This window comes from Nycticebus coucang, chromosome 23, assembly GCF_027406575.1.
Source record: "Nycticebus coucang isolate mNycCou1 chromosome 23, mNycCou1.pri, whole genome shotgun sequence".
In the NCBI taxonomy this organism is placed as follows: Eukaryota; Metazoa; Chordata; class Mammalia; order Primates; family Lorisidae; genus Nycticebus; species Nycticebus coucang.
The window spans coordinates 35536256-35608344 of NC_069802.1; the positions used below are offsets into that span (position 1 = coordinate 35536256).

Here is a 72089-nt window from a genome sequence, read left to right on the forward strand (position 1 = left end):
TCCCCTCTTACCAGTTAAATTGTCTTTTACTTTGTAAACTGTTTCTATTTTTCAACAATTACATTGCAATGTGTTCCATTCCAACCACCCTGCTGCTCAATTCTTTATAAACCCAAATAAAGAAATAGTTATATAACCAAGAAACATCAAAAAGTGAATAAAAACCTGATACTGCTTCAGATGACACTCCATTTGCTGAGGACAAAAAAGCAACTTCACATTTTTATTTTTTGTATTTATTATTGCGTTATTCTTTTGTTTACCTTGTAACAAGTTGAAGCCTGGCAGCAGCTGCCACCCTCCTGCAATTTAATTACATATTCCATATCTTTACTCTCACTTGGCAATGCCTTGGCTTGCCTACAGCTACCCTACCCTCCACTTCCAAGTTCATCTGGCATGATTTTTGTAATTAAGCGAGTGGCAAGTTAGCTACCTCCATCCCTAAATGGAACATTTCATAGTTTTAAAGCACTTTTAATAAACTTCCTTGAGTCTGAATTTTCATTAGTTCCCCATCTATCCCTGATGACTCAATTATCTCCTCAGGGGAGAATCTGTTCAATACCGAGAATTACCTTTCCTCCACAGAGGGAGACTAGAAACAATGACTCTGAAATTCTCTTTCTTTCACTCTATGTCTTCAATGAATAATTTATATTTGTGACAATCTGTTTTCTTTCCTAGCTCTTACCACTGAAAACCATATAAAGAATATATTCACTCCATCTCATTGCTTCCCACACAGAATACTGAGAGCCCTCTCTGCCCTGTGGATTCACCTTCATTCATGGGAAAATAAAATAAGATAAAATAAAAATAACTTTCTTCCTCTCTTGTTGGGGCTTGTCTCTTTCTAGTCAAAGATTTGTTATTCATTCAAATCCCCAGGAGCTTTCAAGACAATCCAGAGAGTTTTTTCTTCTGTATCACTCACTTTTCTGAATAGGACTATACTGTTTGCCCAACTGGAGAAAAAAACATTAGAAAACACAAGCACAAAAAATAACGCAATCTAAACTAAACTCCACTGTCCGGCCATGAGTTGTGGAGTACAAAGTCACAAACGCACACTGCACACACACAGTGTGATTCTGTCTGGATTCTGCACACAAATGGTATATTACAGTTGTGGAGTACAAAGTCACAAACGCACACTGCACACACAGTGTGATTCTGTCTGGATTCTGCACACAAATGGTATATTACCAATTCACCCCTTTCATCATACTCTTTTAAATCTGATAGGTGGCATGTTTTGCAGTGTCCTTTTCCTTAATTTAAACCTAAGTGAGTTGCTCAGAGAGATCTCTGATTTGGTTGGGAGGGAGAGCCAAAGCAGCTTTGGGGGGCAGAGTGGTGGTATAGCTGCCCAGGACGTGGTGAGCTCATGCCCTGCACAGGGCCGTTGCTGGGGCTACAACATCTGATGTTTCTGCTCTAAAGTAGCTCATGATCTAACTAAGGAATGGCAGTGAGACAATATATAAGGTGCAAAGAAATGGGTCCTACCATATTACACCAACACACCATGTTTTGAATTAAAAAGGCAGAGCTTCTATTTAAAGTTCCTTTTCTCTAGAGAGCAGAACATCACCTTATCCCTTATATAAATAGAAGTGTTTATTAGAATCAACCTATTGGGTCCCTAGAAGGAACCCTGAATTTGGAGTCCCCTTCATGCAATGCACATTCTTTATTTGACAATAAACACTTCTGAAAATAGAATATTTAACTTTGGGTCATTGACAATTACTGCAGTTTCCTGCTCACAAACCTCCCCCAGCTCTCTGTGGCTGATAAATGGCCATATCTTAAGCAGGCGTCCAGTTTCCTTCAGAATTCAGGTAGTTCCAACCTTCTCAGACATACTTTCTGCTGCTGCCGCCCCTGAACCCTGGTGGTCCAGTTCAGCAGGGTTTTCCGTATTCTGTTTATGCTCCATTCTTTCCAGCGTATCTTTTCCCAGACTGCTTCCTCTGTCTAGAGCACGATTAACACGTCCATGTGGCCGCCCCCTTCACTGACCGGCCCCAGTGCCCAGTGCCCAGCCGGTGCCATGGAAACACCATGGCCCTTCCATGGTTGAGCTGTAGCTGCACCACAGCTCTTCATGAATGTGAACCAATCCCATGCTGGCCAACAACGGGACTCTTCAGAGGACAGACGGAGTTTCCGCCACCTCCCCCTCACTGCCACAAGTACAATTAGGACTCAGCTGTGTTGGATGGGTGAACGAATTAATTTCTTTTTCTTATAGCATATCTTTGGAAACATTGGCCTACCAGACTGATTTTAATGTGCTTTGAAGTATAAAATCACATTGGGCTTTGCAACAGAGTGAAATATAAATTGAAACTGAGAACAAAGAGAAAGAAAAGTGTGGCATAAACCTAGAAGATAACAAGATGGGACTTTATAAATAAATGTGTGTGAATGTGTGAGTATGTGTGTAGGAAGCACAGAAATAAGATGATACGCCACAAGAGGGCACAGGTTCAATGCTCCAGTCTGCAGGAGAGAAAAGAAGCACCCAACTCCTCATGGTCATTTCTCTGTCCTGGGGAATTATCTCTTAATGGAAAGGCAAAAACTGTGTTTCAAGTGTTTTTAGAACTAAGATATTGAGGCAGTTTAATCGAGTAAGAAAAACATTAGAGTTCAAAGGAGGGACAAACATTCAGCATCAGAGTTCAATAGAGGGATGAACATTCACCACTGGAGTTCAACAGAGAGATGAACAGTCAAGTGCAACAGCCTAATACACTGTCAGGAGATTTTGGACAGTTCACCTGCCTGCCTACATCAAGTACCTCACCTGTCTTATTCCTCAAGCATTGATGGAGAGGCTTAATAAAATATCAGTAATGTCCGAAGTTGTGTGATAGAACCCCAATACAAACATGAAGTGTTATTGCATTAATGAAGCAAGAGCCATTTTCAAATAATTTATGGGTTAAAAATTATTTTCAACACAATTCAAAATAAAGAATGTGGGAAACAAAAACTTATGTATTTTTTAAAAAGTTAGAATGGAATATTGTGGGACTCACCCATAAATCAAACTCTTTGCCCCAGCTGCAGCCTCTGTGTGGCAGGTGGGCAAACTGCTCCCGGTCTTAACTCATGCATCAGCTTGTGTTTGCGATGATTCTGTGTGTTGCATTTGATTATTGTTATTTCCACTGAGTAACTCTGACATCACAGCGACGGCTGTTCCTCAGCTGAAGGTCACGGCTGTCCATGGGACTGTCCACGATGCATTTCTCCACCCATCTCTGCAATAACTGTCGATTATCCTGTCTTTCTCTCGTCCAAATCCTCATACCAACACTACAGCCTCTAACCTTTTAAAAAAGATAAGAATAGTCCTTCAATCATTGAACAACTGGGTAGTAAACTGTAGCCCTCTGTGTTTAGCAGAACGACAGGGCATGTAGTGGAAATTACCCAGAACAAAGGCTTTGAGGCATAAAGACACAACTTGGAGTCTTAGTGTCACCTCACTGACCTTGAGAAAGGCTCCCCCATAGCGTTCAATTTCAATTTCTTCATCTGTGATATAGGAATAAATGAGAGCAGGTTGCTCTGAGAACCAAATGAAGTGACACGTGAAAACTGTTTACAAACTATAAAATGGCACACAAATATTGTTGACTATGTTATAAACATGCTTTGAGTTCTCTTGTTTTAGTACAGCTAATTTTGGAGGCAACGTCTTTTGAATTGTTATATGGAAAATACTTTGAAATTCCTGCAGGTGCTAGCAACAAACAGAAATAACTTGCTGACATGGACTGGGGAGAAGGGAAAAGTGGCATCAGGGCCATAAAGGATGCGGGTGACAGATGATTAACAGCACCCTGTCTTCCAGGAGGATCTAGCATGCCTCCACCCACCTGGCTTCTCAGCAACATGGCTGAATGTTCAGTCCCGATTGCTTTGCAAAGTTATCCCCACTTTCTTTTAATCTTCAGCATGTGTGTGATATCCTAATACCTGACACCTCGCAGACTGTTTCTCATCTGGGAAATGACTCCCATGGCACACTCCAGGCAGCTGTGCTAAAGACAGTGTACCTGCACATGGGCCCAGAAGTCTTGGGTTTGAGCTCTAGCTGCAACATTGGCTTGAAGGTGAATTTGGCCAAGGAACTCCATCTTCCACATTTGTAGTCTCCTTGTCTTCAAAAACAGGAATAAAATAACAGAAAAGATTGAAATGATGGTCAAATGTGGTAACCCAAGTGAAGGTGCAAAATAGTTAACCTGATAACACATTCAAACAAAAGCAAGTGTCTTTAAAAGGTGCTGCCACCTCTCAAAACTTAGTGGGACTCCTTATTGATGGTGCCTTCTGAGGACAAAAGAAAAAAAGAAAGAAAGAAAGGAGGATAAAAGAAAATGAAAAGAAATGACAACTGAATTCATAGTGCTGTGTGGAGACCTGGAATAGTCGCTTCAGAATTATTCAGATAATCCCAGGACTGGGTCACTGGTGAGTAACATCCTCATTCTAATTCTTCCTGAGGTTAAGAACAAACACTAGGATGCAAACAGGTGACAAGTCCTGATATGTCATTTCAGATTTGAGGCAGGTTAATTGCTAAACTTTTGGAAGTAGAATCAAAGCAAAACCTATTTCTGCTCAGAGGACCTGATCCCAAACTGGAAGGCTCTGTTTCAGAGACCTTGCACGGGGCTGGTGACTCTGCAGATTAGCAAGCATCTGGAATGAGACTGATGCTGGTGGTCTGGGGTCCCGGAACCACAGTCTAAGAATAGGCACTTTATGACCTTTGTTCCCAGGCATGATGCTGCAGGCCCCTGACCTCAAAACTGGTAAGCAAAGTCTGCTCCAGCCACATTAACGTTGTCTACACTGGAGAGAGGGATAGGAAACGTTTTTTTTTTTGTTTTTTTTTTATTGTTGGGGATTCATTGAGGGTACAATAAGCCAGATTACACTGATTGCAATTGTTAGGTAAAGTCCCTCTTGCAATCATGTCTTGCCCCCATAAAGTGTGAAAATGGTGTACTCTGCTGAGGTATCTGGGATTGCTCATTTCATCATCTTGTGCCATTTTCAAGTGCTGAAAGAGTAGAAACAAAGTTTGATGAGAAAAAGCACAACCAAAGCCTGGGCTGCTGAAATAAGCCTACAAGCATTTCAAGCATTTCAAAATTTTTAGACATTATTATTGTGCTATCAAAATACAAAAAATAAATTTAAATTGGAGTAATTAGCTAATGTAAAAAGCAAAAGTAAAAACAAAAGCATTTCCACACTTAAAGGAATATGTATTATAGATATTATACATTACAGATGTTTAGATACAATGTATATAATGTTATATAATTATATATGTTTTATATAAATTACATATGTATTTTTATATAAATTATGCTAAATCCATCCCAATCCATCCCAATCCATCCTGGAGTGTGGAGTAGTGTCCATAGCTAGAACTGTGGAGAGAGAGGCTGTCTGGCCAAACATGGCCTTAGTAGGTGGGAGTGGGACTCGCATGTCATTCCATAAGTCACATGTCATCCTTTAAGAGTAAAACAAAAAAAAAAAATTACATGAATAATCTCATCTCTTCCATTTACCACAAATTACAGATACATATGGTGGAGAAAAATATCCATAGAATTTACTACATTAAATTTTCCATACAATAAAAATACCCTACCTACAAGTTAAATGATAAAGTATAATATAGCAAAATACTTGCAAACATTCAAAAAACTAGTTACAAATACCTTTCAGAGGTGTTCAAGCCGTGGCCCTCGGGTAGCCCATGTGCATTATGTGAGGACTTTTTGCTTATCTGGGTGACGGATATCATGAAAATTACGTGCTGACCTCTTTTTGTTGTTGTAGTCGCTGCTCATCAAGTTTCATTAGAGTTTGTGTATTTCATGTGTGACTCAACGCAACTCCTCGTCTTCCAGTTCGTCAGAAAGAAACGGAACAGTTGGACACCCCGGGATGGAAAGTACTGCAAAAAAAGAAATAATGAGGTGAAAGACAAGGATTGGAATATTGAGGGGAAATGCAAATGTTCATAAAGGTAAGGAAAAGGTTCAAGATCATTACCAGTATTTGATTTGAGATGTGCTGCAGAATAAATTAAATCCACACGGCAGGCCTCCCCCTGCTTTCTGGGGAGATGTCCCCTGAGGCTGGGCAGAGGGCAGGAGGTGAAGGCGAACTTCCCAGCCCACCCTGCAGGCGCAGCGGGTGACGACAGCGACAACAGCCAACCAGAGCAGCGCGCACTGACTGAGCATGCGCGTCAGGCTACGGGAGGCGCATGCGCCAGGAGGACGCGTGAGCTTGAGGTGGAGCCGCGAGCCAGGCTGTCGGGGTGGGAATGGCGTGTCAGGGTTTGGACCTACAGCGTAGGCCCGGAGGAAAGGCAAGAGCAAGCACCTGCCACGAGCAAGTCGTTTCTGAGTATTTCCTGCGTTATTTCTTTTTTCTGCGTCTGTTTTTGCGATAGTTTGTTCAGCGGTAACAGCCACTGCTTTTTCAGAGTCTGTCATTCCCGGGTCAGGGCTCGCTGGCATTTTGCTTCGTTTCCCTACTGCCCTCAGTGAAGAGCCCCAGGCCGACTCGAACTCCAGGAAAGGGAATCCGATCCAGTTGAATCAGGGGTAAACGGAAGAGATGAGGTTATTCGTGTAACTTTTGTTTTGTTTCACTCTTGGAATAGGAATCAACTCTGTGGAATGACACGTGTCTACTCAGCCCACGTCGCTCCAGCCAGCTTCTCCCAGTCGCAGGTGGAGCAGTGGTATTACCTCCAGATGGCTCATTTAGTAGACTCAGGATGTATCCTTAGAGTTTAAGGACTCTGAAGACTCCCCACGTTCCATGGAGGGTTCTGTGACGAACCTTCCACCTTCAGGATCAAGAGCGGGTGCTTGCCTCCCCAGTGCACTCTGTGACTGGGATGGATGTGCCAGTGAAGCTGAACCTGACTGGCACCAGGAAACAGGGCGCTCCTGCCGAGGCAGAGAACCTAAGCGTGGAGCCCACGAGAATTCAGTGTGGACTTTCTGCAACCCGGCCATAAAACGGGGCGTGATCTGACCGGACACCGCATGTAGGTGTCGCCTAGAACTGCTGTAACTCACACATTTCCGGTCTGGAGGCCTGAGTGGGGCAGTCAGGGCCGAGCTCTCTCTCAACTCTCCAGAGGAAAGTCTGCCACTGTTCCTCTCTCAGCTCCTGCCGGGTCCTCACTGCAATTTCTCAGTCTTTGAGTGTCACTCCAGCCTCCGCTTCTATGGACACAGGCATTCCCTCCGAGTGTCTCTGTGCGTCTCTTCTCTACTACAAGGCAACCGGTCATATAGGATTCAGGGCCTCCCCTACGGCACCCTGGCACTCTGACCCATCTTAACTTAATTGCATCCTTACAAACCCTTCTGTAAAAAATAAGCTGGTACTTACAGATGGCCGGGCTACTTCAGAATCTTGTAGGAGGGTATAATTCAGCATACAACGTCAGAAATCATTCATTTTGGGGAAAGTCAACACAATCTTCTTTTGACTTCTGTGTATACCCTTTATGGGGTTCACGGCTTAATCCCTAGTATGGTGAGTTCCTGAGGGAGGGAGACTTGTACACACAGCCTATAAGGCAGACAGAATTCAGGGCCAGATTTAATGCGGTTGAAAGTAAAAAAAGGGATTGCATTTTTACATTGTGCTTTATGAAGAAGGCAGAGCAATTACATTGAGAAAGTGATGGGATCCTTCTCCACCACTATAAATGGAAGTGAGGGAATCCCTGTCCACCACTATAAATGACAGTCTGCGTGCGCCCAATTAATGTGTGGTGGTGACTTCTGCAAAGTAATGTAATAGCTTGGCCATCAACACCCATCCAAGTTGGAGCTGATTCTCAGAAGTAGACAAGGACCAGGGTGTCACTCCTGTTCTCACTTACTGGCTGTGCTATCTCAGAGCAGTCACTTACTTTCTCTCTCAATTTCCTCAGCTAAAATCCATGTCTAAAAATGCCTGTCTTCCTAAGGCAACATAGTGAGAATCTGTCTCAAAAGAAAATGCCTATCCTGCCTATCAAATTGAGTCCCTGTGGTGCTCAGCAGAGATGACCCATGTTAGAGTTCAGTATAAAGCAAAGTACAATGAGAATGCTTGGAATGCTCCCTGTTTCAGTCTGTCTTTTACTTCTCAAACCTTTCCTTATTCCAAACATGGCTTGAGACTACCATAAGTAGTTTTGTTCCTAGAAGTACAACTTTGAAGCTTGTTCTGAAATGTTATCCCCATTTTGTTTAAAACATCAAGTCAATAAACTCAAATGCTGTTCCTTAGTTCTTAACCAGAATAATTTTCAGAAAATGTGTAGAACAACAATAATAATAACAATAATAACAAATTCACATGAAGCTCAAACCTATGCCTTGAGTTCCTTGATATAATACTATAAAGCTTACATGCTTCAATACCCAAACATCTAGTTGCTTATACACAGCCAAGATTAGCACATCTCACAATAATGCTGGGAAAAGAGATAAGGCTGACATAGGTCACCCAGAGAGTTAGTAGAAGCCCAGAGACATCCAAGTGGTAAGTGCCAGAGGCAGATTTTATGTAAGTATCTGTGATTTCAAATCCCAGGCATTTAAATTTAAGCTGTAAAGTTCTAAATTCATGGAATTATTTTTCTTCCCTTTGCATTACACATAGAAATCTTGCTTCTATCACATTTCTTAGTGACTCACTAATCATTTTTTATTGTGGATTGCTATGGATCATTATTATAAATTATAGGATGGATGGCAATATTACAAGAACCATTTCAAAAACTTTCTAAATGAATATTATCTGATTTTTTTCTAATTCAACCCATGATAGGATTTATTAAGTTAATGAATCCCTAATGTTAATTATGACTTTATTCCTGTATGTCCTACTAAGCTAGGGCATAGGAGGTTATTTTTATAATATACTACCCTTTGTATTTTGCTAGTATTTATCTAAGTTTCTCCATTTAAAGTTGTAGATAACAGTAGACCCTTTTTTTTTTTTTTAGGTTTTTGGCCAGGGCTGAGTTTGAACCTGCCACCTCCAGCATATGGGGCTGGTGCTGTACTCCCTTGAGCCACAGGCGCTGCCTAACAGTAGAGCTTTTTAAAAATGTTGTCTTATCAGGTAAGCTACAGTAATTGAACTAGATTCAAAAATGTACTTGCAAGCCCCTCCCCCTTTTTAGTATGATCAGAAACAGTTTGTGTCACATGTAAATAAGTTTGAATTTTGAAAGTTTTAAAGCACTTCCCTGTAAAATACTAGCTACTGCACACACATTTTAAGGTGGCAATTGTCTCTTTTTCATTGATCTATTCAAATTGTCTACTTTCTTGGGTTAATTTGCGTAATTAATATCTTGATGAAAATTATTCATTTTCTTGACATTTTTTAAATTTATTAGCATAGATTTGAATTCACTTATAATTAAATGCCTTCCCTGTCTATTGTTACCATCATTTATTTCTTCTAATGTTTGAGTACTCTTTCATGATTGTTGATTTAACTTTCTATAACTTATATTCAGATTCATGTTTTTATCTTTCATTAATTTTTATTTTTCTAATTCATTCTTATAATTCTGAGATAATTTCTCATCTTTTCTCTTACTACTTCTGGGTTCTTAACTATTCAGTTACCACTCAATTCTTTCACTACCCACTGAAACACTTAATGTTTCATGAGTTTAAAATCATTTTGACCAAAAATGTTTTTTTCCATGCAGTGTTTCCTAATTTTATACTATTCTTTCTTTATAATAATTTCTTTTAATTTCATAAATGAGTAAAAAAGACATAGGCTGTTGCACATTATAATACAGACGAGCACAGAAAACATAGCTTCTTCATATTCTGCAAAGGATCTGAATATCTTCATAAGCCTTCAACTGCTGGTAACCAAGAAGCAAAAATAATTGAATCTTCTGGGCGGCACCTGTGACTCAAAGGAGTAGGGCTCTGGCCCCATATGCTGGAGGTGGCGGGTTCAAAGCTGGCCCCGGCTAAAAACTGCAAAAAAAAAAAATTGAATCTTCTTTCCAGCTAATAAATATAGTGTGATATATAATTACTGAGTCTTTAGGTAAAGTCACAAATCATTCAAGTCTCTAACCATCTGTTCTTCTCCAAGATGGCATTTGAATTATGAGAATGTTTATATATTTTGGCAAAGTTGAGCATTCTAACCCATAGAATCTTCCACAGTTTCCTCTAGTCCCTTCAGGGAAGAGCTGAATCTGAGACCTTTTCAGGTGACCACTGAAGTACAACCTTCCCAGTCCCCGAGTTCTGCTCCAGAGATGGTGACTACATTCTACTTGTTATGTAGAATTTAACAATGGCAGGTGTAGGTGCAGGATTATAATAACAATCTAAATTTGAAGTTACTTCCAAAAATAATATGCTATTTACATCTTGCTGAATTATAAACTGTTATAGTTTTTTCTGTTTATTTTGTTTTTCAGAACATCTCTCTTGTAAGAGCATTATTGTTCTTGTATCTTAAATGTATTTGTGCATTTTTCTCCATTATGTTGTAAATGCACAGTTACATTTATGCTTTCTTTTGCAAATAATTGGGTTATGTCAAAAATGATACCATTGAGTTGTGTCAAAAATTATAAGGATGTCTATTTTCTCTCCACATACTGACCTGTCTTCTTCCTACTAATAGCACAACTTACCCTTCCTGGGAGAGGCTTCGCTGTGTTTTGCTGAGGGAAGCTTTAATTCATCCCTCTTCTCTCAGCTCTGTGGTGAGGCCAGGAACTTGACTGAAACTAATGATAAGAGCATTCCGTCCATTCCACACATTCCAGACTAATGTGTGCAGGATGGATCTTTAACCCACTGTCATAGATGCCATGGACAATTATACCATTTAAGAAGATCATAACCTTACCTGGGATTTCTTGCAGTCACTTTCCCTAGTGGGATGGAGAAATCTGTCCACAGAAGGGAGAAGACAGAAGACGTAATACACAGGGATGAAGAATAAATGGGGAGCCTTGGCACTGTTAATTTCACCCACCATTCTCTTCCCACTTCCCCCCAGCTTTGCTCCTAACACCAAACCTGACCGTGATCTTTTCAGTTACATCCCAAATACATGATTCATTTTTGCATTAAGATAACTTTCACTGGGTTTCCATGACTGAAAGAGTTCTCATAATAAGGTTCTTGTATCTAAAGATTATAGAATAATATAGGGAGAAGGGTTATGATTAATTGACTGATCTATGGCTGGGTGCAACTGCTCACACCTGTAACCCAGCACTTGGGGAGACTGAGGCAAGAGGATCACATGAAGCTGGGAGTTTGAAACCAGCTTGGGCAACATGGGCAGATACCATCTCCACAAAAAAAAACATTTTTTCTAAAAAAAATTAGGTGGACAAGGTGGCATGCACCTATAGGTGCAGCTACTCATGAGGCTGAGGAAGGAGGATCCCTTGATCCTAGGAGTTCAAGTGTGCAGAGAGCTATGATTGTGCCAGTGCACTCCAGCCTGGGTGACAGAGTGAGATCCTATCTCTGAAAAAAGAAAGAAAGGAGGGGAAGGGGTTAAGGAAGGGAAAGGAGGGAAAGGGAACAGGAAAGAAGAAGGAAAAATGAAAAAAAAATATCCTTTTCAAATATTTCATGTAACTGGTTGTGAAGTCTGGAAGTAAAGTTGAATTTGGATGGGAAAGGAAGAGGTGGAGGCAAGTTGGTACACAGACCTCGGGCTCTTCATTCAAATATTTCCTTTCTTTGCTCAGGGGAGCTGCCAGGAATTGGTATAACTTTACCATTTGCCGGGTGTGACTAGTGTTATCAGCAGCCAGCCAAGACTGCTGGGACCAAGTAAAGGTTCCCCACTCCAAACAGAACTGGTGGGGATGCTCCTAAGAAAATCTGTTATCAAAGTGGCCTCAGCACTATGGCCCCAGTAGTCCTTCTCAGTACAGGTGATGGTATCAGAATATCTACCCCACTCTTCGTCTTGCCCTCAGCCTTACCCTGTGTTATTTCTGGGAAACAATAAGGGTCTTCCAGTATCTATTCTAATGGTCACCACACTGTCCTTTCCAGTTGGAGGTTTTTTGCCAGGGCCTTTATTCTCTCATATTTCCTCTTCATTATGCTTTTAAAAATCTGTTTTAATAATTTGAAGAGAATTATTTACTAAGCTACAGTATTGGTTCAGGTTTCTGACTGTTTTTATATTCCATTATTCATTTCAATGAGCAATTGGGAAATCTGACAAAGAATAAATTGATGGTATCCAGTTCTTTGCTTTGCCTGGGAGTCCCACAGAGCATTTTTAAGAAGAAAATCTTTGAAAACGTTTACACCTTTTTTTCATAATTATTTGTCTATTCATCTTTCCTGCTTGGTATTGAGATATTTTGGGCAATTTATATCTTCTGACAGGAAAAGGAAAAGATCATTTTCAATGGGATTTTCAAACTTAGCAGCACAGAGTTGTACATTTTATTTGCTTGTGATATTCAAATCTCCACACTAGCTACTTTATACCCCTCTTACTTCTTTTCTGACAGTCTCTTCTTTCAATTTTGTGGATTCAAGTAGTCAACACTGCATCTAATTCATTAAAATTTCCTAAAATTCAGGTCATGAATATATTTCTCATTTACATAATATCAGCTTGCAAATTTCACTTTTCATACTTATTTACCTATATTAACTTTGTTTACTTTCAATTTTCTAAATTTGAAATTAAGTCCTGATTCCCTCTATTTTTACTTTGTATAATTACATCTTTCGAAGTTGGCATTTTTTGGCTTGTGCCTCGGAGCACCTAATTTATTCAACTGATTGGCAAATGCTTGATCACTTACATCATGCCAAACACCGTGCTGCGCATTGGACTTAAAAAGAGGGAGAAGGGATAAGAGGACGTCCTTTTATAATAATATTTCAGTTGATGTGAAAGACAGGAATAGTAAAAATGATGAATGAGTGAATGGTTGCCAATGCTTAAAATATGAAATAAAGAGGGACTCCACGATGAAGAGAAGATGTTGAAGAGCAGAAGACTGGATCTGCTTACCTGGGGTGGGCTGTCAGAGTTCACCAGGAGAAAGGAAGGAGATTAAAGGCAGGAAGTGGAAAGAGGCGTGGCATAGTAGAGACTTAAGGTCAAAGTATCTCACAATGAAGGAACAAGTGAGGGCTTCTGGGGGATGGAATTGATAATATGTGCTCATTCTTCCAGACCTTCAGAGCCCCAGTGCGCCTTATCACTGATTTACTCTCATGGAGAGTTTTGGTTTACAAATCTTCCCCTCATCCCATCATTTTCAACTCCAATGTACCTGTCAATATTCTCAAAAGAAAGACATTACCTCTTCTATTTACAGAGAAAAATAGAAATATCAGAAAGGAAGTCTCTCAGTTTTCAGCTGGCACACCTGTGGATTCCCTGTTTCTCTCCCACAGGAGGAAAGAGTGAATTTTGTGCAGTGCTCATGGCTGGTCTGCATGGCCCACCTTCCTAGGAATTCATTTTGTTACTTTTAGGATCCTTCTTCTCTATCTTTCAGTAGCCCTCTTCATTCGCTCTTTCCTTTTTTAGTTAAATATACTAAATTCTGTCTCGTAGGAATAGGATTTCTGTTCAGCTTTTCATTTCTCTTCCCAACCACCTTACCTCTTCTCTCCCTCTCAGAGCTAAGCTTTATTTACATAAACTCTGTTAATACTCTCTCTTTTTCATGTTGCTATTGGAAATTTTTCAGACTAACATAAGTTAAATACTCACAGTATTTAATCAAATCTCTTCAAACATGTTCTGCTCAGCATCTAGAGTGCTGAGGATTATTCTCTGTCATCTGAATCTTTTTAATTTTTAAGTAATGGGGTTTTGGTCTATCACCCAGGATAGAATGCCGATAGTTCACTGCAACTTTGAACCGTCCTGAGACACAGTAAAACACCCAACTAATATTCTTTTATCTTTGTAGAGACTGGGTCTTGCTACGTTAGCCAGGCTGGCCTTGAACTTGGGCCTCAAGAGTGATCTTCTCACCTCAGCCTCCCAGAGGGCTGGGATTACAGGTGTGAGACACCGTGCGCAGCCTATCCCTCAATTTCTCTTCACAGTTACCTCTTCTTCCCCTGTCTTGCCCCTTAAATGTGTTAGTCTTGATTCTGTTCTGGACTTGCTTGTCTTCATTCTTCTAGCAATTTTTAATCAAGCACCTATTACCCACTGTCTAATCTTTTTTAAATATTTTTTGTTATTCTTTTAAATTCAGATGAATATGAAGGTACAAATGATTAGGTTACATTGTTTGTGTTTCTGAGGTAAAATTTGGGCTGTAGTTGGGACAGTTGAGCCCTTTATTGTGGAGGTGTGCTGTACACCCTCACAACGTGTCCCTCAGGTGAGAGCTGGCCACTGCCCCTCCCTCCTCCCCCCAACCACTTAGATCTACTTATGTTTTTCTCTCCTCTCCTATGGGCATGTAGTTGTTTCTCTATTAGATTCATATTAGTACTGAGTATGTTGGATACTTACATTTCCATTCTTATGATACTTTACAGAGAAAAATGTATTTCAGCTCCATCCAGGTAAATATGAAAAATGTAAAGTCTCCATTTATAGCTGGATAGCATTCTATATACCACAGTTTACTAATCCATTCTTGGGTTATTGGGCAGTTGGGTTGCTTCCATGTCTTAGCAATTGTGAATTGAGCTGCAATAAACATTCTAATGCAAATATCTTTGTGATAAAATGATTTATTTTCTTCTGGGTAGATTCCTAGTAATGGAATTGCAGGATCAAATGGAACATCTACATTTAGTTTTCTGAGCATTCTCCATACTTCTTTCCATAAAGGCTGTATTAGATTGCAATCCCACCAATGGTGTAAAAGTTTCCCCCTTTCTCTACATCCATGCCAGCATTTGCAGCTTTGATATTTCATGATATGGTCTTCTTTGGGCTCAGTTTCCTTATGTCTGTTAGTAAATCTCACTATCTGCTCTCTGGTCACTGTTTCTCTATCTGTCTCAGCATTACTCTGCTGTCCATTCTCTCTACTGCATCTGTCTCCTAGGCACGTCTGTCTGAGCTTTCCTTGTATGCCTGCAATCATCTTTCCACTCTTATCTGCGTGTGCTCTGACATCCCTTCTCTCAACAAATGCCATCTTTATTTGAGCCACCTTTTGACTTGGAAGGGATGAGGATTAAAAGGAGATGAAGTATAAGGAGATGAAAATCATAAGAATGTTGAATTTTATACTGTGAACTATGAATCCATTGCAGAATTTGAGCAGAAGAGTGACATGATTATGTTCTGTTTTAAAATCATCTCATGGAAGCATTGGCAAGATGTAAATGGAAACACCCGTACTCTTGTACACGGTTGGTAGGAACGTAAATTGGGTCAGCCTTTTTAGAGGGCTATAATAGGGCTTGTAGCATGAAGGTTCCCTCAAAAAATTAAAAGTAGAATTAGGATGTTATCTAGAAGACTCATTTCTGGGTATATACCCAAAGGAAATGAAATAGGTACTTCAAAACACCATTTGTATTCCCCTGTTTATTAAAGTATGAATTGCAAAAGTCAAGATAGGAAACAAGCTAAGTGGCTAAGAAGAGATGCTTCACATGCTCAGATGGCTTATCAACCATAAAGAAGAAGGCAGACTCCTGCCATTCCCAGCCATGTGCATGGACCCGGAGGGCGTTATGCTAAGTAAGGTAAGCCATTCACAGAAAGAAAAAAATTGCATGACCCCACTTGTATGTGAAATCTAAAAATAGTCAAACGCACAGAAGAAAAGTAGAACAGTGATTGCCAGAGGAGGTGGCGAAAATGGGAGCTGCTGGTCAAAGGGCACAGGCTGCAGTTAGGTAGAACGAAGGTGGATGCATGAAGGGCGGAGGTGACAACCCTGAACTGTCCTGAACACTCGCTGAGAGAACAGATTTCAGGTGACCCCACCACTCCCTCCAACAAGTAACGGGGAGGCGATGGACCGTGTTAATTGGCTTTGGTATAATTATCATTCTACCATGTATGTTTTTAGCAAAACAGGCAAGTTTTAAACCATAAATATATGCAATTTTTATTAAACTAATAAGTGAAAACATGATTATCACCGACAAAAAAAGAAACACTACTTAGTAATGAAAAGAAATAAACTGCTGAGACATGCAACAACATAGGTAAATCTCAAATGCACAGTGCTAAGTAGTCAGAAGGAAACCAGAAAAACAGGAAGGAACATTAATGAGCATAAGGAAAGCTTGACATACCTAGGCAGCAGCTCAAAGTCCAGGAGTAATGGTGGGAGGTGATGGCACAGGAACAGGGTGAGGTGACCCAGGCACATGAGGCCATTGAATGTCTTCAAGCATAGGACAGGTAGGGATCTTGTAAGTTTTTTTTTTTTTTTTAATTACTGTTTTCTGTGTTGATAGCACTTAGTAGCAGGGCAAGAACAAGGTCAGTTACTTGGTTACAATGGTAGACCGTGCAAGATAGGGTGGTGATTGAAAGTTTGATGTGGACAGTGTATCTGTCCAGTACTCCCATTTTTGAAAGTTCAACAACTGAGTCTGCATCTCCCAGGACTGCGCAGGCACAGACGACGCTTGCTGTTTTGCAGTTTGGCACATCCAGAGAACACAGCCTAAAAATACGAGGTAGAAGCACAGCCAACTGGAAAATGCCTCAAAACTTGCCTTGCTCTAATTTAATTTAATATATCCAGGTACAGCATCAACTGGAGTGCGATATAAATTTAGACCATGGCTATCACATCCAGACACGGTGTGCAGGCCCAGCTTGCTCTGTGCGTGGTTTCTGCACCTCACCTCTGCACATCGTCATATCTGCGTATATTAGGATTCAAAACATAAAAAGGGTGAAGGTGAAGAGGAGGACTAGTGTTGTTCTCATTGGTAAATTTAGTGCTAATTTGTCAATGCCTCGATATGAGGAAACTTTGGAAACTCTCTCAACAGTTACAACCTCTGTCACAGAGCTGGTAAGAGAGACGTGGGGCTGAGAAAAAAACAGATCTGCAGGGGTCACATTTGATTTCAGGTTTTACTCGACATTAATAGAACAAAATTACTGCACTGTGTTTCTATTTTAAGTCACTACACAGATTTTTTAAAAGCTAACATTTAAATACAGATGGGCCTAGTTTCAAAGTATGATTCAGAATACACAGCGTTGCGACCTTCTCGAGAGATACAGCCTATACACTTTCGTTTTCCACTTCACACATTTTTGTAATAAGAAGTAGAAGACGATTTTTGTAAAGGCCCTGGAAACTTTACTATTATGAGGCAAATGACAGTTCCATTTTTTCCCCTTCTGTGTATCCATATATGTTCCCAGCACTTTGTCCCTATTTTATAAAGCAAAGTAGAATGCAAATGTAACAAAAGGGAAAAAATGCAGCAAAGGACTGAAGCTTAAACTGGGTGAAGCCAATTCCCTCTGCACGTGTTTCTCCATCTGCAAAATGATCACGATAGACTAGGCTGTCCCTTCAATCACTAACAACTTTCATATTTACATACTTCTACAAGTTTGCATATTTAAAGACAAAAAACAGGGTACACATTTAATGAGTCTTAGGGTAGCGTTACCTGTTCACCTCCATGGAGCAGATTATAATATTTGTGCAATGAATTAGACCCTAAAGTTTTTACCATATTATTCAAGAAAGATGATAAGTTGTTTGAATTTGCTGAAAAGAGAAAACAGTTCTGTTTTTCTTCAAGTACAATTCTTTTATTTTCTGGAACTGAACCCAGTGGTAAAGTATTCTGTAAGTTCTTGACAAAAGGTTCTGAATAACAGAGTGGAACACATCTTTTAAAGGAATTTTACAAAACATGAGAACGCAACTCAAGTGATTGAATCTTAGAGAAAACATCTCGAGGTGTGGAGGGAATTACTAGGAAATCATTATAGAATAAAAGTAGTTGTGTTTTGGCCTGAAATAATGTGACCCAGCTACTTTTGTGATATAACAATCAATACCTGGAAATCCTAGCTTAATGCAGAGGTAGAATAATAAATGAAGTTTCTTATCAAAGAGGGAAATAGCACTTTTGCCAAATTCGCCAAATTATCCCTGAAGCATAGGAAAGTTTAGGTAATTGGATGATCTCTTTATAAAGTCTTTCTCTTATTCAGGGATATGGTATAAGGCTACTGAAAACTCTTTTGGAGCTTATCTACCATCTGCAATATTTATTCATCCTATAAGAGAATGCTCTGAACAATGTATGTCAACAAATTAGATAATCTCAATCTAATGAACCACTTTCTAAAAACACACAGACACCAATACTGACTTAATAAGAAATAAAAATCCAAACAGACTTTATTGCATCTAAAGAGACTGAATCAGTAATAAAACCCCTCAACAAAGAAAATCTAGAACCAAATGGTTTCTCTGGTGAATTTTTTAGCAAGGATTTTTAAAACAGTATTAGTAATTCTTTCCAAACTCTTCCACGAAGTAAGATAGAATACTTCCTAACTTATTCTATCATGCAATTATTACTTTAATAACAAATCCAGATAAAATATTGCAAGACAAGAAAACTATAAACCAATATGACATATGAAAACAAAGGAAAAATATTGGGAAACACAAACAAATGACATACCCTTGCCGCGCAGGTTTATCCCAGGTATGCGAGGGTGGTTCAACACTAAGCAAACGTAAAACCAATCAGTGCTGTACACTGCGTTAATAGGATGTCAGGGCATAGTAATCCCAACTGACATAGATAGGAGATTTGCCAAAACCCAACAGTATATATAAAAGGAAAATTAGAAAGCTACTTATAAATGGAACTAGCTCAAAATAGTAAAGGGCATTTATAAAAAAATCCACAGCTAACAAAATACATAATGACACATCATGGTGGCAGACGGAAAGCTTTTCTCTTCTATGTTGATGATATTACAAGGCTGTTTGCTTGCACCACTATTCAACATTATACTAAGTTCTAACCAAAGTAATTGAAAGATAGACAGAAAGGAGGCTGGGAGGGAGGGAGGAAAAACAAGAGAAGGATGGAAAGAAGGCAGAAAGGGCGTCCAAATTAGAAAGGAAGAAGTAAAGTTATCTTATTCATCATGGCGTGACTCTACATATGAAAAATAACAAAAATACCAAAGAATCTATCAAAAACATCTACTAGAATTAATCAGCATATTCAGCAACAAACAAAGTACATTTTAAAAATTCACTTGCCTTAGTAATAGTGTATAAAAAAAATAAAATACTTAGGAACAAATTTGCCAGTGAGGTAAAAGGCTAGAAACTGAAAACTACTAACCATTATTGAAATAAATTGAAGATGGCCTAAATATTATAAAAGGAAAGACATCCCATGTTTATGGGATGGAGGTCTTAACATTGCTAAGATGTCAGTGTACATTAGAGCTTTCTGCAGATTCCCCAAAATCTCTATCAACAGCCCTTTGTTGCGAACACGGAAAGTTGACCCTCACATGCATAAGGAATTATGAAATAATAGCCAACACAACACTGAGATAAAAGAACAAAGTGGGGGAAATACACACAGACTGATTTCAAAACTTACTACAAAACCACATTAACCAAAACAGTTTGATACTGACGCAAGGTAAACGAGCAGACAAATGTAATATAAAGCAGAGTTCAGAACTAAACCGTATCTGTGCTCATTTGCTTTGTCAAGAATGACAACATCATGCATCTTGAGGAGTAAAAGTGGTGTCTCCCACACATGGTACTGGGAAAATTAGACATCTCTATGCCAAAAACAAACAGAACAAAACAAAAAAGAACTTGGGGGTGGCGCCTGTGGCTCAAAGGAGTAGGGTGCCGGTCCCATATACCGGAGGTGGGTTCAAACCCAATCCTGGCCAAAAACTGCAAAAAAAAAAAAAAGAACTTGGCCAGCTTTCTCATACCACATACAAAATGGGAGGGGGGGACTTAAAATGAACCAAAAACCTAAATAAAGGAATTAAAACTGTAATACTTTTAGAAGAACGCATACAGGCAAATTTTCATCATCTTGAATTTGGTGCCATATTCTTATGACACCAACAGCATCAGCAACAAAATTTAAGAAACAGATTACTTGTACTTTGTCAAAATTGGAAACTTTTGTACATCAAAGAACATTATCAAGAAATTGAAAACATAACCTGGCGGACTGGTGAAAATTTTTGCAAATTATATTTCTGATAAAAATCTAATATCCAGAATTACATATTGTAAAGAACATTTACAATTAAAAAACAAGAAACAATCACAAATGGGCAAAGAATTTGACTAGAAATTTCTCCAAAGATGTAAATTGGTTAACAAACATATGAAAAACTATTCAACATCACCGAGCATTAAGAAAATGCAAATCAAAACTGCAGTGGAATATGACTTCACACCCACTTGGACGGCTGTTAAAAAGCAGAAATAGTCAAGTGTTGGCTTGGATGTGGAAAAATTAGGACCCACCTACATACATCACGTGAATGACACTGGGAGAGACATCTTGCCTCCTTCAAAGGCCCACAGGGTTCCTATACACCTGCATCTTTTTCCCTTCTCATCCTTTCCCAGAGTTGGGATTGTTGGGTTTCTGACAGTTCCTGTCTCTGGCCTCTGGCTCAACTTTGCTCCAATTCGTTACCTCGGTCATTCACGGTACTCAGTAATAAGTCTCAGATTATAAAACAAAACACAGCAGTAGGGAAGTCAGAGGAAACTGTAGTTGTTTGGATGTTGTCCCTTTCAAATCTTGGTTCCCAGCATGAGAGGTAGGGCCTGATGGGAGATTTTTTGGTCATGGGGACAGATGTCCCATGAACAGCTTCATGCTCTCCCCTCAACAGCGAATTAGTTTTCATCTACGAGTTCATAAGGGAGCTGGTTATTTAGAAACTGCTGGGACACCGCCTCCCTGCCCGCCCCTCACCACGTGACACGGCTGCTCCCCAATCGCTTTCTGCCACAATGGAGCATCTTCTAATATGCCCTGAAAAACCATGGCCCAAACAAGCTTCTTTTCTTATAAATTGCGCAGCCTTCGGTATCCCTTTGTAGCAACACAAAACAAAGTAAGACAGTGTTTAAATCTCAGCTCAAACACTTAAGAGCTGGGCGAGCTCAGTAAAAGCGTTTAAACTTCTCTGATACTCAGCAGAAATGCCTCTCATAGACTTGAGGTCCCTACCAGAGTTTTCATGTCTGTTTTTACCTATAGCTGAGTTCAGTGTAACATACTCAGATCAGTTATGTGTTCAAATCCATAGGCCTGCCCTGATCCTAATTCTCGTCTGCTTTTCCATGGATGTAAGGAAACAGAGGACTGACTGCAGCCCTCTAACTGTCAAATAAAGCCTTCCCATTCATCCCGAGGGCATCTGAGGGTAATGCATCTTACAGAGAGAGGGAGGCTGCTGAGTCATCCAGACAGTTGTGCAAAATCAGTTAATTATCAAACCTGCAGGGACTGGGGAGAGAATGAGATCAATTTAGCCTTGAAAGTGCTGCCAGAGTCAAGGTAGAAAGCTAAAATGAGTTGATGCTTTAATCTGATAAAAGATTTCCATCAGATTAAATTTTCATCTTCCAAATTTAGAGCAAAGAACAGCATGCCGTGTCTCTGAGTGGGCCTTGAAACAGCATGAGTAAAACAAAATTTGCTCCACATCCTTGCCAGCCTTCTCATAGGTGTGAAATAGTATCCCATTTGGGTTTAAATTTGCATTTTCCTGTTGACTATGTTGGGGACATTCGTGTGCTTATTGGACCTTTCTGTCCCTTTTATAATGAAGTGCATTTTGAAGATCGGCCATTTCTATTGGGTTGTCTTTTTATTTTTTTATTCATATCAATTTCCTAGATAATCCAGTGGTAGTCAGTAGAAGTCCTTTGTCAGAATTATACCATTAATATCTTCTCATAGTATGTGGTTTTATTTTTTCCTCATTTTGCTTTTTTTTTTATGTTGTGGTAAAATACACATAAGATAAACTGTATCATCTTAACCACTAAGTGAAGTGCATAGTTTGGTATCGCTAACTATATTTATGCAGTTGTACAACCAATCTTCAGAATTTTTCCTTCTTGCAAATCTGAAATCCCAGGCTCTGGGAACAATTCCCTACTTCTCATTGCACTTGGCCACTGGCAACCACCATTCCACAGTCCTTTCTTTATACATTTGACTAGATGCCTCATATAAGTGGAATCGCACAGGATTTGTCTTCTTGCGACTGGCTCGTTTCACTCAGCATAAGGCCCTCAAGGTGCGTCTGCATCCTGGCGTGCATCAGGATTTCCTTCCCTTGAACACGTGTGCAAGGTTTTGTTTATCCATCCTTCCACAGATGAACACTTGCTCTGCTCCCGCCTCTTGGATATTGTAAATAATGTTATTTGTAAACATATAAATATATGTGTACAGATCTAAGACCCAGTTTTCAATTATTTTGGGTATATGCACAGAAGTGGGATTGCTGGAACGTATGGCAACTTTACTTGATTTTTTTTTCCTTGAGGCAGAATTTCCACTCTGCTGCCCAGGCTAGAATGCCATGACATCATAGCTCATAGCAATCTCAGACTCCTGAGCTCAAGCGATCCTCCTGCCTTAGTCCCCAGTAGCTGGGACAACAGGTGCCCACCAAAACAACGGGGTAGTTTTTCTATGTTTAGTAGAGCTAGGGTCTCATTCTTGCTCGGGCTGGTCTTGAACTCCTTAAATGATTTGGCATTTTCCATCTCATTGCTTTCTGTAATTCAAGCTAAAGAATATTTTTGAGATTGGTAATCATTTTTTAAAGTAATATTTCTCCTTAGGGTTCAGTTTCAGCTTGCTCAGATGCCCGGCTGTCTGTTTTTCTCAGCCTTTATTTTGCCCTCCTCCCCACCTTCACAGATTTAGTGTAAACAGCAATTTCAGCAGATTTGGGGATAGCCAACTTCCACTAACAAAAGAATCACTAAAAATAATAAAGAAAATAATAATAGCAGCTGACAGTTACAGATCTGATTGTGCTGGGCCTTCTCGGAATGTTATTTTGGCAAATAGCATAAGAATGTTATGCGGTAGGTAATATTAATATGGATTTGTAAAACTTGCCTAAGGTCAAGCTGCTAGTTCTTAAAGAATTTAGGAACACAAATCCAGGACTTTCTGACCCTGAAGTTGCATTTAGCATATATGACCATTACTATATAGCCTTAAAACAGAACTTCCAAAGATTTAAAATTCACCAAAGTGTTGTCATGGAACAGATGTACAGCTTTGCCGTATGGTGACTGAGGACCCATGAACTCTTGGACGGTAGAACTTAGTCTCCCCGGATGTCTCTTTTCTGAGGAGCTAGATGCCCTCAGCGGTGAACCTCCTGACAGACTCTCAAATCAATATTCCTTATTGAGAACTTTATTTCATTATTAGTGTAGCCTTGAGATTGTATATTTTAATTGCCATGCGTTGGATACAAAGAACAACTACATTTTTTAATTTAATATTTGCAAGTGAATTGACTCAGACACATTACCTAAAATTAAATTCATGGTGGTCAGTAGAAGTGTCAAGAAATGTGGGGGTTTGTTCACATATCTCCTATATAATCTACAAAAGCAGTACACATACATGTAGATTTGATCAAATTATCCTATTAGGTTCCAGCCACCTGCCTGTTCGGAAATTTGTCACTATTCCTGTTCCTCTCTCAGTTACCCAGCTGACCCTGACAGGTGGTGTTTCACAGGCTCCTGGACATCAGAGATCCTTACAGTTCACCCACTGGAAGAGCAGCCGATGGCCAACAGCAGGGCACAGGGATGGAGAAGACGGAGTTCACGCCCCTTTCTTTTTCCCCAGGTGTCATCTCCCGCAGGACCTCTGTCCTCTGTAATTTTAGAGCCACTCAGCAGCCTCATCTTGATCCCAGTCTCCTGTGGCAAAGCTGTCTGGGAAAGTGGCAGCAGCTCACCCAATTTCCAGATTGCCGTGCCACCTTCGGTGCCCCTTGGGAGTTTTGTCCCCCAGATATTTGATTCCTGGTATTTAATGCTCTCTGTTAGGAATTAGTGTAGATTCTGCTTTTCTAACTATGACTTGCTGGGTGCATTTTGTATTTGGCTGGACATTCTTAGGTGTGGAGAAGCCTCACCCACTGTTCAGCTGCCTAGAAGATGAAGGATGGGGCATCCAGCTGGTCAGAGTGGAGAACAGGAGCTTAGAGGTGGCTGATCTGTAAAGTTGTGCAAGCACAAGCAGACTTGGCTTCACTCGGACAGGCTAGTCTTATACACCATCACAACATAGGTATTATGTATTTATCTTAAAGGTGACCCAGCTTAGACAACAGATGGTACGGTCACTGTGTCGATGCTGAGCGCAGTCTAGAGTGGCTATCATGAGACGCAGGTCCAGCCTGGTGGAGAACACTGGATGGACGACTCTGCGAGAGAAGGAGCTCTCCCACATGGGGTGCTGGTGGTGGTGATCCCTGGTGAGGCTTGGCCAGTGCCTGAATGGAGAAAGATGACAGAAGGAAGGACAAGGATAAAGCAGACAGGCCAAATGGTAAAAAGGAAGAAACTACTGGGCCAAGCAAGAGAGATCGCACACCGACTGCTTCTGTGAGCCAGACACAGCCTCCCTCATGAGCAGAGGCACCAAAACAACTTTGTGCTCACACTCAGGGAAGAGGACGCTAACCAGAGACACCACAGGCCCCTCCAAAGGGAACTGACCTGGTGCCAATATTTTGAGTAATCCGTGCTTGTCAGTGCTCGGCAAGCCCCCGAGGGTGGCTCACCGTGGAAGGGCTGTTGAGATGGGGCCTAGGGAGGAAATTCAAACAGAAGACATGTTGCATTTTAAAGACCAGGTCTCCCCTCCTGGACTTTTTTCCTGCAGCGTTCTGTACTGAATGAGAATGGCTCTCCCATCTCAGCTGCCAATCAGTTGAATATTTATTCCATCTTCCCCACCAAATATAATTTTTTAAAGCACTGAACTATGGCAGGAGAAGAGAGCTTTTAAAATAAATGATTAAGCCCTAGAATTTCAGGAAGGTTGGGAAGTCATTTAAAAGTTTTTTCAGAATTATTCATCTCTCTCTTTAAAATATTGATCAGATCTAGAGTTTCCTTTGCCAACTGTTCTGTCTCAACAGAGGCAAGATTTTCATGAGCAGTTACATTAATAATCAGCACTCTCCATCTTCCCAAGATGACACCACCTTCCTTCCTTTCCTCAATCCTTCCTTCTTCCCTCCACACGCCCTGTGGTGTGTGCAACGTGCCTTCCTGGGTGAAGTGGGAATTATCGGAAGAATAAGCCCAATGGCAGTCTATCGCTTCACAACATCCACCATCTGAGGACATGTGAAAAACTGTATTAATACAGAACTATAGCATTCAAAAAGCTGTTTGCTAAAGTAGGCTATGGGAAAATGATATGAATATACAGAAATAAAAAAGAGAAGAGAGCTAAGAACTCACCTTTATGAACTCTAGTTTATGCAAAGGACACGTCTTTTTGTTGTCATCGTCATTTTGAACATAATCTTTTTACTCCATAGCCTTGTAAGACAGACAGTATTTTTCCTAATTTTTAGATAGAAAATTGAGGACTAGAGAGATTTTCTCAAGATCAAATGGAAATAAATGTCCGTGCTGGGGCATAATCCCAGACTGTCATCTCTACAGGAAATTGTATAGACAACCGAAAAGAGATTCAGAGGGAAGTTGCGGCAGGACCAGACATGAGTTAGTATTTGTAAGGTGGCCAAAAAGAGGATAGCATTCTGGGTAGATGAAACAACAGCAGCAAAAAAAGATGATTTAAAAGAAAAGGGCATGATTAGGTTAAAAGAATGGGGTGGGGGGGAACGCAGCTGACAAGCAAACATTAATTCTTACTAAATCATGAATGGGATGGTGTGTGTTTTATTGAGCTGTTGATTTAACAAGGAATATGGTAGCAGAATAAGCCGTTGCCATAAAAAGACAAATGACTTCTGCATTTTTATAGTTTCCAGTCACTATATTGCCATGAAACTATGCCAGAAGAGTACAGGGAAGATTCTAGTCTCCAGGAGCATTTGATAAACTCTCCTCTGAATGAGTCTTGTCCAGTAGGGCCCAGAGCAAAATTGAGAGGAAGCGATTTATTTGCCAAAGCTCTATTGCTATTTAGAGGGAGCCTGATGCAAAGCTGCAAAATGAATCTGCCAAGTGCTCTCCCCTTGGGTTCGTCTGTTGCTGCAAAGTTAAAAGTTCCCTTCAGAATTACAACATGAAGCACAGCACCATGGGAATTCCTGGAAACGTCCTTCTTGTGAAGTGATTGCATAATTCTTGGTGCCAATGGCAGTGACTGTAACTTACATTTAGCAAAGCTTTAAGATTACAGATATAAAGATGTAATGACATTAAAAAACAATAGTGCTGTGCATGCTTCGGCTGCACATATACTAAAATTGGAACGACACAGAGAAGATTAGCATGGCCCCTGCGTATGACATGGGGCAAATTCGTGAAGCATTCCATATTAAAAAAAAAACAATAGTGCTCATGAATTGAAAAACAAGGAGTTACGGTGCTTGCAGGAAAGGGAGGTCGAAGAGTATTTTAATAACAGAGTAGTTTAATAGCAGAAATGAGTTGGTCAAGCATGAAAAGCTGGTGTAGAACTCTGTGATGGTGGGAGGGAAGGCCTCTGACTCCTGGGTGCACCTGCTTCCTCTGTAAAGGGCCAGATGATCAATCCCTTAGTCACTGCCGTACAAATGGCCTCTCTTGCAATTGCTCAGTTCTGCAGTTGTGTTGCAAAAACCTCCCTAGAAAATACTTAAACAAATGGGCATGAGTACGGTGCAATAAAACTTTTTTTTTTTTTAAATAAACAGGCGTCATGGTTTGCTGAGCTTTGTCTTTTTTTTTTTTTTTAAGAAAGTTTATTTCAGTCTAGAATGTGGGTACATACATTTTGGTTACATAATTTGCTTTTGTAAACATTTAGTCTAAGTTATATGTGTACCCTTTGCCCAGAAGGTATGCAATGACCTTTGTCCTAAGCTATTTATTTAAAATGCATCTGTTGCCTGTGCCCTGTACATAGACCTGTGGGGGGTGGTACCCTAACAGCTTCTGAGGAAGCGTGCCTTTCCCATCCACTATCTACTGTAATTACCTCTCTGTTGATTCTGGGTTTGACTGTCTGATTTAGTCTGGGCAACGGCAATTCAGCAAATGTGACACTGGCAGAGGCTGTGAGTACTTGTGTATCAGGACTTGCCTTCCTGGAACTTACCCGTGACATATTAAGGAGCTGAGGTTAGACCCCTCAGTAGTGAGAGACCACATCCTCAGAGACGTCCAGCAGAAATGCACACGGAGATGAGGCATGTGTGTAAGCTCATCTTAGACCCTCACACTACGTGGAGCCTCCAGATGCTACAGCTACAGGAGTGAACCCACCAATCCAACTGTGAGAAAAAAAAAACACTAGGTTTGGGGTGGCTTGCTGTGTGATAGTAGGTAACCGATGCAGTTACTTTGACTAGGTATTGCCAGGACATGCCCTGATAATCTTGAAATCAAGTGCACAGTATGACATGGAAACCAGTAGACCTGGCTTGAGTGGAAGCGCCAATGTCACCCGAGGGATCCAACCCGTGTGCCTCTCACTCCCTCATCCGCAGTTTGGAGCATTAACAGTACACAGCCTTGCCACCTGCCTGACATGGACGTAAAATGCTGGATGCTCTATGCTCCATATCACTGATTTTCAAAATTAGCATTAAACATGACCATTCTACAGTAAGATAATTTCATAACATTGAAATTATTGGATCAAAATATAGGTATATATTTTAATGTATATTTTCAATATTACCTAATCTTGCCATAGTCCCTTTCAAAGTGCTTCTACCAATTTATATTATGGCCAGTAATACAAGATTCTCTAAACACTCACCTTCCCTGCATATCATAAAAGTTTTAGAAACGGACCATGGTGATATTCAAAAAACGGTGCATTAGAACTTGTATTTGTATTTTTTAAATTAATTAACATCCTTCAACCTATTTTTATGTCATTTTTGTTTATTTTTCGACAAATTCACTTTTGAGGTCCTCTATTCATCTTTCTCCACATGTCCTGAAACTTTTTTAATGGATTTTAATATAAATTAGCCTTTTGCCATGGTGGTAATTGTGGCAGGTAATTACCACCATTTGATGTTCGTGTGGGATGTGGTATTTTGTTTTGGAGGGGCATGCAGAATATATTGTTGTATAGTCCAAGTCGGTAATACCCCCCATTGCTCAGAGAAACCTTTCCCAACAATATTTTCATTAATTGGTGTATTTTTTTAAGTCTTCTACGGCTGCGTTCTTTAATATTTAAGCATTTTATTTATATGAGTATTTTTCAGTATCAAAAAAAAGGTAATATAAGAGCTACTAGGATTCTGGTGTTTAATGTATTTAGTTTGGAGATTGTTTAGCCCGCCTCCCCTGCTCCCCACGAAGGGAGCGTCTCATTATTTCTCCGATGTCCATTCCTTCCTCGTGGCTCATACTTACTTGGGAATGTTTTAGAATTGGATATTCTTTCCCAGGGGTCTATCTCTCTGGCCTAAAATGTAAACTTCTTCTAATTGCTGGCATTCTATCACACGTTTTGATAAGTAATGTGCTTGTGTCTCTTATCATTTTTCCCTGCAAACTTTAAGATACTAATGTCACATGTAGTTTTTCCACATAAAACTTTAAAAGCAAATTACCTACTTTCAGAAAAGAAAAAAAAATATTTTTTTATCCCATTATGCTCACTGATTAGTGCAGAGAGAAACATCATTGTGTCAATCCTGACTCCTCCCGCCCCGTAACGAAGGCACCCTGCCATTCATTCCTGTCTTCTTTTGTGTTTCTCCAAAGAGTCCTACGTGGTGTTCACGTGTTTTTGGAATCCCTGAAGTTCCAAAGGTGTTTAATTGTTGGCCCTCCTTGTTGTCGCCATCTCCGTGTTGAAACGCACCCTTTTCATTACATCTCCTAGCTGGCCAGTTTGTGTAGAGCGACACCGTTGAGTTTCTATATTCATTCTCTGACAGCCCCATTACTCAGTATTGTTGCTATTATTATATAATTACTAACATTTTTCCTAGTTTTGAAACAGGTTATTTACAAATAATTAAAACTTACTATCCCTGGTGGCGCTTGTGGCTCAAAGCCAGAGGGGGCGGGTTCAAACCTGGCCCTGGCCAAAAAAAACTGCAAAAAAACTTACTGTTCCTCCTTTTTTTCAACATTGAAATGTAATCCTGAGGCCTCCTGGTTCAGAGCTAGGCTCTTGGCCTCTGGATCCAGGCTGCTGTGCTTATTATCCAGCTTCAAAACTGAATTTCTGAACCTCTCTGTGGTCCTGTTTTCTCATCTGTACAATGGAGACAATGACCTGCTTCCCAGGGCTGCTGAGGGCCAGAGTAAGTTAATGCATGCAAAGTGTTTAGACCAGTGCTTCACATTTGGCAAGGACTCAGTTATGTTATCACTCTTTGTTTCCTCATCCACTCAATTTACAAATATCACAGAAACCTATTGTTCATTCTGGCTGGTCATGGAGGACAATCTAAAGGCTTTGTGATGTGGGTTAAATCCAAGTGCTTCACAAAGTTACAGTATTATTCAAATGCAAGAGAATTATGAGCTGCTGGGACACAATCCCATGTTTTATTCAACTAGCCTTTCCTAGGTGCTGGTAGAATTAGAGGAGGACTAGAGCCCAGATTTAGAGTTTATCTCATTTTTTAAGAAAGCGTTTTTCATTTTGTCTTCTATAGCATTAAATTCAGGTGAGGGATCCAGATTGCTGATTGGGTGTTCTTTCTCTAGGGGGCAACAGAGAAAAGCACGGAAGGTTCTCTTTGTGAACACACCCCATGGCCTTTTAATGTGTTTTGGTTTCGTACATAGAGCTGGATGGAAACCCACGTTGCGAGTAACAGCGAAGAGTGACTCAGTACATATCACACGCCAGGTACGCGGCTAACTATTCTATATTCACTGCATTATCTATTTCACTCAAAATTTAGTATGTAAGAAATAGTATCATCTTTACTTTACACAAATGGCCAGAAAGCATATGAAAAAAAAAAAATGTTCAACAACACTGCAATCAGAGAAATGCAAATTAAAATCACAGTGAGATATTTTATACCAATCAGAATGGCTTATTATTAAAAAGAAAAAAATGTTGATGAGGATGTACAGAAAAGGGAAAATATATATATATATATATTTGTATGTAAGTTTGAACAGGTACATTTACCTGTATATATATATACTGTTGATAGGAATGCAAACTAGTACAACCTCTATGGAAAACAGTGTGAATAGAGATTTCTCAAAGAACTAAAAACAGAGCTACTATCCCACCCAGCAATCCTACCGTGGGCATATTCCCAAAGGAGAAGAGATCATTATATCAGAGAGATGCTCGCACTCGGGTGTTTACCACTATGTTGTTCACAATAGCAAAGATGTGGAATCACCCAAGGTGAGCACCGGTGGATAACTGGATAAGGGAAATGTGGTGTATGCAGGAGATGGAATCCCATCCGGCCATAAGAGGAAGGGAATTGGATTTCTGCAGCAACACATTTGGAACTGAGAGCCATCACCTTAAGTGAAGCAGATCAAAAACAGAAACTCAAAAGCTTCATGCTCTCACCTATAAGTAGAAGCTGGAGGGTGTGTAGACATGGGCACAGGTGTGGAGTGACAGTCACGGTGGGGCGAGAGTGTGAGAAACCACTTAGTGGGAACAATGCATGCAATGCAGGTGACCGTCACACTGAAAGCCCAGACAGGCTTCACCACCGTGCACATATGCACGTAAGAGAGCTGCACTTACACCTCTTACGTTTATATACACAAAGATGCATCTTTTTTTATGTGTGTGTGTATACTATTTTTTATTCAAATTAATATGAGGGCACAATTTTGGGGTTACATTGTTCTCACTTCAGGGTAAAGTTCCATACAAAAATATATCTTATAGAAAAGGAAAGTGTATCAGAAAGTTTAAAGAAATGATGTAGACACCTGCATCTGGAAGTCGGGACCTGGGACCCCACACTCTGAACCCAGGGTCTACGTGCTCTCTTACACGTGTCTGGGCCAGGGTGGGCCTGAGGGCGGCTTTCCCACCCCACTTTCCTAAGCTTTTCTCTGCCTCCCTTTAGAACCTATCCCTCCTATTCTGAATGTATTTGATCTTCATAAACAATCTGGCGTCCATCATTTATACCTGCACATCAACTGCAATCTTGTCATTTCTTCTGCGATGACGACAAGGAAAAAGAGTCTGCGTTTAAAGAATCCAGAGCGTTCGTTTCATTACTACTTAGAAGTTTTTCGAGTATGTGTCATCTTTATACATGAAGACCCTGGGACTCACAGATAATAAGCCGTTTGTTCAATGTCACGCAGCTAGGCTCTGTGACGATGACTTAGATTTAGGTCACTAAGACTTAATTTTCTCTGAAAAACTGAAAGTGGTATGTCCTGTTACAGAAACTTTAGACGCAGAAAGTTTCCATCGGCCTCGTGGGGCTCAGTAGAGTAAGCCAGGGGCCCCTTCTACTCTGCTCCCAGACAGCGCTTCAGGCTGCTTTTCCTGCCTCCTTTAATATATGCAATCCCCAGGTTACAAACGAGATAGGTTCTGTGGGTTCTTAAGTTAACTTTGTATGTAAGTTTGAACAGGTACATTTACCTATTACCTGTAAGAGCCTCTGTTCGTAAGTGCGAGTTGTATGTCAGTTAGATGTTTGTAACTTGGGGGCTTGTAGTCGCTTCCATTCGTAAATGCAAATTGTACATAAGTCAGATGTCCGTGACTTGTGGACTGCCTGTAACCTGCACCCTAACTCTTAGCTGTCAAGACACGTTGATCTTTTACTTGTGCTACTAAAGCACGGGAAATGCTGAGCTGCTGGCTGACAATGCATTCAAGTTAGACGCGGCCCACTTACCCTGGAATCCGGGGGAACTGCAGCTGACTGGGAAGGTGTGAGAAGTGAAGGACGCAGGAAAAACAATGAAAATTCAACGCATTACTCTTACAAATATTGGTGGCATCTTCTTGTTAGGTGTTGTGACTAAAACTGTATCAACTGTCCTCACAGACAGGTGTCCTGCAGCAATAATGACGCGATATTCAGAGGGCTCGGCCACACTGAGCGCAAGTCCACGCTTTATCTTCATCAGATCGCCCATCGGGTGAGGCCGACGTGATCATTAATACCATCCCCTCATTTACAGATAACCACACTAAAGCCTGGAGAAATCACACAACTGGCCCGATGTCTCATGGTGCACAGCTGCAATTTCTGCTCAGTCTGGTTTCAGAGAACACCGCTACATCTATCGTCCTATCTTCTTGTTGATGGCAATGATGATATAGTTGTAATTTTTAGCACTTTTTTTCATCCTCAAAGCTCATAGCACCCTCAAACTTCCAGGCTCAAATGATCCGCTTGCCTCAGCCTCCCGAGTAGCTGGGATTACAGGCACCTGCCACAACCCCCAGCTATTTTTTGAGATGAGGTCTTTCTCTGGCTCAGGCTGGTCTCAAACCCGTGAGCTCAGGCAACCCGCCCACCTCGGTCTCCCAGAGTGCTGGGATTATAGGCGAGAGCCGCCGCACCCCACCCTGCACATGGGTCTTAAGGGGACACACTGATGCTTTGTCATATGCACACCGTGTGTAACCAAAATTTTTACCCATGTTTGCAACATTTCCATCCACCCAAAAAGGGCATCTGTGCCTTGTCCCTGCCGGTCATAAATCCTTAAGGGAACCGCCATCTTGATGTTGATCCTCACATTAACATCCCAGTTTGTGTCTGGGTTCTTTTTACTCACCAAAATGTTTCCTAAGTTCATCCATATAGCTGTGAACACCAATAATTCATAATTTTAAGTTTTTAAAGTTTTTTTTGTTGTTGTTGTTCTTTACTTTTCCTGAAGAGAGCTTCAACATGTGACTATAACACCATTTTTAGGTCTGTTAATTTGTTGGCAAGTGTATGGACGATCTTTAGCCTTTGGCTATTACAATTACTAACAGATTCTGTACTGTGAAAATTCTTATGTAAGTATTTTTGCTATAATATGCTTTTATTTTTATTGAGAACTTGAATCACGATAGACTTCTTGGGACTAGGTGCAGTCGTTGGTCTGTGGACTGGGGGTCAGTCCCAGATCCCCACTTCTACGGAAACCCACCTCTTCTCGGCCTCACAGTTGGCCGTGCAGAACTCATGGAGAGGAAGAGCTGGCCCTCAGATACATGGGATTTACATCCTGCGAACGCTGTGTTTAGTTCAGGATTGGTTGAAAAACTCTATAGATAAGTAGAGCCGTGCTGTTCAGACCTGTGTCGTTCAAAAGTTAACTGTAAGTGCACGGTTAACTAAAAATTGCTGAACAATTTTAAGCTGGTTATTTTTATTATTTTTTTTTTTGCCTCCCACCATGACCATATGCAAGTCAACTTGTTCCGTATCTTCCCTAACATCTGGCATTGTCAGATTTTTTTGTTGTTACTTTTTGCCACTCTACGTAGGAGATTATTCTTTGCCATGTTTTTCATTTGCATTTTTCTGATGACTAACCACGCTGAGCCTTTTTTTCATAGACTGTTAGACAGCATTATATCTTCTTACTGAGGACCTATTCAAGTATTTGGCCCCTTTTCCCCTATGTTGTATGTTGCAGTGGACATGGACAGTTGTCTGTAAAAATGTTTCTTTTTTCTTCCTTCTGTCCATAGGAAGTCAATCCCTAATATATCCTTGTGTGCTGAAATCTCTACCTCAGCATCTGTGTCTAAAAATACACCACCCACAGTTATTTTTACCAATTAAGTGTGATGCCAGGGTTTGGAGAAGAATTATTTGTCACCTGTCTGGTTGTACAGGCTCATCACTGGTGATCAGAGTAGTGCAGGCAGGTCTTGGTACTAGATTGTGTCAAACTAAGACCAGGCAGCCAAGATTTAACAGTCAGTGACTGAACTCTGGAGAAAGTTAAGCATTAACTCAATGCAAGTTTGGTGAACAAGGTAAAGAATTTGGATGGAAAATAACAGGATCCTGACACAGGATCCCCCCAAATTTTACAAGGTCAAAATTGAGGCTGCATAAGTGGCCCACATTTTCCTGCTGAGATCTAGCACATCTTCAGGACAAGAAGACCAGGAAGAGGCTTCCCCCTCTAACACACCTGCCCCCTCTTTTCAGGATCTACCTCACCATTCCCTCCTGGCCACCAGATTGAGCCACACCTGATGGTAGCAACAGGCATTGCAAAACTTGGTTCACCGATCACAGTGGAGTTATTAGGACCCCGAAATAATAGCGGCCACATGGCCAACCTTGTTCACCAGACTCCCATTGACTTGATGTTTAATTTTCTCCAGAGCTCAGTCACTCTGACTGTTAAATTTTGGCTGCCTGGTCCCAGTTTGACACTATCTAGTGCCAAATACACATAGTGGTATTTATTATTGAGTAGTTATTATTACAATGAGTGGCAGACAAGAGGCCTGACCCGTGCAGATTTACAGGGCTGTTTAACCAAGCACAGACATAACAGATGAGCAGACAATGAAAATAATATTCATCTTGTACCTATAGAAAAAACAAGAAAAGGGTCCCCATGAAGCTGAGGGCAGCTGTTCCAATGACAACAACAACAAAAATCATGATTCTTTGCCAATTTTCTGTGCCTGAGCAGTTTAAAGATCTGTGGCATATTGAGTAGAGAGAAGTTGGGGTCCCATGAAGGAATGATCCCACCACACCTGGACAAATAGATATACCCAAGATTCTCCCAGATTTTTCCCAAAGTCAATGTGGCCATTTGTTCAGGTAACTTCACACTGAGGAAAGGGGAGTAGCAACATTTCAGACACTGTTAGACACAGTGTAAACTTATGATCTGAGCTGGCATTGAAAAGATGAATCCTATGTACTCAATTTTGATATGAGGACAATTAATGACAATTATGGTTATGGGGGGGAACAGAAAGAGGGAAGGAGGGAGGTGGGCGGGGCCTTGGTGTGTGTCACACTTTATGGGGGCAAGACATGATTGCAAGAGGGACTTTACCTAACAATTGCAATCAGTGTAACCTGGCTTATTGTACCCTCAATGAATCCCCAACAATAAAAAAAAAAAAAAAAGAAAAGAAAAGAGGAGGCCTGAGGCATCATCAAGGCCCTTCTGTTAGAGGGACACGCGGTGGCCAGCCAATCACCAGGCCCTCGCCCCGTCAGCATTAACCAGTGGGTTGATACCATGTCTGTGAGCATCTTGGTGTGACTTCCCTAGTCCCTCAGGGCAGTCTCTGTGTTGGTCTCTTGGCAGCTAGGGTCACAGCCAGCATGGAGAAGGCTGAGTGAAACTTTCTGACAGCAGACCTTCCTGTCTGCCATGGTCTCAATGTTTATCTTCTTAAGCTAAAATTCTAAAGTTAAAATCCTAATCCCACAAGGTAATAGTATTAGACCCTCTGGGAGGTGATGAGGTCATGAGGGTGGAGCCTTATGAATGAAATTAGTGCCCTTATAAGAAGCTCGAGGGATTTCCTTTGCTGCTCGTATCATGTGCAGGAAGTGGCTGGAAGTCCCTGTCAGAGAGGGACAGGCCATCTCTGGTCACTGAGCCTCCCGGCTCCTTGATCATGGACTTTTCATCCTCCAGACCTGTGAGAAATAATTTCCTGTTGTTATCAGCAGCTCAGCCTGTGGCAATTTGTTATAGCAGCCAGGAGGGTGAACCAAAAACACATCCCATCTCAGATGAGGAGGCTGAAATGAACACCACCCTTAAAGAGCTCAAAGATGCAGAAATCACGCCCCCAGGCACATGCCCATGCCATTTGAAAGGAGACCCCTGCACAGTAGAGATGGATTTTGGAGAGTGTAGGAACCTGGGAATGTTACCGTAGGTAGGTAGCACAGGAGACCATGCGTCCATGGTTAAGTTAATTATTATCCTGAATTATATCAGTGGGACCAATGTAATTGCGACAATCCTTACAAGAGGGACAAAGGAAGAATTAGATGAAGGAAAAGGAGGACATGGCGAGGGACACAGAGATGGAGGCGGGGACTACAAGCCAAGAAGTACAGGTGGAAACTAAAAAAGAAGCCTCCGCCAGGAGCCAGCCTGCCAACACTTTGACGTTAGCCCGGAGAAATCAGCTTCAGGCTTCTGACATTTAAATGTGAGAGAACAAGTGTGTGCTCTTTTGAGCCATTAAGTATGCATTAATTTGTTGCAGTAGCCCCCGGAAACTCCCAGAACAGGATTTGGGGGTGAACTTTATCCCTCTAAAGATGGTGTTCCATTGTTGTCTAGACTCCCTGTGGGGAAGTCAGTCACCACTCCTATCCTTGTTCACTGTATAAAATAAAATCTCTTTCTCTAAGTGCTTTTGCAATTCTTTCTTTATCTTGGTTTTCAGCAGTTTGACTATGAAATGCCTAGTTATAAGAAGATAGTTTCCTTCGTCTTTGTAATTCATCAAGTTCTGTTCATTTTTGCAATCATTTTCTTTCAGTTTGATTCATTTTAATTACTTTGACTTCTTGTCACCTAATCCTTTCCACTGTTGTGCCCAAGTCACGGGACCCCCACATAAATCACCTTGAGACCAAGTCCCATGCAAAAGCAAGAGGTTGTTTATTTACAAACTCGAGCCTGGACTTCCTGCTCCTGATGCAGCAGGAGAGCAGAGAAGCCCCAATCTCCAAAAGGAGGAAGGTTTTAAGGGTACAGAAAAGAAAAAAGGGAGGGGGTGTGAGGCTGAGGCTAGCTAGGGGGGAGCCAGGGGACCCAGCAGTTGTCCTTGACTGTCTGGAAAGTGCTGTTATCGTGCTCAGAGGCCACGTAAGAGCATGGATCATGGGGCAAGGGCGGGGTTCCGGGAAGGGAGCAGGTTGCCTAACGCCTTTGGTATGCAGCTGCAAAATGAAGACTGAGGGACAAGGTGAAGTTAATTTTAACAAAATGGAGTTAACTTGGTCCTTACACCATTCCTTGCATAATTTTCTATTGCTAACGCCATCTTTTCTGTTTGAGCTATTGCATGTTTAATTCCAGGAATTTCATTCTGTGACTATTTTTCATCACTCTGAAATCCACCCCCAACTTTTTTTTTTTTTTCGCCAGTTCTTGACCAAGATTTCCTGCAAATTCATTAACAGATTTATTTTCTTCTAATTATAACATCTGGGATTCATGCACGTCTGTTTATACTCATCAATTTGTTTCTTGACTGTGAGTCGTATTTTTGTGCTTTTCTAAATTCCTAGTATTATTATTATTATTTTTTTGTGTGTGTGCTGGTATTCTGAACTATTGAGCAAGAGATTGGGAGTTCTTTGATCTTCACTTGTACAATGCTAGATGTGTTTCTAATGGGCACTTAAATTATGGAAGTTTTATCTTGATCCTGTGGTAACTTGGGTTAGACCTTCCAGGGGTGGCCAAGCACATGCTGATTATTTGAGGACAGTTTTGCTTATTTGTGGTCTCAGACATTGAGCAAAATATATACATGGACTTTTCTTTTTTTTTATGCTCATCAGCTTTCATTTGTGTTTGTGTATTTAATGTGTAACCCAAGGTAATTCTTATTCTTCCAATTTGTGGCAGAGAGGGGAAAAAAAGGTTGGACAGCCCTGAAACATTGCCTTAGTTTCAGGATTTAATGTAATGCTTAGGTCTTTGATGACCTCTCACCTGACTCATAGCACTTCCAGAATTTCAGAAGAAAGCTTGTGTTTATTAAGACCATCTCCAAAGCATTGGCCAGCACAGCCTAGTTCTGCCCAGCTGTCTCTTAGCTGTTACTTTCAGCCCAACTTCTTCAGTGCATGACCTGCACAGATACAGTTCTGGAGTCAGGTAAGAATTAAGATGAATTTCTATGTAGATTTCAAGGCTCTTCCTTCCAAGGAATAGTCTGCCTTGAATTTCTAGCTGCTCTGTGAATCCCTAAATCTAACCTCTTACTGGTTTGTTGTGAGATGACCGCTATTTTCTGCTTCAGCTGTGTTTCCCTTGAACTATCTGGATAGCATACCAGGGAGCATAGTTATAAATAATCTTCAGCTTCTTTCATGGTCTCCCAATAGGTGCTACCAAAACCCACATCACCCAGGTTTGCATAACCTTTACTTTCTAGTTCTGTAGCATATTTATGATTATGCTGAAAAAGAATGACTCATGGCATTCATTCAATCAAACCAAACATGTTTTTTACAGAAAAAAAATATTTTAAGTCAAAAAACTAGGATTTTACACAGAAATACAGGTGGGGAAGGCATAGTGAATATTTAGAAACTAGTATTTAACTTATGTTTTTGTTTCTGCCTCATTTTGGAACTCAGTTAGTAGAGATAATCTATATGTTAATAGGTATAATAAATAATAGTAATAATAAGTAATTGCTATCAATAAAATGAGTAGAAAATTGTATAAAGCCTCCTCAATCTTCATACAATCTTCTCCCTACAATCTTCTCTCTTCTTAAAAGATAGCTGTGTTTGTGGATTGGTAGTTCTATCGTCCTCTTGTGTAGAACCCCACAAGTCTGACAGCCTCACCCCGCTGTTTGCCATCTCTGTCTTCATTAGACCAAGTGGGCTGTGCTTCCATACCTAGAGGCCTGCTTACACTTAACTAACACTCATAATCGCTTCATGGAATGATTTTCAAGTCCCACCTTGCTGTTCTATCCAGAGCACGTTTCTACCTTTTTGTAACATAGATAAGCAGAGAATTTTTCAGATATTCAAATTCTGGTTCCTTTCTGCTTAATGATTTATTTTCCACTTTATCTCATTCCTCTTACATTCTACTGTAAGCAACCAAGATTAACCAGGTCAGGCCTTCAGCACATTGCTTAGAAATCTCCTCAGCTAAATATCCAGATTTTTAAAGGAATTTCTACTGTCCATAAAACACTAGAACACAGTTTGGTCAAGTTCTTTGTTACTTAATAACAAGGCGTAGTTTTAATTCTGTTTTCAGTACTTTTTTTTTCATTTCCATCAGAGACTTCACTAGAATTACACTTAACATTCATATTCCATTGACAACTTCTTGAAGACAATCTATTATTTTTCCTAGTGGACATCTTAAAACTCTTAAACTTAAAACTCTTCAACTTGTTAACAAGTTTCAAAGCTACCTCCATATATTTGGGTATTTATTACAGTGGTACCTTACTTTCTAGTACCAAAGTCTATACTAGTTCTTTAAAGAAACAGAACAAGGGAATGGACAGGTAAATAAATAAATAGATGGGAAGGAATTTGCTCACATGACTATCAAGGTTCATGATCTTTGTATTGTAGGCAAATTTTCCTTAGTTAACTTATTTCAAAAGTAACATTAATAACAATTACCTTGCAAAATTATTTGAGAAGTGAATGATTGTGATGATGTCAGCACAACTTTTGACACTTGATAAATTCACAGCTAATGAAAGTTTATTTTAGCCCTCTTCTTTTGGGTTTTACAAGCAAACATGGTTCCTTTGACTGGCGGTCTTTTTAATTAGTGTTCTTACCTAATGCCTTTATATTCTCCGTGGAAACTCAGTCTGTTTTCTCAGAGCTCAAGAGATTAATCAACTCAAATTATGAGTGGCAAAATCTCATGAATTGTTAGAATATTTACACAGCAGATGAGAATTTTTTATTCTTGAATACATTAAATCAAGTCAAAGGCCTTCTTTGGTAAGCATTTGGATTTCTCAAGAGTGGATTTATTTTTTTTTTTCCTTTTTCAGAAAACTGATTGGTGCAAAGATATCTCAGATTTAACAGTGAAAGCCAGATGTACTTAGGAAACAACTCACCACCTGCAGGCAGCCTGAAGAGTTCCCCAACTGCAGAACAGAAATTGTAAGTGCCTAATAAATCTTTTTTTGAATATATTTTTGAAGATCCATCCTTTACTTCACTTTGGTAGAACAACACATCCCCACCTCCCATATGACTGCTAGCACTGTAATTCTACCAAAGTTGGGACAAATTACTATGTCATAAAAAATAACTCTTTATTCAAAGAGTTTATAATTTCATTGGGACAAAGACAAGCCATGCTTATTTTCAAAATATAGATAAGTTTAGAAGATATTATGTGAGTAAGAGACAAAACGAGTGCCAGAGAAGAGTTCAAAGATGGTCAAGAAACAGGAGCACCACAGTGGGCTGTGATCAGAGTTTTTATAGTGAAGAACATACAAATATGATCACAAAAAAACATGATGAGATAATCAGCTCAATTATCTAAGAGGTGCCATGCCTACAAGAAATCTTTTAAATAAAATATATATCTCCTGATAGGTGAGCACTTCTGTCTAGCTGCACTTTCAGGAAACAGGTGACTGGTCTCCAAATATAATAGTATTTATATAAATACTATTTATATAATAGATATCTTTGCACCAATATCTTTGCAAAATGTTCCAGTTAGAACACATATATTGCTTTGTATCCTGAAAACTAAAGTTTATTGCTATCACATCACAAGTTCATTTCCTGCTGACATTGGTGGTGAGAGTGGCTCTGCCCTATTCACCTAGGAGCCAGGCTGGTGTGTGTTCCTCCATTTTGTAACTGAGTCAACTGGAGTGCAAGAGCGTCTTGGTCTCCAAAACAAAGGAGGAGCAGCTACGGGGTGACACATATGGCTCATGTTTGCTTTCAGCAAGAATTGATGCTGAATGTCACCCTTTATCAGGTGGAGTCATGTGACCCTGCCTAACCATGTGAGGTTTGAACATGTGGGTGAGGACATGAAGCATGTGTTCAGCACAGGTGGCTCTTATGGGCCACCATTCCTTTACTCCCTTTCTTCCCACAGACATAGCATAGTCATACCTTTCTCCAGGGAGGTAACTCAAATTCAAAGACTGAGCCAATTAAGTTTATCATGTTCGAAGTCTGGGATACCTGAGTAATACATAATGAGCTAGAAGCCTAGTTATGTATGTGGCATAGAACAAAGAAAGGATAATATGTAGGTTATAGTTCTCTATAGAAAGAGAGCCAATGGCAGATATAGGTAGGTAGGGAGGTAGACGGATGGATGGATACATAGATAGATAGAGAGATGATAGATAGTAGATTGATGGACGGATGGATAGATGGATGGATATTCTTTGACTTACAATGTGTTTACATTCCAACAAACCCACCATAAGTTAAAATAGCATAAATTGAAAATTTGTTTAATAATCATAAGCTACTCAGCATCATAGCTTAGCCTAGCTTATAATTTAAACATGCTCAGAACACTCACATTAGCCTGCAGTGGCAAAATCCTCTAATACAAAGTCTTTTATATAGGGTGTCCATAAAGTTCCTTTTAAATTGCACCTGAGCCTTATAGACACCCTGTGTAATAAAATGTTAAATATCTCATGTAATTTAATAAGTATACTGAAAGTGAAGAACAGATTTCTTGTATGGGCACTCAGAAAACAGTTCTCACTAAATGAGTATGGCTTAATCACTATGGTTAAGTTAGAAAGCCACAAGTTGAGGACCTTCTTGGTGTGTGTGTGTGTGTGTATTTATGTGTGTGTGTGTATTTATGTGTGTGTGTGTATAAATAATAGGAAGTGCTTCACAAAGTCATGGATGCTGAGAAGTGCCATGATTTACCATCTGCAAACTGGAGAACCAGAAAAACCAGTGGTGTATGTCTGAGACCAGGAGAATATAGATGCCAGAGGTCAAACAGGGAACAAACTGGCCCTTCCATGAGCTTTTCCTTCTACTTAGACCATCAATAGATGGGTTGTTGCCCACTCACTTTTGGGGGGGGGGTTATCTTCTTAATCAGTTTATTGATAAAATGCTCATCTCTTCCAGTAACACCATCACACACTCCACCCAGAAATGTTGTGTCAGCCATCTGGGCATCCCTTAGCCCAGTCAAGGTGACATATGAAATTAGCCATCCCAGAAAATCATGGTAAATACTCCCATTTGGAAATATAAAAACAGGAGACACGCTCCAGGCGCTCATTTTTAGCAGTTCTTATCTACCTCTGGTCAGACACCGTGTGCTCCCTCTACTCCAGGTATGCCCTAATTTCATTTAGGTCACGATTGTGCCCTGTGGGATGCTCCCTTTCACATGTGATCTCTGTGGCCCTAGTGCCATCTCTTTGGTGTCCCTCTTCTCATTATCCTCCTTGCCTATGACTGGAGAGAGTCTTAGGGAACCTTGAATTGTGCCATTTTTGTCTCATTAATTTCTTGCTCAAATGATTTTTGAGGTTTAAGAATACTTTCATAAAATTTTTAGTCTACGTTTAGTAAGCCTTGACAATACGAATTTATTCTGAAAAGTAGTGGGCTAATTATGTATTTGATTGATTACAGTCATTGTTCTCTTAAAGAAAAAATTCTTGGCTTTTCCATATTTCATAAATTCCTCAACCAGTGTAATCTCTCTCTCTCCCAGCCCTTTATCTCTCTGTGTTATTCCCTTCCTCTCCACCACCACCACTAATCCTTTAATTTCTGTAGAGAAACCATATTTCTAATCTGATTATTACCTTGAGTTATTTTTATTTAATAGAATACATTAGCTGGGTGAGTAGACCCTGAATCTATTCTTTGGCATATTGTATGTAACTAGTTAAGAGATTTTGGATGTCACGGTAATACTTAGGATAAATTTTGCCTCACACACAATTTCATTTTTATTTTACTTTACATTTATAACTTAACATATAATGTACATACAGTAAAATTTAGCCAGTATAATTTATGGTTCTCTGAGTTTTGTCAAGCATGGATAGTCACTGTAAATAGCAGTTCAATCTCACACACACACACATACCCTTCCCTCTCCCTTCCTGTTGAGCCCTCTCAATTTCACAGCTTCTTGCAATGACCAATCTAATCTCCATCACTATAGTTTTTCCATCTTTACCGAATCACATAAAATAAATTAAACATGTAGCCTTTTGAGGTTTGCTTTTCTCATCTTGCATAGCTAATTTGAGATGGATCTGTTTGGTTGTGTGTGTTAGTAGATTTTCTTTTTAGCCCATTGCATGGGTGTACCACCAAGGTTTTTATCTTTTTATTCCATTCTCCAGATGAGTGACATTTAGTTTGTTTACAGCTTTTGATGGTTATGAATAAACATGTGTCAGTTTTTAGACAAACTTTTTATTACTATTTCATTTAGATTCCTCCTGAGAGTATAATTACTGGGTTGTATGAAAGTGTATGTTTAACTTTAGGAAAAAATGCCAATCCAGCCCCCAAAGTAGCTCCATGTAGCACCTGTCCCAGCCCCGTGTGAAAGTTCTGCCTGATCCACATCCCTGCCACCATTTGGAGTTTTTGGCTGGGGCTGGGTTTGAACCCGCCACCTGTGGCATATGGGGCCGGCGCCCTACTCCTTTGAGCCACAGGCACCGCCCTCCTCCCACCATTTGGAAATCAGGTTTTTATTTCTTTTTCTTTTTTTTTTTCATTCTAATGAGTTTTAGTGGGAATTCATCATTCTCAAATTGATTTTAATTTGCATCTCCTTCATGGCCAATTATGCTGGACATATTTTCAGGTACTTTTTGGCCTTCCACTTGCTTCCTTTGTGAAGCAATAAATTTGCCCATTTATTGCCGATTGTCCTCTGATTGTTAAGTTTTTCATGCCGACTTAGTTGGTATCTGCGTGCTGAATCCATTGGCAGTTTCCATCCTCCTTTTCTACTTAGAGATAGAGCACACAGATTTTAGCGGGGCATATAGACTAAACTGCTTGGCCTCTCTTCAGCTCTAAGTTCTGATCAGTGAAATATATGTGGTTGTGTCAAAAGCACCTTCTGCAGGCTCGGCTGGACGGGGGCTCATTTGTCCTTTGCTGGTTCATTGGATAAAATGTAATGAAATGGCTGGGGCTCCAGCATCTATTGTGAACCATGAAGCTGCCTAGTAATGTACAGTGTCAGGTGGATGGACCATACTGAAGATGGACTGTGCATCCTGACAGTGAGAAGCCACGACTCTAGTTTTGAATACTCAACAAGAGATGCACAGTAGTGTGCTTAAAGGAGTTTATTTTGGCTTCTTTATTCCTAATCCAAATTGATAAATGTAGTAAAGCCTAATCCAAATTGATGGAAGACCTTAGATGTCAAAAATCGAGGCAATCTAGGATCTGTTTAAAGATACAAAAAACACTATAGACCAGACAAGTACATATCAGAATTATTTCAGAGGAAAACCACTAACCAAAGTCTGGGGTTTTTGAAGCTATCTACCTTTGAGACAATGTCAGAGGCTAGATCTAAACACATACTATAAAGAATTCGTATACAAAGAAATTAAAATACAGCGTGAAAAGATTTTGATTTTTTGCATCATTTAGTTTATACATGCTGAATTATGCTTGACTATTTGAACATATTTGGATATAGGTAATATTAGGTTTCTGATTCTTAATAGAGATTAGCAGGTTCAATACGCAAAAGGTGGGGGGCCTGCCTGTTTCAGGAGGGCTGCACAGTGCTCACTGCTCTAGGCAGGAATGCGGGAGCAGCCACGGCGGCTCAGGGGCTCAGGGCCTCTGCAATGCTTGCTATGTGCCATATCGGCTCAATTCTCTTATGGCCTCTATTATTATTATTGTTATTTTTTACATTGTGTCTGAACCTCTCATTCAAGGTTCTTTTTATGCTCTGGATTCCCACTGCTTGGTGAGATCAGAGAAGCCTTGCAGTAATGTTTGCTCAATGAATGGAAAAATATGTAATCCCCATACGAACATCTGGTCTGGCTTTAACCACAATTCTTTCATTCTGTGTCTACTCACTCTACATAACCTGGCCCCAAATGAGGCGGAACTTGCCCCTCTGCCCAGGCCAACCCATCTTTACTGTGCCCCTCTGGACACTGGCGTGCGGTACCTGAGTCCTGGGCTCTATGTGGACAAGCATACCCTGTTCCAGCCACCGAGGACCTCACACACTGTCCCAGGAGACCAAAAGATGCACATATCACCACATGTGTCATTAAGAACAGCATGAAGACTGTGTTTGGGTGATGAAGAAAAGAAACAAAAAACAGAGTATGCACAAGACCAGAGAAAGTGAAGGGAAGAAGCTGGCTCTTGGGTAGATCATTCTGGGACCTGTATTCTGGGAAAGTGGACCCGCCTGGTCAGAGAGGACTGCAGTGCAGCATGGCCCTGTTTATTGGGCTTTTTCTGCCCTTTGCAAGAACATTTTCCTTACATTAGGCCCATCTGGATAATCCAGGATAACCTCCTCATTCCAAGATTCTCCGCTTAATTTCAGCTCCAATGTTCCTTTGCCATGAAGGCTCTGGAGATAAGAACACGGACTTTTGGGGGGAGGGGGAGGGTTAATTCTGCAAACCACAGCGGCACGCGCGGGCTTGGTTCTGTCACTGTCCTCCTCCTCCTCCAGCCCCTCCGTGTGCGATGTTCCCTCTCACTCAAATGTTCTTTCTTCATCTCCATCTTTAGCTAAATCCCGATCCCACTTATCACGTAAGTGTGGCTGCTCTTTCTTCAGGAAAATTTTACTTGACCTTCTTAATCCCTTTTAAGTTGGATAAACCATAATTTATTCTCTTCTATTCACACACACACACATATATATATTGCTTAACGTGTTTCACAGATGAACTTACAAAAATCCCAGCATAATTATCTTTGACATCTGAGCCCTCACCAGATTGCGCCCTTATGGAGGGCGGTAGCATCATTTATGTACTCACGGGAACTCTAGGCACTGTATATGTTCACTAAATGCACGTGAATGCATTAAGGGGTCAGTGAATAAACAAACACCTTACTGAAATGTTATCATCCATTGATCATAATTTTAAAGGGTGATTTATTTTAAAGGCAGAGTTTCAGAGGCATCAAGGTGCTAGGAGAGAGGAACATCTTTTATAAAAGTCTCAGTGATAGAACGTTACAGGTTCAGGGATCACAAATAATTTGTAAGGACTGGAAGATACATTCTCATAGTTGGTGATGGTGAAACTGAGATTAAGAGATAAATAGAAACTAGATCATGAAATGCATGCAACTTTCAAGATGTCATCCCTGGCAAAGAATAGTGAACCTAAGCCGTGTAAAAGATGCAGGCTTCCCATCAGCACCTGGGAGTCCCAGAGCTCAGCCAACGGCTCAGAGATGTCAGGGAGCTGGGTGTGAGTTTCTGAAATTCTCTTGGCTTTTTCCTCTTCATTGAAGGTGTCTACCATAGCAACAAGTGTCATTAAAGTGTCCCCAGTGTCTCACACACACAGAGAAACACTGGGGACAAAAGCCTCTCCTTTTTAAGCTTCCTATTTTTGTAAAGGAAACAAAATATTCCCATAAATTCCCAGTAGACATTTCACTTTTTTTTTTTTTTTTTAGGGCTGCCAAATTTAGCAAAAAAAAAAACAAGACGTCCAGTTGAATTTGAACTTTAGGTAAACATGAATCCTGTTTGGTATAATGTTCAGACCATATTTATGCTTTTAAAAAGTGTGTTATTCATCTGAAACTGGTATTGCGCACTCACTGTGTATTTAAGTCAGGCAACACTGCTCTTGTCTCACAGGAGACAGCAGGGTTGCAGGGGCAGCCCTGGACTAGTCGGGGTGAATACTGACGCAGTTGCCTGGCGGGGCTGAGTTGCCCCGGCCTGTGCACACTGCCAAATCGGGTGTCATTAGCCTGGCTGGGAGGGACACCTGCTGCATGAACACACACCTGTGGCAGCAACAGGATCTGTGTAAATTCCTGAGACAGTCTCCTCCATGCTGTAGATCATATGTAAGAACCAAAGGAGGGCGGCACCTGTGGCTCAGCGGGTAGGGCGCCGGCCTCATATGCCGAGGGTGGCGGGTTCAAACCCAGCCCTGGCCAAATTGCAACAAAAAAAAAAAAAAAAAAAAAAATAGCCGGGTGTTGTGGCGGGCGCCTGTAGTCCCAGCTACTCGGGAGGCTGAGTCAAGAGAATTGCCTAAGCCCAAGGATTTGGAGGTTGCTGTGAGCTGTGTGACGCCACGGCACTCTACCGAGGGCGATAAGGTGAGACTCTGTCTCTACAAAAAAAAAAAAAAGAACCAAAGGATTTAAGCAAAAAAAAATGATGTCGTTCCCTTGGGAATTGCCATAAAGATCTCTTCTCTTGTCATACTTGGTGTGAAGCGGTGACACGGTACATGATGAAGGACAATGAGTGAGCCTGAACCCGAACACCACGAGGGGCTGTGAGACGCGAGAGTGACATTCCCAAGTTTATTGGTCCCGGTCATCAGAATTGCAGACTTTAGAATTGAAATGTTTGGCGTTATATTCTGGCTTTGCTATAAAACGCCTGCATCACCTTGGGCAAGTTTCTTTATCTTTCTGAACTTAGTTTCCTTATCTCCAAACACGGAGACAACTAGGTGGCATATCGTTGGCATTGAATAGGTCTGTATTTGTCAGGGTTCTCCAGAGGGACAGAAATAATGGACATGTGTGTACACGTGTGTGTGTGTGAGAGAGAGAGAATGGGAACTTAGGAGGGACAGCTGGCTCACATGGTCACCGAGGCAAGTCCCACGATAAGCCTTTGCAAAGTGAATGAAGAGAGAGGACGTTAGTGTGACTCCCTGGGGAGCCTGTAGCATAGCTTGGTCCAATTCCAAAAACCTCAAAACCACAGACGCTGACTGCAGCCCCTGGTCTGCAGCTGAAGGCCTGAGAGCCTCCAGGAGGCCTTTGGTACAGGTGCCAGAGTCTAACAGCCAAAGAATCTGGGGTCTGATGTCCAAGAATAACAGGAGAAAAGGGAGAGAGAGGCACGCACAAAACCTGAGCACACTGAATGTCGTCTTTCTTCTGCTGGCTCTGTCCTGGCCGTGCTGGCAGCAGACTGGATGATCCCAGCCCACACTGAAGACGGTCTGCCTGTCTCAGCCCACTGACCCGCACACCAGACTCCTTGGAAGACACCCTCACAGACACCCAGCAACGATGCTTCCCCCACCCTACGGGCATCGCTCACTCCAGTCAAGTAGAAATCTAATATTAACCATCATATGTCATTCAAGTAAATGTGCTTAGAAAAAAAAAACAAACGAAAAGAATATTTTATGCATTCAGTGAATGCCTTTATTATTTTGGTTTCACTGGTGGCTTTATTGTGTACTATTACTAAAGAGCAATAATGTTGGAGGTAAAAGACCAAGAGTACCCCCAACCTGCTCTACCCATTAACTTATCCTTCTCCGGTGAAGACAATTCCCCAGATGCTCAGGACAAAAGCCTTTTGCCACCACTGACTTCTCTTTCTCTCACTCTCAACCTTCAGCTCTGTGAGGTCCCTCCCGGCCCAGCTACCTGCTACTGGTCAGCTTCCTCTGCAGCCTCTGGCTGAGATGCCGGGGACGGTGGCAGCCCCTGTTCTCAGTGGCCTCCCTGCTCTCACCCTCGCTCCCCGGTGTCCATTCTCAGCACAGCAGCCACAGTGCTGAAGCAGGACGTGCCATTTCTTTGTTCGAAATTTTGCAATAGCTTCTCATTTTGCTAAGAATAATGGTCAAAGTACTTAAAGGACATGACTGAGGCCCTTGTACTTGCCAACTGTCTCTGACTCTCATATCTTGACTTTATGACTTTTTCCAGCACTAGCACTTAGGTCCTTGTTCCTGGTTGCTCCATGTGCCCAGAACACTCTTCCCACAGAGAATTAAATGCCTAATTCTCTCACCTCCAAGTCTTGGCTCAAATCACACTCACTCAATGAACTCAACTCTAGCTACCCTATTAACAGTTTCAAACTACTGTCACCACCAACCTGGCACTCAATATTCTTCCCACCTATCTGTTCCGTGTTTCTCCTGCGTTCCTCATTACATACCAATATACAATATAATCTACTTATTTATTATGCTGATGATTCATTGTACAATGCCTTCCTCCCCATTTGGAATGTTGGCCATCTTTACAGGCCTTGTCCAATGATGTGTCATGGCACCAAAACAATTTGTGATGAACATTAGGTTAGTGAATATTTGTTTAAAAAGTACCAAGTGCTTACTGTATGGTTGCATAAATGTCCTTTGCTCTTGCTCTTTATGTTTTAAAAATTACCCACAGCAGAACCTCTATGCAAGTTGACCATCCAAAGGGCTGTAACAAACTGGTCACTGTGTGGAGGTGGTCAACACAAGGAACTTCCTTTAGGTACATATGATGCACGTCCAGTCTGTGACAATTAGGTCAACTGAAGGAGATGGTCGATGTAGTGGGGTGGTCAGCTATGGCAGTTCTACTGTAATCGTTACTAAATGTTCATTTTATATTAGAAATTGTTCTTATTATCACACATACACTTATCTGAGTTCTCACAAGAACTGTGTGGCACACATCTTCCCGGGGCCGGGCATCACAGTGGAAAGATCACAGAAGAGAAAATCTCAGGATTTCAAACATGGTTTTCAGTCTTAGCTCTACCATTTACTAGGTGTGATGTCCTGAGCCAGTGGTGTAATCATCCTTGCCTCGGCACCTAGGTTTTATCATATGGGAAACCGGTTATGATTAGATAACAACCTCATAAGATCATTGCAGTTGTAAAAGATTAAGGCATGTAAAATATTAGGATGACATCTGGAAGACAGTAGTGCTGAACAAATGTTAGCTATGATCATCACTATTAATATTTTGTTCATTTTACACGTTATGAACCGGAGGCTATGAGAAGCCAATTAACTTGGTCAAGGTCACATACATAATAAAATGGCATTCAGGCCTTTGACTCTAAAACTGTGCTTTAAACCATCTTGCAACAAGAAACACAAAAGGGAGAGCCTTTCGGTTGGAAATACAATGAGTTGAAATGTGAATTTCTGTATCTTCACCCCAGGATATTTTCCACCTAAATTTAGACTTCCTAGAGAATATCAAATTCCCAGCTATAAATTTAATTTTCTCTCCAAGCCGGCTTAAAGCAGACCTGATCTTTGGAAGACAAGAGAGTTCATGTGATTACTTTCAAGGCCTCTGCCAAAAGTCAGTCGTTTATGCGTTTTGTGGCACATGACCAACTGCTTTGTACATCAAATGCTCCATGAAGAAGTTAAAAATGTGATAGATTTGCTGACAAGCATATTTTACATTTGATGTGCACAATTTTTTTTTTGCAGTGATAAATATAGAAGCCATTAGGAGTTCTTGAGTGATTTGCTGATCCTTCTTTCTCTTGCATATTTTGATCTTAAGAAAAAGCAGGTGTGTTGCTCCTTCTCACATGTGTTTCTAGTTTTACCATTGACAGCACATGACTTCGTTTATACCAAAAAGAAAAATATTCACACCTACTTCATGTAAAGTTGAGTGCCAGTTGCATTGGGAAGAAACTGAGACATTAAATATATTACAATCAAGTAGAAGAAATGGAAAGCCGTGAATCTGTCAAGTCGAGCAGTAGCAGGTCAGCACGAGCCAGGTTGTCCATCACCTTCGGCACTGTTACAGCTTGTGCTGCTCTTCCAGATTCTCTAAGCCGTCCACACGCAGCAGCAAGACTGGTTTTATGGTATTATGGACCTAGTCACGTTTCTCCTTCACATAAAGCCCTCTAAGAGCTTCCCACTGGAGTAAAATTGAAAATCTTTCTCATGACCAGAAAGGCTATCTACGTTCCCCCCATCTCTCCTAGTTAGCTTTCCACACAGCCCCCCTTGTACACCCCGGGTTTCAACTCTAGATGTGATTCTTGTCCATCAAACAACACAAGCGTGTCCCTGACTTGTGCTTACTGTCTCTCTCCACTGCTTGTTTTTATCACAGATTTTTTTCTTTAGAAGTCAACTAAATTTCCTTTCCTGTCAAGGCCTTCTCATAATAAACCTTTTTAATCACAGACAGGAATTTTGTGCCTCTTGTTTTCTACCACACCCTCGTTGTTCAAAGCATCAGCCACATCACTAAGTGGCTGTGGTTGGCAGGTTGGCAAACAAATAAGAGATGCTCAGTGCCAAAATAAAGTTACAGAGAAAAGTCTGAGAGATTCTATGAGATGGGGTCGTCATGCTAGAATGGTTAGCATGGACTGAATTTCCTGAAATGAATCTTGCATAAGTGGTAGCCCTGTTACTGTTGCTGTTAAGGATAAATATGTGTATTTACCATGTATAAAACAATATTGTGTGTGTTCCATAGACAATATTTTTAAGTTACATAAAAGCCCAGTGAATCATTTTACAAGGGGTAGGTGGGGAACCGAAGTCCAGAGATGTTGGTGATATTTGCACGTTTGCACAGCTAGTGAGCAGCAGAACCTGAATTTGAACCTGGACGGTTAATTGAGTTGGAGGGAAAAGTGTGGTCAAAAGCAAGGAAGACAGAACATATACATAATTTGCTGGGAGCATGTTAGTGGGTGAGCAAAGGGGGTAAACAAAGTTGAGAAGTAGATTGGAATCAGGTTGTGAAGGGCCTTAAAAAGCAGGCTGAGGTGTTGGGGTGTCTCTACAGAAGTCAGAAGGGACTGGAAGCCTTTGGAGAGGAACTCGGCTGGACTTGATCTGGCCTCCGGATGATCCATACATATTCTTCTTAGTAAAGTATCTCAAGAATGGAAGAAAAAGTATCCAATGTACTCAGCCCTACCATGAAACTAATAACCTAAGATTAGGGGGAAGGGGCAAAGGGAGGGGAGGGAGGGGGGAGGTGGAATTACACCTGTGGTGCATCTTACAAGGGTACATGTGAAACTTAGTAAATGTAGAATATAAGTGTCTTAACACAATAACTAAGAAAATGCCAGGAAGATTATGTTAACCAGTGTGATGAAAATGTGTCAAACGGTCTATAAAACCAGTGTATGGTGCCCCATGATCACATTAATGTATACAGCTATGATTTAATAAAAATAAATAAATAAAATAAAATAAAATAAAATAAAAAAGAAAACCTTGTCCATGAAGGAACAAAATGAGAAGGGTCTGACATCAAGAAGGACATTAGGAATTGCAGTGTTTGGAACAAGAAGCAATGAATGTTTATCATACTACTGGGAACATGTTTCTTCAAAGGGTTTTTGATCAAAAACAACTCATTTGGTTTTCCATAATCCTGGCATGATCAACTCTATTTTGCAGATAATAATGATTAAGTCAGATTTAAAATAATAATGCTCAGAAAAGGCAACTTTTCTTTTTCATGTGCAAGATTAAATGGTAAACATGACTTGAAACTAAAGATTTTCAGGAAGTCTTTAGGCAAGATCCAAAATGTTCTCCCATAGAAAGAAATGACAAGAAACTTTACCTGTTAGGGAGAGGCATCATCTCTGTTTACAGAGGGGTTAAAATAGCAAGAAGTGAGGGCAAAGTTCCTGGTTTTAGTATCAACTCTGGTCTCAGAGCATTTATTTTCCTCCCTTTGCATCCATTGCAAAAGGTTGTTTTATGAATCAAATAAGGCCACAAAATGCTTAGACAATGCTGATATTGAATAAGCCCTCTTGAAATATTTTGTGGTCAATGATTTTCATAATAATTCTGTGGGTGCTACCATTCCCTTTCACAACCTGAGTGGATTAAAGCTCACACTAAGGATACCGAACCCCAGAAGTATGAACACTAGTAAATAAGAAAGCACTCATAAAATAATGATAAAATACGTTTTCATTCTTTCTTGGAAATTTGTACAATTGCAAATGGGGAAAATTAGCAATAATTTTAAGTCCCACCACACAAAAAGGTAATAAAGCCACATTTCCCCCACACCGGGAATAAGGCAGGATGATTCCAATGCATTTAGTAGGAATTTGGTGCCGGAGCCCTAATTCAATCCCTCAAAGATACCACATCATCATCTAGTCTCACGGCACCCTCTGACCTCCTGCATCTGGTCTGGGCAGGGTTCAAGAAGACCTCTGGGGTCAGGCTGGATGGGAACTTCACTATTTCCTTACTAGCTGTGGAACCAAGACAAGCTCTTCACCTCCCTTCACCTGCATTTTCTCACATATGCAATGAACAGAATGCTCACTTGGAAGAATCTTCAAGTTAGCTAATTTGGAAGGATCTTTCTTCTTCAAAAGCCTGTCCTGAATGTTTCTCCCTGATTGTTTCATTCGTCCTATGCCAAGGGACACTGTCCAGCTTCAGTGAGACGCAGTGGAGGGTTGAGCGGGATGCGTGGTGTGCGGTGATCACTCCTCAGTAACCACTGGAGTTTTCTCAGACCAATCACACCAACTTGCTGAAACTCAGTATCCTAATCCCATGATGTACTGCCCGCAGTTAGACAGCAATGTTTAAAAATCACTGGGTGGAAAACCGCCTACCACATAACACAAGTTGTTAGTTTCCTCTCTCTTTTTATCTTTTGTCTTATTCTTCGGTCTCCAGGTTGTCAGGGAACCCTGTTTCTCTTTATCTGTCTCAGCAGATACTTCTAAATGTTTGGGGGACGCAGCAGGTCACCTAAGCAGACATCAAGAGTTAGTGGACGAGGGGCCTGAGCTGGGTGAACTGTCCTAACTCTTTCGGAGCTCTGCAGGGCTGAGCCTCTCGTTTGCATTGTCCATGGCTCCGGGAGACTTCTGCTCACATTCAAAGTGAAAGTGAACATCTTTATGGTGGGGGCAACCTCCAGCGATCTGCGTCCTCCTCCCTGCCTAAACCACCTGTGAACTCTTCTGATGTCACAGCATTTGCTTGGCGCCAGCCATGGTGCCCGCTGGCCTTCCAGGACTTCACCTTCAGTCTGCAGTTCCCTGCCCAGGCCTTTCACAAACCCTGTGTAGAGAACGCTTTCCCCTTTCCTTTCTTTTTGGTCTCCATGGCACTTCTTACCCTCTGCCCTGCTCTTACCTTCTGTATCTGTTTTCTTTGTTTCTCACCATCCTCTAACCTGTAAGTCGGATGAGGCCAGAGGCAGGACAAGGTTTTCTCACCGCCTGCAGCAGGGAGAAATTACTCCACACGCAGCGTCGGGACCAAGAACGGCAGACGCATTTACAGCTGGCATTTAATAATCGCTTCGCACACCAGGATGAACACAAAGAGTGGGTGGGTGGAAACGTCCATGAAGTTCGAGGAAATGCCATTAAACGAAACAATGATTCAAATAAACCCTATTGTAAGGATCGTTGACTGGGAACTGGCCCCTCAGTTCCAGTGCTGACCCCTCCGAACCTGCAGAGCAGGCTCCCTGCTGAGTTTGGGGTGAGTCGCAGCCCACAGAGCCCCAGGAGAAGGGGGACAGGCTTTTCCCCTCTTTCCTCGGGCCCTGGTTGCGACTTCCCTGAGACCCCGGTCCTGGCCGGGGCTTCCCAGCTCTCCCTGGTGCTATCAATGCCCGGGTTGCCTCACTCTGCTGTTTGTTTCTTGACTCTTCCATCATCTGTGTCCCTGATTGTCTTCGTTCATTTCCTCTCTTGAAACCTGAAGGCATTTGTGGATGTTTGGCATTTTCTTTTCTGCAGCACCAGTGCTAAGCCCCTTTCTTTGCAACCACCCGCAGGGCCCTCCAGTCCAGACGCAGCGTCCAGGGAAACGCTTCCCAAGGCAGTGACATTACTTTCTGAGAGGGAGCCACAGAGAGAAGCCGATCGGTACAGAAAAGGCAGTGAATTTCCGCGACAAAAGAAACAGGTGAAGGCTCTGTGCCCAAAGGAACTTGGGACCTTGACGCAACACCACAGGCGGCATCAGATGCCAGGCCCGGAGGCAGAGGCAGGAGGCAGAAGCCGCTGTCAGTCATCTTGAGCCTCGGGCCACGCCATTGTTTTACTCCTACAACATCTGAGCTTCTGTCGTGCCAGGGTAGAGGCCGAAGAGGTTCGCACTGGATCCGGAGAAACCGAAAAAGAACCGAGGAGCGGTAGGCAGCTGGGACACGTCCTTTATTAAGCTGGTAGTGGCCAGTGAGCGGGCGTGGGGACAGCACGTCCATTCAGCTGGGCGGAGGCCAGGCGAGTCAGCACCGGAAGCTTCTCCCCCCCACCAGGCAGAAAGCCTTGGGGCCTTAGGTAGCAGCGAAAACCACAGTGGCTCCAAATTAAACATGAATGGTGGTGACTTAATCCTGCCGGACACCTCATGGCCTTCAGGCGAGAAAGCGCAGTACAACTCGTCCGCCCCAAGGGTTCCATGGAAGGGTTTTCATCAGGAAGAGTCAGGTCATGACCTCATGTGACCTGTGCTTTGCAGAAGCAGGTGACTGCAATGGACACCGTGAGACCTGCGAACTGGAGGCCAGGCCGGAGGTGGACCTCAGTCCAGGATAGGGGTGGACCAGGATGATGCCTGGGGTTCATGCAAGAAAACTGCCCAGTCCTGGGCCCCCCTCCTCACTCTCACTTACCCTGCATGGATTGCTGGAGTGTCCATGTGTCGCTGAGGTCAGGAAGTGCTGCCAGCTTCATTTTTGCCAGGGCCTAAAAGACTCACCCAGGATAAGAGGCTCTGAAGACAGGCCTGTGACAAGACAGGTGGGCCAATGAATGTCCACCGTTGTCCTCCCCTCCCCCAGTGGGCCAATGAATGTCCATCGCCGTCATCCCCTCCTCACAGTGGGCCAATGAATGTCCACCGCCGTCATCCTCCTCTCCTCACAGTGGGCCAATGAACGTCCACTATTGAGGGGTTCTTGGTAAGGACTGCGGGGCGGGTTCTACTTATTTATCATGACCATTGGGACAGTTCTTTGCCAAGGCACAAATGTAGAACCAAACGACGTCGCTGCTTGACGCAGCGATGAAGCGCCAGGCTGAAGACTGGACGGCATCTTGCTGAGGTCGGACAGGCCAGCCGGGCAGCAGGGCACGGGTGGAAGAGCTTTATACGCTTCGTCCTACTTGACTGTCCCAGGGACCCTTTAAGAGAAAGGTCGCCTACTTTCTCCATTTTCACAGGTACGGAATCGAGCTCAGACAGAAGAGCAAACTGGTATGAAATCACACAGCTGCAGGTCAGAGAGAGGAAGTCACACTCGGACCGTGTTCTCTCACGTCTCTGCTCTTACCACAAGCCAGTGAACTTGAGCCAGAGGCCGAGAACCCTGGAACTGGAGGCAGGAGCCCCGCCCGCCGGCCACCTGGTGCTCAGCTCTGTGCGACGTCACGCAGCTCCGCCCCAAACGTCGCGCAGCTCCGCCCCCGACGTCACGCAGCTCCGCCCCCGACGTCGGCGTCTTCCTCCTCTGCAAAACTACCGCCAGAGGCACCTGTTGTTTGCAGTGCAGAACTTTACAGGAACTTTACAGGAAGTTCTGGGGAAGATTTTATGAGGCGATGCATGGAAAACACTTAAACCACATGGAGTCTGTTACTTAGACCATGGACTCCACACACACTTAACCCAGTCTTGCCTCTTAACAAACTATTCATCTCGAAATGCCTCGTTCAAAACCTCTGAGCCTCAGACAAACACAGCAGAGCCAAATAGGTCCTAGCTAGAAGTTTCAGTAGGGAGGATGAAATGGGAAAATCCATGTAGGATGACCCAGGAGGTGTAGGACTCTACTCTCCTCTCTCTCACGTTCTTTCTGTGACAAACATTTCCGTAATATCTGCTATGCATACTTCACAGTAGCAAACAAGATTATCCCCTTGATAATCAGTATCCTAGCATACTGGAGAAAAAAATAGCGCACAAGATACCATATGGACGCTAAGGATTACTGTCATGAATGAAATTATCTTAATTCTATAAATAACGATAAAGAATGGGTCACTAATGCTTTGCACTAAATTACCTAGTGCTTCTCAACTGTATTCATTTATTCAATGCCTTTAATTTTATAATCCTTAATTATTGTTACATATTAGAGAACAATATATTGCTCGTTTGGTCTGTTTCTAAGAAATGTTGATCCTAGCAGAGGGGAGAACACATTTTTCAAAGGAGCTATAATCAATGGAAAAGCACGCAAGTTCATAATCTCAAATATCCTTGCAGTATCTTTTCTTCATCATTTCACAATTATTAGTCCATGTCCTGATGATCAATCCCCTGTTTCCGGGTGATTGCCTTATTAATGGCAGAGTGATGAGAATGGAATTAAATATTTGCACTAGGGGCTATGCTTAATTGAGTTCCTTCTCTGCTTATTGCAAGTTTCAGGTTTTGAAATTAAAACCAACACAAATGATGCCATTTGGAAATACAGCTAAAATTAGAAGTTGTTTAAATATGATAAAAATTCTGCAGAGACTTGGACTTTGAAATTCATGTTCAGACAGGGGTGTAATTTCAGAAACAAAGTGCAATTAATTTCTAGGTTTCAAAAAATATTTATGCAGATTATATTGATCTCACACACTGGCCCAGAAAATATGTTGAAGAGCAGAATAAAAGACTACATAAACCCTAAAATAGTTTAGCATGCAACATTACCTCACTAACTCACACAGCATTGTAAGGGAGAGACCAGACCATCCTTATTAGCAGGAACAAAACTGAAATTCGTTCATTCAAGTGTGGATATTTAGTGGCACGTCCTGCATGGCAGGCACTGTACTTGGCACAGGGGATGTATCTGTCTCCAATCTACTATTGCAAACAGCTGCAAGAACAGGCAGGCCACTTAATCGTGTGAGACACCAAGGGCTGAAGACAGGGCAGGCAGACAAGGGGAGCTCAGTAGAGGACACGCTCAGGCAGGTGTGGAGGTCCAGACCTTGCAAAACTCTGTAGAACAAGACAAAGAAGATTGATTTTGGTTCAAGAAAAAAATAGAAGTAATACAAGATTTGAAACAGGATAGTTACCTACCACTGAATACAAGTCAGCCATTAAAAAGATGGAGATATTACATCTTTTGTATTAACCTGAACAGAGTTGGAGAATATTCTCCTTAGTAAAGTATCACAAGAATGGAAAGGCAAGAACTCAGTGTATGATATACTAACATGAAGCCAGTAGATGAACTAATACGTGGCCACCTAAGAGGAAAACTCAATTTAAGTTAGGGGTAGCGGGGAGGAGGGAGAGAAAAGAGAGGAGCTGTGACAGACGCAACGTGCAGGTCACCGGGCCTTGGCAATGTGCATCTATTTGAGTCATTTTAATGGCCAGCTGGCAAACATTTTAGGTCGGCCTTTAACAAATCAATTAACTTACCAGGTCTTGATTTCAACATTATTTACATGATGGTTTAAGGCCATTATACTCTGGGAGCCACTTTTTTTCCTTTTCAGTTCATTAGCTTAGCATGGCTTATCTCCCTAGGTCTTTAGTTCTGCTGGAAAGCCTTCTGCTCAGGCACACGTGTGAGACCAGGACAGAGTGTGGAACAGGACTTGCCCGCTGACTAAGCTTATGACTCACCATAAGCCGAAAACAACCAAGAACACGGCGAGCGCTGCTTGGATTCATGAACACAGGAATGGATTTGTCTCCTGCCTCTGTGCCTTGCATCCCGACGGGGACCTTCCCTCCCCCTCCCTTAGGTCAGGCAATCCACACAGACCCGGTCCCCAGGGAGCTGCTCTTTGGGAAGGGCCGAGAACTGCAGCCTGGGCAGCGAGCACATCTGTCTCTGGCTCCTGGCCAAGAAGAGGGGAGTGCTTGGTGCAAACCGTTCCCAAAACAGATCCCATTCCATAGAGAATCTAGAATGCTGTTAACGACGCAAGGATTTCTCTCCTGACTCCATATCCGTCCATCAGGACTGGCAGTTGGATAAGCACCAAATCCTTTCAGGCCACCGGATACGGTGCTGTCTGAGGCCAGACCACAGAGAGGCATTCTCATGTGCATGAGTCAAAATTTCCCCTTCTTTTTCTCTCACCAGTGTGAGTTGGCTTTCTGATATTTGCAGATGTGGATAAGATCTGTTCCGAGGTCCAGGAGCTCTCTAAGAAGATCTCAGAAACTGGTGATAGGAAAGTCGGGACAGGGAGACAGGTTTTGTCCCAATGGTGGTAACAGATACCAGGGAGAGCCACAAGCATGTGGCTCAGGTGCAGAGGTCTGAAGCTGAGGGACATCTCCAGCGGGGCTGCAGGAGGGAAACCCAACGCCCAAACTTTACCTTCCTTTGTGAAGCACTCCCTGGCCCGCCATGCACTCCCTCACACAAGATCTTATGTACCACTGAGGTTGGGTGGATCCCACAGCTGGATCTTACCCAGAGGGGCTGGGAGTCTCCTCAAATAGTGTGTATAGAGAATAGGTCAAGTGCCTGCCACACAGTGGGTCCTCAGTAAATGTTAATGAAGTGCCTGTCACACAGTGGGTCCTCAGTAAATGTTAATGGAAGTGCCTGTCACACAGTGGGTCCTCAGTAAATGTTAATGGAAGTGCCTGTCACACAGTGGGTCCTCAGTAAATGTTAATGGAAGTGCCTGTCACACAGTGGGTCCTCAGTAAATGTTAATGATTTACCTGCCAAGAGAAACAATGGAGAAATTAAAGGCTTGTTGCCTATAAAGTTTCAGAAGCAGGGAGTAATAGGGTTTATTTGGGAAAATGACAAGTAATTTGGGCCCATTTAGAGTAAAGCGCTGCAGAGAGAATGCAGGGACTTGATGAAGAAATGTCCACAGAGGCCGGTGGTGAGGGCGCAGAAGGTGTGTTAGAAGGAGCAGACTATGTCCTTGAGGAAAGTAAGAGGTAGTCCCCCCCGCTGTGTCTTCCTGCGTTTAACTCAGGGCTTTTCCACGTGAAGTATAAACCATGCTGCATCCCACCTAGCTCAGAACTCTCACTTTTTCCATGATAGAAAATGAAAAGATCATTAAATCTACTTAGGCAGGTTTTTTAAAATTATCATTTGCTTAATATACTACAGAGATCAGTCACTACAGAGATCATTTTGTAATTCGGAGTCTGTTTGAGACCTGAAAGAGAACATCATCCAACAGCTACTCATCACAGGAAGATTCTGAAACCAATTCTTCTACACAGCGCAGTTTCAGAACCGCCACTAAGGTGCTATGTGCTTGTGGGGAAATCATTGTCTTCTTCTGGGTGTAAGTTCCTTTACACCTAAAATACAGCACTTGAATTTGAACTCAATGCTGAGAGATGGTCTATTCCAGGAGTGTCCAACCTTTTGGTTTTCCTAGGCTATGTTCAAAGAATAAGAGTTATCTTGGGCCACACAGTAAATACGCAAACACTGATGAGCAAAATAAAGCTTCCTGCATAATTTTCATAATAATCTGCCACCACAGGTAAGCAAAAGAATCTTCACATAATCATTCTGATTATGCTGAGGCCTGTTCAGAGAGTCTTTAAAATCATCAAACAGGTCCTAAGTTTGCAATCATTAATATAAAAGATGTACATAACTAAGCAATAAAATATCTTTGGGGTTTTTAAATATCTTTATTATAAAATAAAAGTGGACAGCACAAAATTATTGGGATGTGGACACTGTACCTGTGACGCTAATGCAGCGATCTCTGGTTCAGTGGAAGTGGCTGCAATTCTCAGCAAGTTCTCAAAGTTCTCGTCAGATATTTGGGCTATAATTTTTCTCAACGTGCTTCATTCTTGAAAATAGTTACTCACAAAAGTAGGTGCTGCCAAAAGGCCATGACACAAATGAGGTGTGATTATGAAGTAAGCGATATTTGTCTCTGGGAAGACAAGACCTCTAAAAGTTCAGTAAAGAGACGTGATTAAATTTTTCTTTCAGTTGAATGTCAGATTGCAGCTCTATGCGTTCCATTTGAAAATTGGCAGGTAACACGTTTATGTCAACTGAAAATGAAGTTGCAAATGCACCAAAATATTGATTATTTTCCCAGAAATCTTGAAATCTGCCTTAGAATTCTTGTATCAAATAAAAAAGCAAGGCTGTATATTTTTCGCTTTTCACAGGACTGTGTTTAGCCAACATGTTGAAATGCATAAAATGGTTTGCCTTAATTTGAGCTTGCTATAATCGGTTTCTTTCAATGTGCTGTTATGGTTTGAAACATTGTGTTGTTACGTTGGTTTTCACCTTGAAGACCCATGTTTGACTCATTTATATGAGCAGTTAAATGTCACTAAAAATGCTAAATCTGTAAGACAGGTTTTATTGCCAAGTTCTGGCACAAATTTGGTTTTTGATACCATAATGACTTGATAACATGTCACAAATCATAAAATCTTTTCAAAAATATTTGGCCTTTACTTAGCCATCTTACTTCTCAAAAACAAATGATGTCACCATAGGCAGCGTCACTACTTTTAAGGAATTCCCAGAGTTGGCCCTTAAGAAATTCACAGTCTTAGTGCCAATTTGCATGACCTTATCCATTTTTAAAGCTTTTGCATTAAATTTTCTTGATGCAATGATACATCATCGAACATGAGTTTTGGGTGGCAATTGCATCATCTTCTATTAATTTTATAGTCCTTCTCTTTTAGCTCCTGTCACCGGGCCACCATCAGGTATGTTGACAATGAACAAAGAAAATCACTTTAACTTACTATTTATTGCTTTGCTATAAATCTCTCAATTTAGTTGTGTCTTTTAATGTCCCTGAAGAAGCCATTTCCTCAGTGACAATGTGTTCGTCATCAACACTTCTAATAAAAATGGCAAGTTGAGTCCTATTTGTAGCCTCACGTCTCTCATCTGTTGTCAAAGCATAAAATTTAAAATTTCGTACTTTATTCTCCAAACTTCTTTCAATAGATTTTCCAATTTCTTCAGTTAGCCTGGCTATAGTCTAGTGAGACAAACTGATTTTAGAAATACGCCTCTTTTATCAGGGAAAATTGTATCTGCCTTGCTTTCCATACCTTGCTTAATAAACTCACCATCAGTAAATGGTTTTGTTGACTTTTTGCTATTAAATGTGTTACCACATAACTAGCTTTTTAATGGAATCTGCTTGATTTCTTTAAAAGCTTTTCCTGAAACTTTTTATAACGTTGGGCTACTTCATGCTTCTGACACAATCCTTCACACACGTCAAATTCAGCACCACGTTGTTGCACATAATGCCCTTTCGAATTATAGCCTTTGAAAACTTACACCGATTCCCTGCACATTAAGCCAAGGGCCTCACTGTTTGCCTCAACCAAAAAGTGGTCATCTGTGCTCTTGTCACTGAACGTTCTACCTTCGCCTATCATTTTTCTTTTTGGGGTTCTGTTTTCTCTTGAGGTGTTGTAGAAGCCAAGCTGGGATTAAACATGTCATAGGTAAGGGGCTATATTTGCTTTTGTTATGAAAATTAGTTGACATGAAAATAAAGAGCAAGGTTTGGGCCCCCCACATCTCGGCTGCGGAAGCAGTGCAAGGCAGAGGCCGATCGTTAAGTACAGCACGGGGAGTGGGAGGTGCCCCTGAGGTGTGGAAGTTCCTGAATAAGCAAATACGAATGCTCACCTGATGTCTAAATGACATTAAACGCCTACTTTTGCAATAGTAGGCTGAAGTATTATTGGTAATTCCTGCCTCACCAAGTCGTCACGAGCACGTGTAATGTCTGGCAGTGTCCATACAACTGTCTGTGCGTGCAGGACGACGCATCATTGTGTACCTGAAGCCATGTATGTGGACAAAGTACAAGAGCACACGTATGTCTATGTTACATGACATTGTGACACCATGTTGTCTACAAAGTTGACACTCCAGCACCACGCAAGTTCCACAGAAAAATTTCAAAAAAATCTCATAGGCAGGCAGCCAGTGGCTTACACATGTAATCTCAGCACTCTGGGAGGCCAAGACGGGAGGGTTGCCTGAGCTCGGGAGTTCAAGACCAGCCTGAGCAAGAGCAAGACCCCCGTTTCTACTAAAAAATGGATAAACCAGCGGGGCACTGTGCTGGGCACCTGTATTCCCAGCTACTTGGGAGGCTGAGGCAGGAGGATTGCTTGGTTACCCTTGCTAACCCAAGAGTTAGAGGCTGCTGTGAGCTCTGATATCATGGCACCTAGCCTGGGAGACGGAGTGGAACTCTGCATAGACACCAGGACTCTGAAGGAGAGAACGCCTTTGGTTTATTACTGCGGTTCTAGGAAACTAACACACAGACGATTAAGAAACTTCCATCTCATGTAGCTCCCAAATCTTAGAAACCTTCTGATCTCTGGCATTTAACTATATTTCACACAGATGGCGGCTACTCTCCCAGATCTTTTAACACTTCTCCCCCTCTAAATTCTCTCCTTAGACTCAGAGCCTGCTGCTTCTTCCTCCTTCCAGATTTCAGCAGCAGTCAGTGGAGTTGTGATTAACATTTCCATATCCCTCTCTGTAGATGTGCAGAGCTCTATCCGGTGGGAGGAATTGCTCAGCCATAAGGTATGGGAATGTACAACGTTGCAAGAAAACGCAAACTCCTTCCAAAATGGTTTGGCAGTCTACATTCCATCACTAATGAATAATGAGTTTCAACAATGTAGCACGTTTTTGCATGAAATTTGCATTTTTTTCCCCTGTGAGTTTTCTATGTATTAACCCTTATCCACTTTTCTTTTCTTTTCTTTTTCTTTTTTTTTTGAGACAGAGTCTCTCTTTGTTGCTCTGGGTAGAGTGCTGTAGCATCACAGCTCACAGCAACCTCCAACTCCTGGCCTTAGGAGCTTCAGCCTCTTGCTTCAGCCTCCCGAGGAGCTGAGACTACAGGCACCTGCCACAGTGCCCAGCTATTTTTTTGGTTGCAATTTGGCCGGGGCAGGGTTCGAACACACCACCATTGGTATATGGGGCCAATGCCCTACCCACTGAGCCACAGGTGCTGCCCTATAGTAAAAATTTTATATTAAATATTATATTATAAAAACATATGTAACGTATAACATATTAAAATAATATAATTTTTATATTAAAATTATAAAATTATATTATTTTCTATTAGCAATATTAAGTCCATTGTGTATGATTTGGCTTCTGCATGAATTTTACGTTTTTGTAGCTTTCTCTATATCATTTTTGCTTTGTTTATTCTATTTTTTTAATTAAATCATAGCTGTGTACATTAATGCATTTATGGGGTACAACATGCTGGTTTTATATACAATGTGAAATTCTTACAACAAACTGGTTAACGTAGCCATTTTTTCTTATAGTATTTATCCTGATGGTTACTTTATCTTACACTTGCACTTACACTTGACTCTGAATTTTGTTTTAGAATAAGAATGTAGTTTTGTTGGTTTGTTTTTTAACAGAACAACCTTGATATACTGTATTATTAGGTCGACACAGATAGGCAGATAGTTTTTTAAAAACAGTTGTATCAGTTTTCTGTAAGTCTTTCTGCTGGCTTTGCATTCTTCTCAGCCATCTTTTGGTTGTTTGCTTCTGTTTTAAGGATGCCTGTTCCTTTGTTTGTTTGATTTTCTCTCTTCTTACCTTTCATGGACCTGTGTTTGCAAACACACAAGTACCAAGAGTTTGCCTGCAGCTCCAGCAACCACAGATCCCGTCCTGCCCTCGCAGACGACTTCACTTTTACCTATGACTGTGGCATCCCACCTCGTTTAGAATTTGCCCCAGATTTTTTGTTTCTCTTGGGTATTATTCTATTATTAGCACTTGCATGGAAATAAACTGGAACTCTGGCAAGGATGTGGAACAAGACCTGATGGGGATGCAAACGAGAACAGCCAGCTCGGAAGAGGAGTGGCTGTTTGTTACAAAACGCAACATGCCCCTGCCGTACGGTCCGGCCATGGAACTCCTGGGCTGAAAACAATGTCCGCACAAAACTTGCACACACATGTTTACAGAGGCTTTATCTGTAATTGCCAAAACTTGGAAAGAACCAAGATGTTGATAGATAGGTGATCAGATAAGTGAATGGTGGCAGGTCCAGACAGTGGGGTGTAAAGTGCTGAAATTAAGCAGGCTCTCGAGCCACGATGAGACATGAAGGAAACTTAGAGTCATGTTACCACGTCATGTTCCCACAGAAGTCAATATGAAGAGGTGACATGTTGCAAGGATGTGACCTTCTAGAAGAGAAACATCTATGGTGACAGTAAATGGATCAGTGGTTGTGGGGCAGGAAGCATGGATCAGTGGTTATGGGGAGGGAAGCATGGATCAGTGGTTATGGGGAGGGAAGGATGGGTCAGTGGTTATGGGGAGGGAAGGATGGGTCAGTGGTTATGGGGAGGGAAGGATGGGCCAGTGGTTATGGGGAGGGAAGGATGGGTCAGTGGTTGTGGGGAGGGAAGGATGGGTCAGTGGTTCTGGGCTGGGAAGGATGGTTCAGTGGATGAGGGGCAGAAAGGATGGGTCAGTGGTTGTGGGGAGGGTAGGACGGGTCAGTGGTTGTGGGGAGGGAAGGATGGGTCTGTGGTTGTGGGGTGGGAAGGATGGGTCAGTGGTTCTGGGCTGGGAAGGATGGATCATTGGGTGAGGGGCAGAAAGGATGGGTCCATGGTTGTGGGGAGGGTAGGATGGGTCAGTGTTTCTGGGCTCGGAAGGATAGGTCAGTGGGTGTGGGGCGTGAAGGATGGATCAGTGTGTGTGGGGAGGGAAGGATGGGTCAGTGGTTGTGAGGCAGGAAGGCTTTTGGTTTCGGTGGTTGTGGGGTGGGAAGGCTTTTGGGTTTGGTGGTTGTGGGGCAGGAAGGATGGGTCGGTGTTTGTGGGGTGGGAATGATGGACAGTAATACAAGTTTGGGGGCATTGAAAATACTCTGAAATGATAACTGTGAAACATGTTATTGTACCTGTGGCCAAAGTGAGAGTTCACAACAAGAACGAGCCCTAATGTAAACTAAGGAGTCCGTGCTAGTAACACACAGTGTGGGCTTGTCACTGTGACACATGCGCCACTCTACCAGGGGCCCTTCATAATCTCTGTGCTTCCCTTTCACTTTTGTTAGAAATATAAAACTGCTCTAAAACATAAAGCCTTTAAAAATAAAATGGAAGATAAAATAATAAAATAAAATAAGGTGAACCTACATGGGTCCCCTAGACTGCTACCCCTTTGTATTTTTAGCTTGTGCCCTGGTGGCCTCCAGATGTGTGTGAGATGGATGTGGAATGAGGATAGTTGTCACCTGGTTTATTTTTAACTAGTGATGACTCGTTTCCCTTCGCCCAACCTTTCCATGTGAAGCAAAATCACTGTTTCCCTTTCAAGGGCTGTGCAAGGCACTTTGCGTTATGTAGCTCTGGACAGTTGCCACAGGACAGGTATTCAAGGCGGTGTTTCTGCAGCTTTGGGAGGACCAGAAATATCAATTGTGTTAAGCTTCACTGCAGCCGAGAGGAGTGTGGAGTCACCAGGCCCCAATTCCATGGATCCTGCAGCAAACAGGAGAGACATGTGAAAAGTAAGGCTGAGGACTGCTGTCTCCGAGCATACAGAATATTTCTGAATGTTCTTGCCACAGTTTTGTTCCTTTATCATATGACATAAGTCTAATAATATCAGTGAATTAATCAGGAGCACAGCTTTGATGTTTTCATAAGCTGTTTTGTCATCATTGAATAGTAAAATAGAAGTCTATTTTTAATAAAAAATTAAGACTTAAACTTCCATTTCTCAAAAAATGTTAACAATGAATCACTAACGTGGATAAAATACTCAAGGACGATTACCATTCACCACTGGGCCATGGTGCCACCTCGGCCCACATCAAGGACTAGGAGATGAGTTAGTAATCACTTCCAAAAATTGATATTTAATGCTCACATCACATTTTGCTTAAAAATGCTGTCATAAATACAAATGAGTTTAAAATAAAATAATAGTTTCCTTGTTTTATTTTTTAAAAAAACTGTATCCAATGACTTCAAATAGAAACTCAGCTAACTCTGGTTCCAGAGTTTCATCCATATTATGGAAACAAGAAAAGCTTTGAAATAATTATTTGTTGAAGATCAAGCACCTGACATTTTTTCAACTGCTACTGTAAATTCAGTTAAAAAATTGGCACTAAAAATGACTATTTGTTTCCATGGTAGTAATGTTAATATAAATTTTGGTAGGCCCACTCATAATCATAGAATGATGTTGGTTGTTTTTTTTTTAATTTAGACACCTGTAAGAAAGGAATGTAATTGGAATTGTTTGTGGTACACTTACCTATTATAATAGTATCTAAAAATGCAAAAACATTTTACTAGTTGAAGTTATACTTATCAAAAGCACCAATAGCTTTATACATGTAAAGTTAGAATATTTGTACTATAAAATCATTGTTATAAAACTGGTATGGAATAAACAAATATATGCTCAAGCAGAGCAGTAGCTGATTTTTCTCTGCTGTCCATCATTGACCAGATTTTGGAAATATTTGAATCCTTGCAGATTTAATTTATAAATCAGTCCAAGTGTGCAAAGATGAAAGTCAAGATGTTTAAAATAAATTATTTAAATGTTATTTTCCTGTTTTCCAAAATCAATTCAATAAATTTATTGATAAAATGGGTCAGTGGTTGTGGGGCAGGAAGGATAAAAATCAATAAGTTTTTACCACAGTATTTAATAAATGGAACTTAAAAACTTGCTTGGACTTTTGATGTTTCATCCAGTTGTTACTCTGCAAATAGGAAAACCTTGAATTTGTTTTTAAAATAGCAAGGGGAGGACCAAACAAAACAATGAATCAAACATTTAATTTTGGTGTTGAGTAATTGCACACTGAATATTTTAACTTAGGAGAAAAATATTTTGATGGAAGTTAATATTTAAATGGGAGAATTTATATTCTCTACCAGGCGGGAAAAAGTTGAGAAAACCTATAATTTTGCCGCAGTTAAGTTTTGTGAAACAAACAAAAAAATAGGCATTACTTTGTTAACTAGTTTTTTCTCAGAAAAATATCTGCCAAATAGTAGAACTCTGACTGAAGAAGAAAAAAGACAACATCTTTGAACTTGGAATTAATATTTAAATATTTAAGCTTAAAGAATTGAGAATGTATTCAATTTAATATATGTATTCTCTGTTAGAAATCTTACCATTTTACTTAATTAAAAGTAGTCTAACCTGCAGAGAAGAATTAATTAGAAGCATGAGTAAGTTCATATTTATTAATCATAAAATATAAATCTGAAGTTAATTGCATATGATTTTATTTAAAAATGTTTAAAGTAATAAGAGCATATTGGAAAAGAAACTTTTTTTTTTGCAGAAAAATACCAGTGCCATGGTGTCACAGACATGCATGGCTGAAAAAACTAATTCAGAAAATGGATATGTACCAGGAATAACCACTTTGATTTATTTTCCACCAGATACTGAAGATAAAGAACTGATTTTTGGTGCAGCCCCACTGTGTGCACAGCCTCAGTGCTTTTCCTCTCTGCATGAAACAGAACCAGCTCTTTTAGGTTGCAGAGTCCGTTCTTCCAGCCCAAACCCTTTATGCAACGCAAACTGAATTCTGATCGGATGTCGAGTGACAGGAGGCAGTGAAGAGAGAAAAGAGCAGAGAAGAGAAGACACTCAATGACCAGTCGGTTTAGATTCAGAGAGTTCGTTTCTGTGCACTGAGAAGGTAGCTTCTCTTTACGAAGGTGGCACAGAACTTCAGAGCCGCAGGGGCAGGGAGGAAAGTGGAGCAAGAGCCTTCTCAGAGTCAGTCCTGAAGGACCACAGGGCCGTGCAGACGTGACACCGAGTTGTATCTCAGCAGGGAATCCCAGGCTGCGTGCAGCTGGCAGAAATCTTCCCCATCTCTGGCTGATGGTCTTTTGTTGCTGTTAACAGAGCTTTCGGGAAGCTACTCATAGTTTAAAACACATTTTGCCTTGGGCCTTTGACTTAGATGCTTGTTGGTTGAAAGAGCTTCCGTGATGCTGCCCCGTGGCCCCTTACTCAGCCAGGTCCAGCAGGTCTCTGGGGCTAAGAGAACATAAAAGGGAAGACGAGAAAAGAACCAAAGGCAATTCCATTAATACATTTACATACAAATATATATGACAAAATAGCTACTTCCTGAAAGAAAAAATTGGGCCAGGAGCACATCTGGGGTAGCAGCAGAAACAAGGTCAGGTTTCAGTTTTTGTCATTCACTTAGATTTCAGGCTGTGTACAGGCCAATATTCTCATGAAGTATTGGATAAACGCTCTGATATTAAGAAATCCCTGGTTAGAGGAGAATGTTCCTCTTTGAGGACACAGTTGAAGTCCTGTGATCAAATACTCCCTTGATCTGATCATTCAAACATAGCAGTGATAATAAGCATGGTGCACCATTTTATTATCCACCATTTTCACAAATCCTCCACGTCTCAGAGACGAACCAACAAAGAAAACAGTGGAGTCTGTGGAAACAAAAACAAACTGGATGATAAAAAGTAGGAAGAGTCGGAAAGGTGACTGAGGAAAAAGGAAAGAAAGTACTGACATGGAAGATAAATGGAGAGAAAGACTTTCAGTGGTCAGGGTTTAATTTCTTTTCAAGGGCAACTAAGAAGATGTCATTCATTACGAACGTTTGGGAATTACCAATAAGTATATATATATATATATATTTTTTTTTTTTTTACCCCAAGCTTATTGACTCTTCAGGAAAATAGCCAGATTGCAGAAAATTTAAAAGCCACTGCCATTCCCCAGGATAAGAATTCCCAGGTCAAGCGCTGAACATTCCTTGGGATTTTCCCGTTGGTACACAGGAAATGCTCTTCCCTTCTTTGAACAGAGCATCAAGATGAACAAGGATCCTTAATTTCAAATTGCTGAATGAGTTAAGGAGAAGAGAAAATAATCTTCAAATGTTTTTTATTTTTATATTTTTCAAGAACGTCTCCATGTGAGGGGGGAAAAAATGCATCTTCTGCTATAAGCGTTTCACAGGGCAGTTTTTCAAATTAATGCAGTTTAACTATTACATTAACTTAATGGCTATTTCCCCCTACTTTAACCATGTTAAATGTGCCGGCAATAATGAGCTTCCAATGCTGTCTCTTTTAAGTCTCAGAGGCATCTTTAGAGCTGCCGCTTATCTCCTGGATCATAAAGCTGCATAATTTAGAATTCAAACAATTCATTTAAAACTGAGTCCCTCAGAATTACCGTAAAATTAATCAGAACAAAGTCATCTTAACCCATCAGTTTGGTTTACCTCCAGTTATGAAACATGCAAGTGAAAGTGAGATAAATAAAAATGTTGACGGAGCTCCAACTTTATTTCTTTTGAATGGAGTCATCCACTTGCTGGGATATTGAGACAGGTTTGATAAACCTTATGGCATATAGTTGCATGGGCCCTTAGTAATCACGGTAAATCAGAGCTTTAATCTTGTTCCATACTGGTGTTTCAGAACTCCTGAGACATGTGTTGGTTTAGTCTAATTTTTAATTGATTATTTATTTTAAATATGAGGAGGAGGAAAAATTTTACCACAATTGGAATAATCAATGAATAATCAATGGTTTTCTGAATGTCTAAATCTTTTTTTCTAGAATCCCTAAAACAGCTTATAGGAAGGTTTTCAGTTGCTTTGGGAACTTTTCCTGTTACTAAAGCCTTGCTAGAGTTCCAGGGGGCTCAACTTCCAGAATATCCTCAATTGAAATGGCTCAGTGAGTAGGGCGCCAGTCCCATATACTGAGGGTGGCGTGTTCAAACCCGACCTGGGCCAAAATGCAACAACAACAAAAAAATAAAAATGTTTAAAAAAAAAAAGAAAAAGGGACTATAGGTATGTTACAATATTCTAAATCTCTATTGGAGAGTTTGAGTTTTTAGAGAATTCTCCAGTTTATCAAGGGTATCTATAGTTCGTATTCAGGAAAAGTTGCATTTCCGCACTGAATCTTACTCTGGAATTTGAGTAGCAGCTGGGCCTTGCTTTATATCCACTGGGGGAAAGTCCTGAACGTGAGCCATGCGGTTCAGAGTGGTGGTCCTCAAGGGGCCTCGGTAGATGTCACAAAAATAAAGAGTCACACACACAGAAAGTAGAAAGGATGTGTTCAAATTTTTTTCCCCAAAAAATGTTATGCCTGAATCAGATCCTAGAAGAGTCTAGAGCAGAGGTTAACCCACCTTCCTGGTAAACAGCCAGATAGGAAACGGTTTAGGCTTTGGGGGCCAGACAGTCTCTGCTGTAGCTACTCAACTGTCGTTGAAGTACTAACCCAGTAATAAATGATTGTAAAGGAAAGGCCATGGCAGTGTCCCAATAAAACTTTATTTGTAAAAACAAGTGCCAATTTTCCAACCCCAGACTGGGAAGAGAGAGTCTCTGATAGGAAGAAACTATTGAGATTTAACCACTTATTTTACTATGAACTATTTTGCTTGTTCTGCTTTAGAATCTCCCTGTGAAGCTGTTGTGTTGAAGAATGTTCATTTGGAAGAAAATAGAATAATGCAAAAAGTGAGCTTTAGAATCTAAAAGAGAATGCAAAAGCCTTCGTCCTTTCACTTTATCACGCCCTGACCTCTGACAAATCACTTAATTTCCAGCCACACTGAAAACTTGAGGGAAGGAGGAGTCACCATCACACCTGTAGTTGGTGCCAGGGTTCACTAAGGTCTGTGGCGTGTGCTAGGCTGCAGTAAATATGGTTACTGGACAGTAAATGTCCTTCTGGTGGTGACTCTACTCCTTTCAAACCCTATTATTACCATATTCAGTGAGTTTTAGCTTGATCTGTGGCTAATACCCTTCTCCTTAAATGCGCAGCAAGTAATATGAAGCCTCCTAACCTGTACTTTCCAAGGGTGCAGTGAGCAAATCCATTCTTGGCTCCAGTCATGGGTTATTGGGCATTTCACAGTGTGGGTGGGTTTCTGTTTAAGCAACTTGACTGATTTTAAAACTTAAGAGATTCCCCAGAAAGTGATTTTCTTATGAAGGTTGATGAAAACACACTGGAGGTTGAAATCAGGTCTCATCATGTCTCTCAGTTGTATGGCTACTATTTTTATAATAGTATCCGACTTTGACTGAGGGTTCATAATATGAATACGGCAAAACCTATTCTCAGATCTTCTATGTATTAACTCATTTACTCCTCATGATAAT

General features: G+C 41.2%; 1 long non-coding RNA gene and 1 other non-coding gene across 2 annotated transcripts; both read left to right on the plus strand.

Annotated features, from left to right (window-relative positions):
- The first annotated feature begins 26535 nt into the window (after positions 1–26535).
- LOC128576207 (U6 spliceosomal RNA) lies at positions 26536–26641 on the plus strand. Its single transcript, XR_008377311.1, has one exon. It is a non-coding gene; the product is annotated as a U6 spliceosomal RNA (small nuclear RNA).
- A 2843-nt stretch (positions 26642–29484) lies between these two features.
- Positions 29485–40092, plus strand: LOC128575811 (uncharacterized). Its single transcript, XR_008377173.1, has 3 exons — positions 29485–29577; positions 29987–30131; positions 39969–40092. It is a non-coding gene; the product is annotated as an uncharacterized LOC128575811 (long non-coding RNA).
- The last annotated feature ends 31997 nt before the right edge of the window (positions 40093–72089 follow it).